We start from the raw sequence: 72,089 nt of genomic DNA on the forward strand, positions 1-72,089 counted from the left end.
CTCTGCTGTAGCTGAAACGAGACACAACCCAGACTACAATCATAATGACAACTGTAAACCACAAGAGCCAAGTAAAGTATATAATTTTTATACATTTCAATGAAACAATGTCTTTTTCTTTCAACGTGTTGTTTTAATGTAAGTGTTCAACGGATATAGATACAGTTCAGGAACATCTCAATCAAATACCAAGGTTCTAGGCTCTAAAATATTAAACATGTCACTCCTACTTACGTAAGATATTATGTAAAAAAGAAAATTTATAATTTACTAGCTGACCTGGCGAACTTCGTATCACCGTATTTTTTTCTGAAATATAATAATAACATAATATATCAAAATAAAATATAGCCTATCTTTTAAGTTGGATCGAACTGCACATGGTGTGCGAATTTTATTATAATCGGTTAAGTGGTTTAGGAGTCCATTGAGGACAAACATGTGACACGAGATTTATATATATTAAGATTTAACAGCCTTAACCGACATATAACTTGAAAAATTAAAAGAAATTAATTAAAATTTAAAGATAAAGTATTTATTTTAAATATAATGAAATTAAACTAAATTCTGGCATTGCCAAATATGCTAATATCTAAATCGATATTAAAAATAATCGTATAATAGTATACGCGACCACACAGAGGAGCAACGTAGTGGATTAGGCTCTAACCCTTCCGACATGGAGAAAAAGCAGAAAAAGCAGTGGGTTGTTACATGCTGAACCGTCCTATCATATTCAGATTTAATAATAGTAAACTACGAGTAAGTGTGTTAGAAACAGATCCAAAAATATTATACATCGACAACCCAGCAGTACAGCAACACAGCGAATCAAAGGTCGTATACCCTCTTTAACACGATAAGCAGCTTTCCCAGTTATATCCCGTTTGAAAGATTTTTTTTTAATTTTGTCATTGTCTATAACAATATAACCAATAAGTTTTAAAATCTTAACTTTGTTTAGAATGCGCGGAGAATGAAATTGAGGTACCCTGCTATAATAGCGTGTGTGAGCACAGGAACTGTTCGGATATTGGAAAACCAGTACAATGTGTAAGATTGGATCCAAAAACGTGTTTTAAAGGTTGCATTTGTAAGGAAAGTTATCTAAGAGATGACAAAACTGGAAAATGTATTCCTGTAAATCAGTGTCCAAGTAAGTCATTTTATTTTATTTCACGATTATCATAGACTAAGTGTAAGTTTATAATTAACAACACATAAACAATCCGGAAGAAATAATTACAAATACGTTTACGAATAGAACATTAGTGTTGAATAAAAACATTATTTATCACAAACTGATATTTCAATGATCTTAAAAAACAAAAGCAAAGGTAAAAAAAGGTAAATTACATATTAAAAAAATTAGACGACCAAAATATTGCCTGCTTATTAATATAGAATTATCATACAAGCCTAACAACTTAAATATCACTTTTAAATATCAAATTGGAAGCATAAGTTATGTAGGAAAGATTAATTATTAAGATCGTTTTAAATAGTCAACATAATCAGAGTACCGTAATGGAAAATGCAATAATATAATTTAAAAAAAAATCTCTTCAGATACCGTCTGCTAAGTACCTCAAGGTAAAACCCCGCTAGTAAATTAGGAATCCACCGAAGTCGGAAATTTATGCTTTATAGATACTAGCGGATTCGGGGAATTACTATTACGTATTTCCAATCATTTTAAAGTAATTTATTCGCTAACAAAAAGTTATAGCTCTGTAAGAAACTATACTAAGAATTTTTATAAACAAAGACATTCATACGTATATCGGACTCAACAGACGTTGTCCTGGCCGGAAAAAAAATGCCATTTATTGGATCCAATAGTGAATCTCAACTGTTACTAAAATCGGCTTTAGAAGTAAAACCTAGGCTGCGTGCAGTATCATGATATAAAACGTTATATTTATCCTTATAAATGTGTGACGAATTCTACTGACAAGGTCGAAATAAAACTGCTAGTTTGTGGCGCTCATCATAAGTGACCAGTTCATAGTAAAATTGTACTCATATATAATGTTTAAAATATTAGTATTATTATTGTTAAGTGTAAACATAAGTGCAAATGAATTAGATTTTACCCCTGGTAAGCTATTTAAATGTTGTACTATATTCAAAGTTAATGTGTTGTTTACGAAAACTTAAAAAGTGTTTAAAATTTAAGTTGATAATTTTTTATCATCAAGTAAACAAAAATAGGTGTATTGTAAACTATTTTTCTTACTTAAATGTATGTTATGTTTTAGATATAAAATGCGGACCCAACGAAATTTTTGACGAATGCCAACCAACATGCCCTATACAGAGTTGTGATGTTGATGAAACAGTTATTAGGTGTGCGAAAAATCCCGAACCGGGAGACCCAGCTTGCAAGCCTGGTTGCCGATGTATTGATAACTATAAAAAGAATAAGTCCGGAATATGTATCCCGAAAGAAAAATGCCGTAAGTACTTCACTCATGCTATTGTAATAATAAGTTTCGTTATATTTAGCTACTGAACTGATTATTAGTTTTGGAGCATTTACATACATACCTATTAAAAATATTTTGATTATTTTATATATGATTTATATATTTTGAGATTCCAGTAATAGTGTATACAACTGTGTGGAATTCGTAACCTCTTGCTTTTAAAGTTGGTAAAAATATAGAAAAATCTTTCCTGTTTTTCTTCAATGTGGATATTATTTTACCCATAGCTGACAAAGTGAATTGTGGGCCAAATGAAATAATTTCAAACTGTGTTAATGGTGGATGCGGAAGATGGAACTGTTCTCAACCTGGTGAAATTTGCATCAATTTAAGAGAGGATGCTTGTAGAAAAGGATGTCATTGTAAAGACTCATACCTACGAGCTGACAACGGAACGTGTATACCTGCAAATAAATGCCCTTGTGGGTATTTCACTTTATTTATATTCGCTCTATTTTTCTTTTTCAATGAGTTTCTACATTTTTCGTCGGGGGTTCGGACAAATACTCCTAGATACCATGTACTGATACGAAGATTTGTCACGTGCGGGTATTCCGCTAGTGTATCAGCTACTTACTTTGCTACTACGCAAACTGGTATTTAATATCATAAATATTTTGCAGGAAAAGGATAGTAAAAAAATTTGTTTACACTAATCATTCTTACAATAACGATGCGACATTCGACAATTCTTGTTGCTTTAACAATCCTTTTTGTAAATAAATTTACTTCCTTTAAATAATATTCCTTCTTCCCCACCACTGTAAAAGAGCACTGATTGGTTGTCAACATTGCATTCTCCTCGGCCTGGCCATCTTACCTCTTGGAGAGCTGCTATTCCGATATTATATCGATACAGCTCTTTATTAACTTGGTAGATAGCCCCGAGTCTATACAAGGAACGCACAATGGTTTCGGTTTCGTAACTTGGTCTTTTTTGCGTGGGAGGGGCGTTAACCCGCCGCACAACCCCCATATTGCTGGAGGACCACACCCGTCAGAAGACAGCGAGTCCATCGGACTTAGCCGGAAGCGTAGCTAAGCTGTACTACCGACTTTTTCCTCCGTCCGTCACCCGGAGGACGCTTACGCTAGCGCATTACACCGTGAGGGCCGATGCGGCGCGTCACTGCGTTTAATGGGCAAGGAGATGATCATCGTGATGCAACTTCTTCATGCCGTGGTGTAGGGATTAGCCAGTCAACATGATGGATTTAAAGTTGACTGCCCAGGGTGCGCCGAACGATCAGTAATGTATCGGCTGAATAATATTCCTGATGTGTGTAAAGGTTGGCGGCGAGCTGAGCGACGAGTTTCCTGTTATTACCGGTCTAAAACAGGGCGACGCCCTGTCACCAGTGCTCTTCAATATTGTCTTAGAGCATGTAATTAGAGGATTGATGACACTCGATCTGGGGCTTGACCTGAATGGAAGGCATATGGTGATAGGCTACGCTGACGATTTGGCCCTGTTGGGGGAGCACATTAACGATGTTGCTTTAGCCGCTATGACACTCGAAGAGCAGGCAAAAAAGGTTGGTCTCTTGATCAACCATGACAAGACCGAGTACTTCCACATGAAGCGATATAGGAATATTCGCGAAGCAAGACAAGACCTCCATGTTGGAAGTACCATATACAAGGGAGTGTCGAAATTTAAGTATCTTGGCTGCACTGTAACCGATACGAATACACGTGACGAAGAAATACAGATCCGTATACAAAATACCTTGAGGTGCAGTGCAGCCCTGCACAAGGTCTTGGTGTCCAAGCTTCTTAGTAGGAAGACGAAGATCACAATTTACAAAACCATCACTCGCCCAATCCTAATGTACGGTTGTGAGGCTTGGACACTTACGCTCAGAGAGGAGAACAGGCTTCTGGTTACGGAAAGGAAAATTTACCGTAAGATCCTAGGAGCATCTAAAGGGCAAGATGGCAGCTGGCGAATAAAAACAAATGCTGAAATTGCAAACCTGGTGTCAGAGCCAAACATCATTGGAGTTACCAAATCCCATCGGTTGCGGTGGCTCGGTCATGTCGAACGCATGGGGGAGGATCGAGCAGTTAAGAGAGCGTATCTGGGTCGACCAACTGGACGTAGACCGGTGGGTCGCCCCAGGTACCGCTGGAGGGACATGGTTGAAGCAGACTTGAGTGAGATCCAAGGCAATAATTGGCGGGAAATCGCGCAAGATCGTGCAAAGTGGAGAAATCTTGTTTCGGAGGCCAAGACTCACTTCGGGTCACTGAGCCAGTTGAGTTAGTTAGTTAAATAATATTCCTGATCAAAATTTATGATATAACACCACAAATCCCTTTTAATACCGAATAAAATTTCAAAGCTTAAGTTCAATTAATTTATAATCATCTATTTCTCAATTAATCCGATATTAAAATTCCCTGTTGTGTATAAGCTCTGTCTATATGATGAAAAAAATTATCAATTAGAAATTTATTCCCTGAAAAAACAGAATTACTGAAGATAGCTTGATTTTTAATAAAACGAGATTTGGCTAGTATATGATACAGTTTCATAAAATTTAACATTTAAATGCTATCGCTATTAAATCCTTAAATATTTTAAGAAAACTTTTAATTCCAAAAAAATATATATTACAATATTAAAGTTTATATCAGATTCATTATTATTTATCAAATTATTAATCCCAATGTCTCTTATCATATAATAAACTAGCGGTGCTCCCGACTTCGTCCGCGTGGAATAGTGATTTTACATGTTCAACGCTAGTCTTTAAATTGGCATAACTGCTTTATTTATGAACCGATTGACATTCAATAATAAAATCAATATATAAGTAAAAACCAGAGCTAAGCCTTTTCTCACTAGTATTATTGATTATTTTTGGTTCTTCGAATTGCAGGAAACGTTCAGGAATATTATCAAAATCAGTGTTATTTGTCATGGTTGCTGTAGCCGTAGATTCTCGATTTCTGAAACGATTTTGTCTTTACTATTTTCTTCTAATATTTATTCCTTAGGAAAACTATGATAGTACCGTTCAAGTTTCAAATGCTTATTCTGTAAAAAAATCAGGTAAATTTAATATTATTTATAAATATATATTTAAAAAATTCTCACTTAAAATAATTAATCAAAGTAATAACGTTAAAATAATTTCCTGATAGGTTACAAAATCTTCATAAAAAATAAATACATAAATACCTTAATTATATAAATTTAAAAATTACATAAATATTGATACTTATTTAGGTTTCGTCTGGCTGTAACTCGTTAAACATTTGTAGATCTATTTATTATTGTTTCGTTGCTTATCGTTTTGTTCCTTTATTCTGCATAGTGACTGGTCTTACTATCAATATAATACTTTCTACCCTCACTTTTTTGCTTTTTGTGACGATATCATGTAATGTGTTGAAGTTGAACTATTGTGTATTACCAACACGCTTGGCTAGAAATAATGTAATACTTATACCTATTTAAAAAGGTATTCTTTCTTATGTGTTTCTCATATAAGTGAATTGAGTGAATTCTTGTGAGAATAATTGTGTTTGCAGGCAAACGAAGAAAAACCGACTTCAATTATATCGACAAGTAATACAACGTAGGTAGACGAAAAAATAGTCAAGTAAATACGCATTATCAAAGATTACTTCCAAAGTTCTAATCAGATCTCGATGAAATTTAAATGTGACTACATGATAAACATCGGCTTTCGATTAAATTCATTCATGTATGTTCGGGATAACTCCGTCGGTTATGAACCGATTTTGATAATTCTTTTTTGTTGGAAAGGAGATATTCCTAGTTTGGTACCATGATAAGGAAACCAGGATCTGATGATGGAATCCCAGAGAAATCGACGGAAACTCTCAAAAATCCGCATAACTTTTTACTGGGTTTACCGATTTTAATTATTTTTAATTTAATCGAAAGCCGATGTTTATCATGTGGTCACATTTAAATTTCATCGAGATCTGGTTACAACTTTTGGAGTAATCTTTGATAATGCGTATTCACTTGACTATTTTTTCGTCTACCTACGTTGTATTACTTGTCAATAAAATTGAAGTCGGTTTTTCTTCGTTTGCCTGCAAATACTATTATAGCTAATCAGCTCTAGTTTATAAAATTATATATTTAATAATCGTACTCATATAATTTTAATGTATACGATATTATACGTAAAATACCTTCTCATTGTTTTAAAAATAATTTACTACATGTATGGTTTATTTTTTTCATATGATCAGCACCAATATCACCTATTAGCTGCGGACCTAATGAGGTGTTCAACGCGTGCGCTAATGGCGGTTGTGGTAGATGGGAGTGCTCGCAGGGAGGCCCGCTCTGCGTCGACTTAGTGGAAGGCGGGTGTATCCCAGGATGTCGCTGTGTCGAACCATTACTGCGAGCTCACGACGGCACTTGTGTACCTGCCGATCAGTGTCCTCGTAAGACACAACATCAATACATTTTGTTGTTTCAGTTCAATTATAGATTTAATTAATTACCCTTAAAAACGTCTGTCCACAGTCACTTGCTACGGTCAGAATGAAGTAATTGGGTGTCGTACTCTTTGTCCAGAAACATGTGACAGTATTGGTAAAAACTGTACAATTGTCGAACCAGCAGTGTGCGTTCCTGCGTGTCGCTGTGAGCCTGGCTTCTATAGAAATGAAAATGGAGATTGTGTTTCCAAAGAACAATGCTGTAAGTATTTTAAGTGAATACTAAGATTGTATGTCGTAAGTTTTACCTACACACAAGTCGCATATAAGCTTTAACAGCAAAAGATAGAATAGGCCATTACGAACTGTTTCTGCTCAGTTAAATAAGTTACAAAGGTAATTAATTACAATCCCGGAAACTAATTTATGGGGTTGGGGGGAAAGAGGGGGGTTGGGGGGGAGGAGGAGGGTGGGTTTTTACCCCCCCCGGAATACTATTTTCGTGTAAACCCCGTTGTTACAGAGATATCGTGGTTAATGTTTTAAGGTTAAATTATGCGGTTAAGGGAGAAAAGGGGGGTCGGGAGGGGTAGGAAGGGTGGGTTTCTATCCCCCCTGACAACTATTATCGTGTAAACCCCATGGTTATGGAGATATCCATGGTTAAAGTTTTGAGGTTAGAAGAAGAATTTCGAAAGTTAGAGGAACGCTTGGCTCCGGCGCTGCGGGAAGTGCGGCGGGCGAGGGCTGCCCTCCCTCCGCGCCTCCGCGGCACAAAAAAAACACTCTAGGGGTAGGACAGACCAAGACCACGTGGACAGTGGGGTGCTCCGATTCGGTTTTGGGTATTTTTCGAATTTCTAAACCTATATTCTAGCACGCAATGTTAAACTATCTCAAAGTATTTTTAATCTATTTCTATCTCTGACTTATTTATGGATATAAATTTAAAAGTACTTTAAGAAAAGAAAATTACAATTATTTGAGATATTAATAATAAATAAAAATTGCTTAGATTATTAAATCTTAAAAATGATTTTTATATAATTTATAGTACCCGGTTGACCGAGCTAAGCTCGGTATTTTTAGTAAATCGTGTTTTTTGGAAATCATAAAGTATAAATACGAATTACATATTGATAAAATATGAATAATATTTTTCGATTTTACCGACATAATAATAAAAAATAAGAACAGTCTATTTAAATAAAAAATAGCGAGTGCAATTAGAAAAAGAAAAAGAAAAAATAATTGATCAGGGACATGTGGATTTGAACCATGATCTTCTCGGTTGATCCCGAGCGGCCGATTTCCCACCGAGCTATTTCAACTACATTGACTTATGCGAAATTTACCTTCGTATTCTAACGATATTTTTTTCAATTCCTAAAAACAGGGATAAAACGACATTTCCTGAAAATGAATCCTAGCTAGATAGATTTATCTCCCCCGAAACCCCCTAAATACTAAATTTTATGAAAATCGTTGGAGCCGTTTCCGAGATTCAGATTCTATATATATATATATACAAGAATTGCTCGTTTAATAGTATAAGATTATGCATTTAATAATCTGTCTCAGAACTCAGTTTATGTTGTCTATGTCGTTAAACGTCAGTTCGTATCGTATTTTTAATAATTGTTATTGTGTTTTAAATTATCATTTTATTTCATCATTAGTTCGAAAAATAACGTGTGAAAGTCCCAAAACGGAGCATGAGTGCACGTCCCGCAGCACAACTACGCGTTATTTTGTTTAAAAGTGGCGTTATTTTGTTTAAAAGTGTCTATTCGTCAGTCGTTAAAGGTCAGTTCGTATCGTATTTTCATCTTACAGTAAAAATCGTTTTTACGTAAATTTCTTGGAAAATAACGCGTGATAGTCGCAGAACGGAGCATGAGTAAACTTACCGCAGCACCAGAATTAAGGTGGATTCAAAAATAACAAAAATTTAACCTTAACCTTATCTCTGTAACAACGGGGTTTACACGAAAATAGTATGCCGGAGGGGTGAAAATCCACCCTCCTCCCCTCCTCCCCAACCCCCTCTTTCCCCCCAACCCCATAAATTAGTTTCCGGGATTGTACATCATAGTCGAAACGGGCCCTAAATATAACTATAGGTATAGTAGTCAACACTGACGACGCGTTGGCGTAACGGTCACAGCACTGGCTTGTGACCGTTGCAGTGGCGGTTTCGGGTTCGATTCCCGCACATGATAAACATTTGTATTGGTCATACAGATGTTTGCCGTGGTGCAAGTGCTTGTGCAGTCCTTGTGGGTCACCCACCTTGCCTCGAAGAGCACGTTAAGCCGTCGGTCCCGGTTGTTATTACGTACACCTGACAGCGATCGTTACTCATAGTAGGAATATATCTGCCAACCTGCATTAAAGCAGCGTGGTGAATTAAGCTCTGATCCTTCTCCTACATGAGGAAAGAGGCCTATGCCCAGAAGTGGGATATTTCAGGCTGAAGCGTTATATCGTTAGTACTATACATTTTTTTAAAATAAAAATAAAATAATTCGGGTATAAAATAACTAACTAATCCGTAAATAAGTAATGTAATAATAGAACATTCTGTGTCACTTTGACACCTCAAACAGATCTAACAAAACTCTTCACTAATCTTTCAGTTTGTTGTAGTTATAGAGTATGCTAAAAAAATGTACGCAATGTACCTTTTTTTCTAGGACATGAAAGGCACTTTTTTATGTTATTCCTTGAATATTTTAAAGATTTGTTTATTATTTAAGCTTATAAGTGTGGACCTAATGAAATATACGATAGTTGTCTTCCAACTTGTCCTACGCAAAGATGTGACTTCGACGAAACGGTAGCTCTGTGTCAACCGAACCCACAACCAGGAGACGTATCTTGCGAACCCGGATGTCGTTGCATCGACAATTATAAAAGAAATGCGTCTAATATTTGCATTCCAAAGGAAGAATGTCGTATGTATCCTACCATTTTTGTACATCTGAAATTATTATAAATGTTATTAAAAAGTTTATAAGCAGAACACAAAATGTTGCCTGAAATTGACGATCCAAATTATTTTCCATGTGACCAGCGCCAATATCACCATATAATTGTAGACCTGATGAAATTTACAATGAGTGCGCTAATGGAGGTTGTGGCAGATGGGAGTGTTGGCAGCAAGGTGAGATTTGTATTGACCTGCTCAAAGGCGAGTGTGTCCCAGGATGTCGCTGTGCCGCACCATTAGTGCGAGCTGAAGATGGATCATGTGTACCTGCTGATCAATGCCCTCGTAAGTTTATCAACATTATCCTCATGAGTATACCTTTTTACATACCCTTAATTACATATGTATGTTTATACATAATAAGTACATATCAGTTATATTAGACAATATAATTACTGTCCTATAAGTTTTTTACTCTCCAGAATTTTTGTGTCGCTGGTAACATAATTTCTCACCACCGTGCGTTAACTGATACTTTCTTAGAGATAAGTTCGCCGTTACCAACTTTTTTTAGTTACAAACTGTAACTAGATTTTAAAATAGAATAAAGAATATAATAAAATATTTTCTTACAGCTGTGTGCAATGGTCAAAACGAAGTAGTCGGATGTCACACTCTCTGCCCTGAAACATGTGAAAGCATTGGCAAAAACTGTACTATTATTGAACATGAAATGTGTAAAAGCGTATGTCGTTGTAAGCCTGGATTCTATAGAAACAAAATTGGAGATTGTATAAGTAAAGAACAATGTTGTGAGTATATTTTTTTCATATTTTTAGCTTCATGAAAGTTGTAAGTATTAAGGGTTTGTTAAAAAAAATTTCAGTGATGTGCACTGGTCCACATGAATACTTTAGTTGCGGGTCTGCCTGTGATAACGTTTGTGAAGACTTGACTCAAAATCAAACGCATTGTCTTATTCAAAACATAGTTTGCAACTCCAAGTGCTACTGCGAAAACAATTACGCTCGAAACAATGATAACATCTGCATACCTATTGAAGACTGTCCCGGTAAGTTAAATGCTTGCAATTATTTCACTACCTTATTTTTAAATGTCCTTGATGGGTCTGCTTCTTATAACGTTTTCCAAAAGAACGTGAAGAATAAAAATGTAAACAAATTATTACAAAATAAATTATTTTTTACGACTGCAAAACAATGGAAAAGAGTTTCTCAGTTTTCTCAGTTAATTTTACTGTTTGATCAAAAATAATACAAATTGAATAATTTGTTACTATTTTTAAAGTTTTTTGTTACTATTTTAATAGGTGTGTGTGTGTCTTTACTTTTCTTTTTCTTTAACACTGCCGATATATTTAAAAGACGTTGCCGACCGATAGGGTCGAAACAACCTCCCAGGAGCTCTGGTCACCTTAACCACCACAGGAACAGAACGCTTGAAAGCTATATTATTTTGCTGTGATCTTCTGTAAGGTCGAGATACTTCCTGTGTCGGGCTGCTCCAGATTTTGAGCAAGGTATTTTCTACTGTGCCCTACCTCAGTTGATCTATAATAAACAAAGCTAGTCATTGGTTTTATGAAAGTTGTCTTCAATAAATGTAAAAACGTCAATACAATCGCATCAGACAGTACTTTAATTTAATTGCTTTGTGTATATTATCTTTAAATGTGTACGTATATTAAAATTCGTTACAAAAAAAATTATATTAAGAAATTCTAAACATTTTTTTAAATATCATTAACACAATAATAAAATCGTACAAATTAAAAAATTATATGTTTAACTAGCTGACTCGGCAAACGTTGTCTTGCCGCGAAACGCTATTTAAAAATAGGGGGTGGTGGTAGAAGGGTGAAAATTTAGGGTTGTATGTATTTTTCAACGCCATATCATATCATAATAAAATAAAAAATAAATAATTTATCTAAAATTAAAAAAAAATTAGGAGTGGACTTATCTTAACATTTAGGGGGATGAAAAATAGACGTTGTTCGATTCTCAGACCTACCCAATATGCACACAAAATTTCATGAGAATCGGTCAAGCCGTTTCGGAGGAGTTTAACTACAAACACCGCGACACTAGAATTTTATATATTAGATAATCACGTACCTACACTGTATAGTTTGTAAAACGAGTAGTGTTTACTGTTTGTACATTATTTTACAGTACATATTATAGTTTTTTATTTTATCAAAAGTAGGTGCTATAAAGTTCAACAAAAGTATTTCATTAAAAGCCTTCTATTAAACGCCTTCCTATTTAAAAGAGCGCTTTGAGCTACTATCAAACTGTCACGACCGGTCTCTCCGAACGGATAATAATCTTATTCTTAAAATTTCTTCTCATGCTTCTTCTTTTTATACCAACTCTTTTTTGGTACAAGCTGTTCGGTTGTGGAATGCTTTACCCGTAAATATAAGGCGGGCACAATCACTAGACACTTTTAAAAGTTACTTAAAGAAACACTATTTAAACTTATGAGTCACATTATAAGTTTATAAATTAATTTACTACAAATATATGTAAACAAAGTGCGTGACACTTCATTTAAGTTATTAGTTTATTTTGTAATTGTTCTTTGATGGATATTTGATCTGCGAATTGGTTGCTATGGAGCTGTTTTTTCATATTAAAACGATTGTGAGAATTATATTGTAACTGTAAATATTTAAATAATAGTTATTATAAAGAACTGGTAAAGCAATAGCTTTAAATGTTGTTTCTCTTTTCAGGTTAGTTTGTAAATAATTTAATAATAAATAATATTTTGTAAATTAGTTTATATGGTAAAATAAAAAACTTCTCTTTTCAGAGCAACACAATTATTTGTTTTACTGTTCATAATATACAAAAATAAAATAAAATAAAACATTATAAAACAACATTTCTACAGCTTGTTACCAGAAAAGATGGAAAAATTAAAATTCGAATTCATAGTCAAAGCCAGTGAAGATACGAAAACAAATATTATTTGTGTAACTAGAATCACGGATTTAGATGGCCGGAATTTTGTGATCCCAGATAAGTTACAACCTGTAAAATTACATGATGGAATAGTACATACTCAAATATTTCAGAAAGTAAAGTCCACATTACAAAAACGGCATGAGAAACGACAGGTATGGATATCCATGAATCCGGAGATGAAAGCGGCTTATTGTGATGAAGATGGAAATAAACAATTTATGGGATACATACTGGAGGAACAAACAATACCACAAACTACAACAGGGTTTTCAGAAGAATCTCTAGCAAAAATCATAGAAAACTTCGCTGAAATGAAGAAAGATTTAGTAAAACCCTTTAATATGGGGAAAGTGGTAGAAAAATTTGTAATAGAAAAATTTAATAGCAAGATTACCAATGTGTCGCAGTGGATGACTACCTTTGAATCGGAATGTACCCGTATAGGAATAGAAGAAGATATCAAAAAAATTGAAATTTTTAGGTTATTTTTAGAAGATTCTTGTTTAGACTGGTATAGTTCCATGCTTATAAAGCATACAATAAATTCAGAATGGGCAATGTGGAAAAAGAAATTTTGTGAAACATATGCGGATAAAGGTTGGTCGCCGATCAGGTATGCAATGCTATTTAAATACAGAGAAGGCTCATTACTGGAGTATGCATTAAAGAAAGAGAGACTACTATTAGAAATAAATAAGTCCATAAATAAACTCACTATAATTGATCTGATTGCCACCGGATTACCGAACTTTATTGCAGATATGATTGATAGGAATAGTTTAAAGGAAACTGAAGACTTATTTAATAACTTAAGAAGCTTAGAGCATATGGTACAAAAAAAAGTATTTCATAAAAAAATAGAAACTTCGAAAAATAAAACTATAGAGAAAAATGTGAAGCCCTTGGTTAGCCCATGTAAAATTTGTGAAAAAGAGAATAAAGGTATACGTTACCATCCTGAATCCCTATGTTGGTTCAAAAATAAAAATAACGATAATCCAAAACAAGCTCAAATAAGGAGTGTTAACAATTCTGAATTAGAGGTAGAATTAAATGAAATCGATCAAAAAAACTAATAGTGCCGCCATTAATAAAAATTAAATTACTAATTAATGACACTGTAGAAACATTAGGAATATATGATTCAGGATCTAATGTGTCTTTAATTAATTCAAGGTTATTATCTTTGAAAAAAATAAATACTTATGATAAAAATGCAGGTTTAAAAACTATTAATGGCGTAAAAAAATCAATAGGAATGGTAAATCTAAAAATTAAAATTTTTGAAATAGAAAAACATGTTAATGTTTTTGTTATAGATGAAAACAACTTCGACTATGATTTTCTTGTTGGGTTAGACTGTATACAACAATATCATTTAACTCAAAATGAGAATTTATGTATAACTCAAAATGCTATCAGCAATAATAATAAAGACTACATAAAAGATAAAGAAAAGCAACCTAATAGCACTAAAGAAATTCCTGGCAGTTCAGGTAGTGCTATAGAGAATAAAGAAGGTAAATCTTATGAAAAAAAAGGTGTAAATATTACAAAAAAATATGAAAAAGAAACTATAAATAATGAGTATAAAATAAACTTTAATGAAAATATAATAGTCGATAATTTTGATATTTCATTAAATAATTTAGACAATAAAAAAAAATATGAAATTGATAAATTGATACGCAAATATAATTCAGTATTTGCTAAAGACAAATATGATATAGGTACTGTAAAAGGCTATGAAGCCCATATTGATTTGTTAATAGATAAATACTGTAGTAAAAGACCGTATAGATGTTCTGTTGAGGATATGAAAGAAATTGAACATCAAATATCAAAACTGCTAAAACATAATTTAATTGAGGAGTCATATAGCCCTTTTGCCGCTCCGGTAACACTAGCATTTAAAAAAGAAGAAGGAAGGAGATCGAGGCTTTGTATAGATTTTCGCGAATTAAATAAAATTATAGTTCCCCAATCGCAACCATTTCCGCTAATCGAGGATCTAATGGTTAAAACAAGGAAATGTAAATTTTTTTCAACATTCGATATAAACTCAGCGTTCTGGTCAATACCTCTTAAAATTGAAGATAGACATAAAACTGCATTTGTTACTCAAGAGGCACACTTCCAATGGACTTGCTTACCTTTTGGTTTAAAAACTGCTCCCGCTATTTTTCAAAGAATATTAAGTAGCATTATAAGAAAATATAATCTGTCAAATTTTACTGTTAATTACATTGATGATATTTTAGTATTTTCTGAAACATTCGAAAAACACATTGAGCACATATCTTTGTTATTGGAAGCAATTTTAAAAGAAGGTTTTAAATTAAAATTCACGAAATGTAATTTTGCACAGGACTCTGTAAAATATCTAGGACACATAATAAAAAACAATACTGTCACTCCATTAAAAGATAATTTGATTGCTATAAAAGAATTTCCAACTCCAAAAACACAAAAAAACGTACGACAATTTTTAGGAAAAATTAATTTCTATGGAAAATATGTGCCAAATGTTTCAATTATACTGGACCCTTTACATAATTTATTAAGAAAAGGAGAAAAATTTGTTTGGTCAGATAAATGCCAAGAATCTTTTGATACTATAAAAAGATTACTTTGCTCAAAACCTATTCTAGCCATCTTTGATCCAGATTTGCCAATACATATATATACAGATGCTAGCATACAAGGTGTAGGTGCGATTTTAAAACAAATTCAACCCAATGGTGATGAAAAACCTTGTGCATTCTTTTCAAAAAAATTAAATGACTCCCAAAAAAAGAAAAAAGCAATATATCTTGAGTGCTTAGCAATAAAAGAGGCAGTAAAATACTGGCAGCACTGGCTAATGGGAAAAACATTCACGGTTTATTCAGATCACAAACCTTTAGAAAAAATGAATATTAAAGCCAGAACGGACGAAGAACTAGGAGATTTAACATATTATTTGTCGCAGTTCGATTTTAAAATAATATATTCTCCAGGCAAATATAATATAGAGGCAGATACTCTAAGCAGAAACCCAGTGTTAGAATCGTATGAAAATAAAGATAGTAGTTTAAAAATAGTAAATTTTGTAAAATTAGAAGACATACGAAATGATCAAGATGAAAATGAAAAAATAAAACAAAATATAAATAAACTTATTTTAAAAAATAATATATATTATAAAAAGATAGGAAAAAATGAAAAGATTGTATTAACTGAGGAATTTAGTAAAAATATTATAAAACATGTACATCACTACTACTGTCACATAGGCAGACAACAAATGGAAAACAAGATTAAACCATTTTATCACGCCAAAAATTTATTGGACAATATAAAAAAAGTTTGCGAAAATTGTGATGTCTGTATAAAAAATAAATCTAGAGGAAAATACAAGTTTGGATTAATGTCTCACTTAGGTCCCGCTACTTATCCGTTTGAAATAGTGTCTATAGATACCATAGGGGGATTTGGTGGTACTCGTTCAACCAAAAAATATTTACATCTTCTAGTAGATCACTTCACTCGTTACGCCTATATTTTGACATCCAAAACCCAAAGTGCGAATGATTTTATAAAACTGGTCCAAAAAGTAACAAAAGATTATAAAATTGACATGATTTTATCAGATCAATATCCAGGCATAAATTCAAAAGATTTTAAAAAGTTTTTAGAAAAAGAAAATATACCTATAGTTTTCACTGCAGTAAATGCACCATTTTCAAACGGATTAAATGAAAGGTTAAACCAAACGTTGGTTAATAAAATTCGTTGCAAGATTAATGAAAGGAAGGGCAAAATTGCTTGGACAACTATTGCTCACGAATGCACAGAAAAATATAACGAAACTGAACATGGTGTAACAAGGTTCTCTCCAAAATATTTATTGGAGGGAAAAAAATTTGACGTTCTACCAGATGAACTGAAGAAAAATACAACACATAATTGTCTTTTGCAAGACCGAAAAATTGCCTTAGAAAATAGTATAAAATCACACAATTATAATAAAAAAAGATTTGATAAAAACAGAAAACATCATGAACTAAAAGTAGGAGATTATGTATACGTTGAAAACGGAAACCAATTAAACCGAAAAAAACTTGATGAATTGAGAATAGGACCTTATGAAATTGTAGACAAAATATCCAATTCAATTTATAAAGTAGACACGGGTCACAAAAAGGCAGAATCAAACCTCTTCCATATTACAAAACTTATTCCAGTAGTAAAGTATGACACTAAAACTTTGTAATTTAGAAAAAAAAAAGGGGGGGGGAGATGTAAACAAAGTGCGTGACACTTCATTTAAGTTATTAGTTTATTTTGTAATTGTTCTTTGATGGATATTTGATCTGCGAATTGGTTGCTATGGAGCTGTTTTTTCATATTAAAACGATTGTGAGAATTATATTGTAACTGTAAATATTTAAATAATAGTTATTATAAAGAACTGGTAAAGCAATAGCTTTAAATGTTGTTTCTCTTTTCAGGTTAGTTTGTAAATAATTTAATAATAAATAATATTTTGTAAATTAGTTTATATGGTAAAATAAAAAACTTCTCTTTTCAGAGCAACACAATTATTTGTTTTACTGTTCATAATATACAAAAATAAAATAAAATAAAACATTATATATATATTACTGACAATGACTTTAGCCGGTCCTTCCTCTCTTCTGTCATATGTATATTCGTATTTTTATATTTTTTATATATTATGTTTATACATATTTGATATATATGTGTGTATGTATGTATATATATACTAGCTGACCCCGCAAACGTTGTTTTGCCATATATGTTATTAACACCTTTAATTCCCCCCCCCCCCCCTTATAACTTAGGGGTACGAAAAAAGATGTTGGCCGATTCTCAGACCTATCCGATATGCCCACAAAATTTTATTAAAATCGGTCGAGCCGCTTCGGAGGAGTTCAATGTTTAACACCATGACACGAGAATTTTATATATTCGAAATATATGTGTGTGTAATGTGTATATGTATGTTTATTTACGTATTATATGTATATATTATGTATGTACACCTCCATGCTGTCTAATTCTTTTAACATGTCCGTTTCATGCTAGAGGTTGTCTGGAAGAGATCGCTCTTTTAGCGATAAGACCGCCTTTTGTACATGTCTATATTTTCTTTTCGGTGTAAAAAATTTTTCTCTGATAGTGTTCAATAAAGAGTATTTGTATTGTATTGTATTGTAAAAGAATTTTTATAATACATCATAATGTAAAACTTGAATATTACAGTAGCTTAAATTTTATTAAATCTCAACACCGTTAAAGTTTTTGCCAAATTAAGTAAATATACAATCAATGATATAAGTTTTGTTAGTATATTTTTATTACCTAAATAATATACAACGACAAGAAGAAGATATTTGAAAATCTTTCGCTTTAAAAGAAGCTTATAAATGCCTGTTAAATAAAATTAAAATTGATAATTTTCAATGTGCTATGATGTAATACTAGAATATGGGTCAAGGACAAGGTATATAAAAATAATAACGATGCGTGAATTGTGAAACCCAATTTAAATAATGTAATGATGTACATATACGTAGGTTGGTGAAAACCTACGCATCATATACATAACACATAATTACACCTAAATTAATTCATAATTCCGAAAATGACACGTTAAGCAATATGACAAGAGCAAATGGAATATAATCTTGCTTTTTTAAAACTACAAGGGTGACTAACAAGCATACGGCCAACATAATGGCAGATAGATTGACCATAAATAAATAACATAAAAAAGCATGGAGAAAATTTTAAAAAATTATACGTTAGTAATAAATGTTAATTTATTTTGAAAACATTTTATTAAAAATTATACATATTTACAATCCACAACTTAAGAACTAAATATTTACAGATAGTTTTGGTACAAATCATGTCCGCGTGGAATTGTGCTAAGAATGCTGGCAGCATTTCCGCGTTGTTAATAGGTTTCGTATATTATTTACGTATATATACACAAAACTGACTCATTTGTCATCTATCTATCCACCAGATAATGAAAATGGAATCAAAAAGTTTACGGAGGGTAATGATGTTTTCAATGGAAAATTCCTTAAAGTAAGTGACATTCCTTTATAATATAAATCTTTTTTATATATATATATTTTACTGAAAAAAAAATGTAAATAGCGGTTTCAAAATGTATATTTTGAATTTAAATCACTTTTCGAAATTATTCAAACTCAAATTTTCTTTCAGCTTTTGTTCTGAGTAATATTATAACGGTAATTACTTGTTGAGAAATGGTTGAAGATCCGAGCTTTTGAATGTCGTTACTTCTTAATTATTAGTATATAATAAATTATTAAAATGGTACTCCTAATTTTAGGTTGCGAGTGAAATGCATGCTGGATCTAGCGCAATATATTCACCATTCAGCTTATTATTTTTACTGGCACAATTAGCATTGTATGCCACAGGTACATCGAAACAACAACTTTTAAATGTATTAAATTTACAAAGTGATAAGTTGGTACGTAATAAGGCTTAAAATTACAACAATAAATAATAAAAGAAACATTTAAATTGATTTATACATGTACTTTTTATATATTTTCAGATTCGTTCCACAATACCATTTTATTTAGATGAGTTTAACTCTCAAAGAAATGTAGCGCTCAATTTAGCTGAAAGAGTTTACGCTAACATTCAGTACAACCTTAGCAAGAAATTTTTAAAAGATACTAATAATATTTTTAAGGCCGAGGCACAAAATTTGAATTTTAGTAAATCAACACAAGCAGCAAAAATCATAAACGACTGGGTATGTAAAGAAAAAGAGAATAATGGAAAAAATAGACAAACATTTATTAACAACGATTATTGTCTATAAGTACTTACGTAAATTCTAAAACTAAAATTAAAGCTCTTTGAGTCTTCTACTTTCTTAACCGATTTCCAAAAAAGGAGGAAGTTCTCAATTCGGCTGTATTTTTTTTTATATATGTTACATCAGAACTTTTGACCGTGTGGACCGATTTCGACAAATTTTCTTTTAATCGAAAGGTGGTGTGTGCCAATTGGTCCCATTTAAATTTATTTGAGATCTAACAACTACTTTTCGAGTTATATCTAATAATGCGTTTTTACTTGACGCTTTTTTCGTCGACCTACGTTGTATTATACCGCATAACTTTCTACTGGATGTACCGATTTTAATAATTCTTTTTTTGTCGGAAAGGAGATATCCCAAGTTTAGTACTATGATAAGGAAACTAGGATCTGATGATGGGATTTCAAAGAAATCGAGGGAAACTGTTGAAAATCCGCAATAACTTTTTACTGGGTGTATCGATTTTAATAATTTTTAATTTTATTGAGATCTGATAACTACTTTTTGAGTAATCTTTGATAACGCGTAGTTACTTGACTATTTTTTCGTCGATCCACGTTGTTATTACTCGTCGATGTAATTGAAGTCGGTTTTTTTTCGTTTGCGAGCAAACACAATTATTTTTATACAAAAATTAAAACGTGTTTTCATTTACAGGTAGCATTGAAAACTCACGACTTGATTCAAGATCTGGTATCATCTGATACGCTCAGTAATAATACGCGCTTAGTTCTAGTGAATGCTATTTATTTTAAGGTAAGATAAATATAAAAACAAAAAATACACTACAATTAAATGTAAACTAGCCATGATGAACATAACATTGATGAAAATGTGAATACATAATTTCAAAAGATATTTTATTATTCTTTCTATAGGGTAATTGGATATATCCCTTTAAAGAGGAAAACACAAAACAACGAGATTTCTTTGTAAATAAAGACAAAACAGTAAAAGTAAACATGATGAATCAAATCGGATCATTTTACTACGCTGAAATAAACAAACCCAACATTCAGGTAATGTAAGTTTGTTTACGCAGTTTAACTTCGTTACGTTTCCACTTGTCATAATTAATTATTGCAGGTTTTACAATTGCCGTACGAAAACAGAAACTTGACGTATTTAGTATGTTTACCAAAATCTAAAGACGGTATCAACGAATTAATAAACGCAGTACGAGACTCATCGTTATCCACTTTAAAAACTGCTATTGGTAGTTTAAAGTCTAGAAGTGTGAATGTTTCTATACCAAGCATGGAAATTACTACCATAACAAATTTAGGAGATGTTCTACCCAAGGTGAAAGTTATTTTAATTTTATAATTAATTAAAAAATTGGAATCATAATATCTTAACATATTTAAGTATGCTTTAAGCTCGGACAAACCGACTCATTATAATTATCAATAAAAATATTTTTATATTTTATAGTTATTTTATTATTTTATAGTTAAACGTGACAGAAATATTTAATCCACGAACTGCTAACTTAGGTGCAATATTAGAAAAACCAGAACAGCTTTTTGTGTCGTCAGCTATTCAGAAAGCTACAATAACTGTGAATGAAAGAGGAACAAAAGCAGCTGCAGCTAATGGTATTCCTTTTTGGTTTAAACTTTAATTTATTTTAGTCAAATCAATTCTTTTAACCTCGATGTACTACTAAATTTTATTAAAATTAATGATTATATATTTTGTCTGAAGTTAATTTTGTGAAAAAATATGATTTTGCTTTATTAATAAATAAACTTCCTAATCCTCATCATCATTACAGCCTATTGCAGTCCACTGCTGGACATAGGCCTCCACAAGTTCGCGCCAAAAATGCGCGAACTTATGTGTTTTGCCCATAGTCACCACGCTGGGCAGTCGGGTTGGTGACCGCAGGGCTGGCTTTCTCGCACCGAAGACGCTGCTGCCCGTCTTCGGCCTGTGTGTTTGAAAGTCAGCAGTTGGATGGTTATCCCGGCATCGGTCGGCTTCTTAAGTTCCAAGGTGGTAGTGGAACCTTGTTATCTCTTAGTCGCCTCTTACGACACCCCCGAAGAGAGGGGGTGGCTTTATTCTTTGGTGCCGTAGCCACACAGCACACTTCCTAATATTCTCACTAAAAGGACTCACGTAAGCAATATTTTAATTTCAGCTGTTATAGTTGGTGTAACTTCGGCTCAACAGCCAGTAGAAATAACGAAATTTGTAGCGGATCATACATTTGTGTACTTTATTCTATACAAAGAAACACCAATTTTCTGTGGAATATACAGAGGCCCGCAATAAATTCCAATTTTTTTTCTATTATATTTTATATATATATATTGTTTAAGTTTATTATATATATATATATATATATATATATATATATATATATATATATATATATATATATATATATATATATATATTATTTTATTTTTATTTCAGTTATAAACATCCGTGCCCTAACAGCTCCATTGCCAACGGAAGTAATTAAGTTCAATGCAAACCACCCGTTTGGTTATTTCATATTGTATCATGATACTCCTATCTTTTGTGGAATATATAGAGGATAATTTTATTACGATTTGGGGTCGTATAATAGGAACAACAAAATTGTAACAAAATAAATATAAATATTATTTAGGAAACCAAGATTATTTTTATTTAGTATAGTTCGTTAAGTCATGTTTGTAAAAACTTAGATTTTGTATTCAAACTAATTGTACAGAGTATATACATACATACTCTGTCCATTCAATTTATTTCAATATATATATATTTTTATGTTCTTTGTCTACTAAGCGTTTCATATACATTGTGTATTAACGTGTATTAATATGAATAAACCAGTGTAAAAACAGCACTCGTGGAGTAAAGTTATTTCGCACCTTAACTCCTCCTATATTATTGTATGTGTACAAACAGTTCCGTACAATAATTTTTTGGTCCTTCGAGAAATTGATAATTTCAGTAAAGTTTAATTTTGTGTGATAACAGTCACATCTGTGCAAACAGCACATTTTTATTGAACTTTAAACACATCACGTGGTAAACAGTCACTCCCTTGCGACACGTGGCTCGGTGTTCAGTGAACAGAATATTAACCTGGACCTTTTTTAGTGCTAGTAAAGTGAGACATTTAAACTGTGATCAAGAGTACTTTTGGTGTGACCCCTTCGCACGCCCAGAGGACATCAGGGACGTGACCGTAAGGCGCTACCTAACAACAACTCAAGTAAGATCTTTCCTTTTTTTTCTGATAACATGGATACGCTACTCCAGCGTCAGGCTGAAATTCTCGACGCCGTTAAGCAAATAGAGCGTAATTTCAAGAAAGATCCTAGTAGCCGCAAAACGCGTCAATATTTAGACGCCAAGCTCGATTCCATCGACAAACTGTGTTCGGAATTTAATTCCAATGACAACAAGCTAGAGGCTTTTAGGGACGACTCGCCATACTTCGCGGAGGAACAGTACGACCGAGCGAAAGAATATTACGCCAAGGTTCGCTTTATGATAGCGTCACATCAGGCCGTTCCATCTCTGCAGCACAAGCCGGTCATATGTAGCCAGGACGCCGAACTGAAGGCCATACCATCAGTCAGCACTGGGGGCGACGCAACCGGTCGCGCCGGGACGCCCAGCCCGCTGCGCGCGCCGGCGCCGCGCGACGCTCACCAACAGTTCGCTCCCGCACCCGTGTTGCAGTCAGAACTTGAAGAATTATTGTCACAACAACGAACAAATTTTAGAGCCTTGTCGAGACAAATACAAGCTGTAAATTTAAATACTATTATAGATAAGTGGGAGCTGGAAGAGGAGCTTCGTAATCTGCAGACGCGTTGGGATACCGTCGATAAATTGCACCTTAAAATCGATCATATAAGTCAGGGTTCCAACACGCAATATGAAAATGAATTTAGTTATAATGAAACAATATACAAAAATATGAGAAGGTCAATTTATCAAAAATTGTCAGCCACTTCCCATCTTCAACAATCCACCCCTAAAATAGATATTCCGGTTTTTACAGGCAAATATATTCAGTGGCCTACTTTCTTTGATTTATTTAACGAAACAATTCACAACAATAACTTTTTAACTAAGTGTCAAAAAATGCAACATTTAAAGGGCAAGTTGAAGGGGGAAGCGGAGAGGCTAATACAGCATCTTAATATTTCTGCTGATAATTATGATACTGCGTGGGATCTGTTAACCCGTAGGTACAATAACACCCAACTGTTATTTACAAAAAATTTAGAGACCTTTTTGAATCAACCTACAGTTCAAAAGCAAACAGCTTACGAAATTAAGCGTCTCTATGACACTAGCATGGAATGCATTCATGCTATACAAAATTTAGGGGTCAACATTTCTTCATGGGATCCGATATTAGTTCATTTAATATGTAAAAAATTAGATCCTGTTTCCTATAATGATTATAAAGAAGCCCGTAAGTCACCACGTGACTTGCCTTTGCTTAGCGAGCTTATGAACTTTTTAGAGGGAAAATTTACAGCCCTCGAAGAGATTAGCAAAAAAGATTTAACTTATGTTTATAAATCTAATTTGAATAAAAATCAATCATCTGCAAATGAATCGAGTAATATTAATCAATTTCGTTCATCAAATCGCAATGGAAAATTCCAGACCAATACAACACGTATTTGGAATTGTCCATTTTGTAAGCAAAAACATAATTTGTTTAAATGTAATAAATTTGCGCAATTAGGACCGGATGCGAAACTGAAAACGGTAAAGAAATTGGATATCTGCGCAAATTGTTTGTTCAGTCATGATGGCAACGCATGCAATTCTAATAAATTGTGTAAAATATGTTACGGTAAACATAATTCCATTTTACACGATTCATTTGCGTCATATTCCGCGCCCCTCTCTCTTACCGCTGCCGCTAGTAACTTGATGCATGCGTCCCCGAGTGCCCCCGCGCCGAACAAATTGCTGACACCCGTTGCAGACGGACATCATAACGTTAACTATGTTTCCAAGGACGACGAAGAAATTCTTCTTACGACATTATTAGTAAAAGTTAAGGCAGCGGATGGTTCATACATTACCCTGAGGGCTCTACTCGACCAGGGCTCTCAAATCTCGCTTATCTCTGAAAATGCTGCGCAGTGGCTAGGCCTACCGAGATCTCGTTACAATGCATCTATTTCTGGTATAGGTTATGGTTCAAAACAAAGTAAAGGAGTACTTAATCTCTCTTGTCAGTCTATATACGACGATTATGTTTTTGAAACACAAGCCTTAGTCATAAATCATGTCATAAATAACTTACCCAACGTCTCCTTTGCTAAGCAAACCTGGGAACATCTCCAGCATATACAGTTGGCTGACCCGCATTACAACATATCAAAACCCATAGATTTATTATTAGATGCTAGTGTTTATTCCGATATAATAATGAGTGGGTTAGTTAAGGGCCCCGGCAAAGCACCCATTGCCCAACAAACAAGATTGGGTTGGATATTATCAGGAAATGTGAAAACATTCAATTGTAGTGTAGTTATTAATAATTTATCAGAGATATCGAATTATTGGGAATTTGAGGAAATAAACGAGTGTGTCGCTGACATGAAGGAAAGTGAAAAATATTGCGAACAGCTTTATAAAAATACCACTAAACGCTTAGAGAGCGGTAGGTACGAAGTAGCGCTTCCTATGAAGCCAAATTTTGAACAAAACTTAGGTAAATCAAAAAACAAGGCCATCGCACAATTCATTAATTTAGAAAAGAAATTAGCTAGTAATGAGCAATTTTCTCAAAGTTATAAACAATTTATGAATGAGTATTTGAGCCTCGGTCATATGAAACCTGTCGATAACAGTCAACAAGGACTGTCATGTTACCTTCCCCACCACGGAGTTATAAAAGCTGACTCAACTACCACTAAATTACGAACAGTTTTTAACGCTTCATCAAAAACGTCATCAGGTAACAGCCTAAACGACTTAATGGAGCGGGGACCAAATTTACAAAAGGATCTGCATAGCCTTATTTTAATTTGGCGTCAACATAAATACGTAATTACTGCGGATATCGAAAAGATGTTTCGTCAGATTCTTGTAAATGAGTCAGCTCAGCATCTACAGCGTGTTGTGTGGAGGGAATCCCGAGGAGACCCATTGAGAGAGTATCAGCTTACTACTATCACGTACGGTACAAAGGCCGCCCCATACCTCGCTATGCGCACATTAAGGCAGCTCGCAGACGATGATGCGCAAATATATCCCATAGCCGCTGCCGCCTTAAAGAATTCGTTTTATATGGACGATCTTCTAGAAGGGTGTAGCAGTCTCGAAAAGGCTAAGGAACTTCAACAACAGCTGATCAATATATTGATGAGAGCCGGCATGAAAATACGTAAGTGGAGTAGTAACGACCCTGCTCTTATTCAAAATTTATCACCGGAGGACGTAGACTCCTCCTTAGACTTCCGATGTGCGGAGTCCAGAAAAACACTGGGGTTACGATGGAATCCAAAATATGATACATTCTCATTTAAAAATATATTTTACGACATTAATGATGATACACATATTACGAAGCGACAGTTACTATCACATATTTCAAAAGTTTTTGACCCCGTAGGGTGGCTCGCTCCACTGACCATCAGGGCTAAACTTTTATTTCAGAAGACCTGGTCCGATGATTGCATGACCTGGGATCAAAGGTTACCGCATCACTTAGTAGAGGAGTGGCAACAACTAAAGCAAGATCTCCAAAATATTGAAATTTTTGAAATACCGAGATATTTTGGAGAAAGTGATAAAATTAACCTATATGCTTTCTGTGACAGCTCAGAAAAAGCGTATGCTTGTGCAATTTTTGTAAGCACTAGAAATGCTAAGGATGAGTACACAACAATGTTACTCACCGCAAAAACAAAGTTAGCACCGATAAAAAATAAATTAACACTACCGAAACTCGAACTTTGTAGCGCTTTATTACTATCACGCCTTATAACAAAGGTTAGGCAAGCGCTAAATAATAAGATAAATAAACTACATGCTTTTACAGACAGTATGATTGTTCTTGGCTGGATCTACGGAGATACCAACCGGTGGAAGCAATTCGTAGCTACAAGGATCAAACGGATCACTGACGTTATTCCATCCGCATGTTGGCATCATGTAGAATCCAAACAAAATTCAGCAGATTGTGCGACGAGAGGGATGACCGCAGCACAACTAAAAGGTCATTCCCTGTGGTGGGAGGGCCCAGAATGGCTTCGAGAGTACGATTCTAAAAAAATAAAAAGCGAATACTACTCTTCCCCCGATATTGAAGTTAAAGAAAATCTAACCAAATTCAGTGTGTACGCAGCCTTAAACGAGAACAATGCATTTATATTTCAATTAATAAACGAATGCAGTTCGCTGAGGCGCGCGGTTGTTAACCTGGGATGGCTATCACGTTACATAGTGTCATTAAGAAATAAACAAAGCGTACCGCGACTTAGCTATCTAACTTCCTCAGAAATGCAACGTTCGTATGACGTAATTATAAGGACGATACAAAAATATGAATTTGAAGAGGATTATCAACGTTTAATTAATAATAAAAACATTAGCCGAAACAGTAAATTATCAAGCCTATGTCCCTATATAGACAAAAACGATAAACTTATGCGAGTTCGAGGAAGGCTAAATAACTCACTTTTAAGTTCATCAGCAAAACATCCAATCATACTTCCGAGTCACAGTCGTCTAACAAATCTGATTATATCTGAAGCACACACATTGACGCTTCACGGTGGTCCTCGACTAACACTTTCTTTTATCAGGGAGAAATATTGGATCATAAGTGGACTACGCACCGTTAAAAGGGAGTTGCGAAAATGCGTCAAATGCAGGCGCTTTAGTGAACAGAAGTCACAACAATTGATGGCTGATCTTCCACAACCCAGGGTTACCCCATCACGTCCCTTCACACATACAGGTGTAGACTTTACGGGTCATTTTGACATAAAAATAAACAAAGGACGCGGGGTTAAAACCTCAAAGGGCTACGTAGCAGTTTTCGTATGTTTCTCTACCAAGGCAGTTCATTTAGAACTGGTATCAGATCTCAGTACTCCGGGATTTTTAGCTGCGTTTAGAAGGTTCTGTGCTCGACGCGGGTGCCCTCGCCGAGTTTACAGCGATAACGGAACTAACTTTGTGGGCGCTAACAGGCTGCTCAAAAGAGAGTACGAGCAGATTATAAAAACTATAAACCAGGATTTCTTTCGTAACATATATAATTACAACATTGAGTGGGTATTTAACGCACCAGGTAATCCAGAAGCCGGAGGTTTGTGGGAAGGAGCCGTTAAACGCATGAAGTATCACCTGAAAAGAGTGGTTGGGGAACAAAAACTCACCTACGAGGAGTTCATCACCGTCCTACATCAGATAGAAGCTTGTCTTAACTCTCGGCCGCTGGTTGGTTTAACAGAAAACCCAGAAGATGTATATCTGACCCCTGGGCATTTCTTGGTCGGAGGCTCTTTACTCTCTCGACCACAGACAGACCCTGAACATATTAGTTTAACTACCAGATGGAAGATGATACAATCCATGAATAAGCAGTTCTGGAGAAGGTGGTCTGCCGAATACTTACAGGAGTTGCAGTCTCGTTCGAAGTGGCGTAAAACTACCAAAAATCTAGAACTAGATGACATTGTCGTTATTAAAGAAGAAAACTTGCCTCCTGGTAAGTGGGCTCTGGGGAGAATTGTAGAAACTCATCCCGGCAAAGACGGGTACGTTCGGGTGGTATCGGTAAAAACTAAGAACGGCGTCATAAAAAGGCCAATTATTAAGCTTGTCCCTCTACCGGTAAAAGAGGAAACAAAAGCGATGACGTTATCCCCTGACGACTAAACTACAGCTCGTGACGTCACCGCCGTATTAATGAAAACGCAACGTAGTGTGCACTGCCTCACGGAATCGTTTTTGTAATTTTATAGTAACATTTTTAATGCAATTTCTTTTTACTTTATCTTCTATACACGCATCTTACATTTTTTCTTGTTTATTATATTAATAGGTATATATTAGCGTTTATTATTACTTATTGTAGTTAGCGTTATAAAATAGAGCCTCATTCGCGAACGGAAACTAGTTGTATTTTACAATATGTCCTCCTTATTGGCCAGGCCTAGAGTGCGTTAATAAGTATGTCAGTCATATACGATACGATATATAAATCACTACAACGATATTCTTATGATTCATAATAAAAATTGTAGGCTGAAAAAAGGTTTGGTTAACGGAATTGGTTATTTAGCAAACAGCTTATTTGGCGTTCTCGATGACAGGTTCTTTGAACAATACGAGAAAGACATTTAGAAAAAATAAAATCAACGAAAGTCATTTACAAATACTGTTAAAAAAACCAGACTAGTGTCATAGAGGCACAGTATTGTATTTTACGTAGAAATGAATACATAATGAACAAACACTTTGGTGTTATTCAGGATTATATTAGAAATAGCAACATTTTACCTGTAAAATAAAATGTATATTAAACATACTTACCTTATTCAAAACCTAATTAAACATGAGAGTAGCAGTCTTGACTTCCTACTAGTTTTAGCCGTGCGGAAGCGGGACAACCACTGTTTCTGTTGCACTCACTCCCCCCGACGACCACCACCAAAGGCAGTTTTGAGTTTCAGGAACGATTTAGAATCATTGGGCTGCTCATGTTTTGCCACCAGGCAGGGTTTAAGTAATTAGGTTTTGAATAAGGTAAGTATGTTTAATATACATTTTATTTTACAGGTAAAATGTTGCTATTAAACAAACTTGACCGTTATTCAAAACCTAATTAAACATGAGAGACGTGTTTGTTATCGCCTGGTGGTGGTGACGCCAATGTGATGATATAAAGTAAGTATCTACTGAAATAATTGTATATTTAATTTAAAGTGAGAATATTTCATAAAACGTGAATAAAAGATATATGACAACAGATTTATTTATTTATGTAATCAATTTTAATCTAAAGAATATCAACTTTAGTAGAAAGACAATCAACAATAATTAAGAAATTCTTGATTAATTTATGGGCTCAAAACTTGTCATAATCAAATTAGATCTCTGAGATTCTGGTACTCTGGTAGTGTGAGAGCTTATTATTTCACGACAGTAAAATTTTTTGAAAGTATTTGCAGACTTCCAATTTGCTCTTGCAAGAATTTCATCGAGATTAGAGTGTTCAATCCAATTTTTTGATGCGACTGCTGATCTAAAGCTACCGGGTGTTGCTTGTATGCCAGCTTCATGTAGTAGCTTTTTGAGCCAACCAGCTATTATAGAGCGAGTAGCCGGTTTTGGTGTTCCAAACGTATTGATAAATAAGTCTGTTGACGCTATCAGATTCCTTCTTGGTTGCGACAATAGGACTAAGTGATTTATCCAGTAGACGGGGTCTAGTGCCTTACATTCCTTATTAGAAATTAGCTTCCAGCCGGACTGACGGTAATTAGCAGTATCAGTTTTGGAACCAAAGACGGGCCACAGGATTATGCATTCATTGGATTGCATGAAGTGCTCTGGTGAAATTCGAAGCAGCGTCAGGTCGTGAACACGTCTTCCGGAGCATAAGAGCAAAATAGCCGCAGTGTGCCGAGAGACTTCGTAAAAATTAGATGTGTTAGGATCTTGTTTGTTTAAATATGATATCAATATATCTATATCCCAAACTGGAAGTTTTGTAGGTATAGGATTGTCTATACGAATAGACTTCAAAACTTGTCTCACGAGTGTATGAGAGCTTATCTTAGTTTCACTATTCGGGTCGCAAAAGGTTGAGACAGCAGACTTGTGAACTAGAATCGTGTTATAAGAGAGTCCTTCTTTTTGATATAAATCTGCCAAGAATCTTGCGAATTGTGAGCCAGTCGGATTGAGTAAATCGATTTTATTGATAGTTGTCCACTTTATCCATCTGTTCCAGGCAGGTTTGTACGTATTGAGCGTTGATTTACGCCAACTCGCTAAAAGGAGTGATTTTTGTTCATCAGACCAGTCCTTCAAGCTTGATTCCCACCCCCACATCTCCAAACCTCCATCACCATGTCCGAGGCTTTTGTTGGAGGGAGTCCTGTCGAGGTGTCGATCAGTACATTGGATAGACGTCTGATCGTGAAGGGCGGTCCTATTGCTCGGTTCTTCAGGTCTGGTCGCCAGTATACTTTCTCCCATCTCGGGGCTACTATCATGTAAATTCCCTTTGCTTTGTTTAAGTGAGCAAGCACTTTCGGCATCAGGTAAGGTGGCGGAAACACCCAAGCAAGGCTGAAATCCCATTCCATCCCTAGAGCGTCGTGAAATTTGGCTCGTGGGTCTGTTCTGTCGAGAGAGCAATAAATCGGCACCACATGCGCTCGATGAGAGGCAAACAGATCGATTTCGGGCGTGCCCCATTTCATGAAGATGGTTTTTGTTACTGTGGGTAGAAGGTGCCACTCTGGAGGAGCTTTGTATCGTGATAAGTGATCTGCATCCGAGTTGTAGTTGCCTGGAAGGTGGTATATCGTCATGTGTATCCTGTAGCGATCCAGGAGAGCTAACGCTTCTCTCGTAAGATCCCCTAGGGCTCGAGATTTGGTTCCTCCCTCGTTGCGTAGATATGAGACAGTCGTCTTGTTGTCGCATTGAATAAGGAGAGCTTTTGATTTCAGGTAATGACCGTGTTCGCGTAAAACCTTTATTATAGCAATAAGTTCTTTTTGATTGCAGTGTAGAGTTTGCTCTGAAGCTGTCCAGGTCCCTTGTAGGCTTTTGTTGTCTAACTTCGCTCCCCATCCGATATCGCTTGCATCTGTGGTTAGATAATGCGAAGGGAGAGGGTTGTGGATTACAGACGGAGTCTCGAGATTTGTTTGCCACCATAGCAATTCGCTTATCGCTTGTGGGCCCAATTGAGTTTTGGTACGATGTGGAGCTTTTAATAGGGCATTTGCATGTACTTGAAGGGCTCGATAATTTAATCTTCCTCTTAGCACGACAAAACTTGCAAAATTTAGCGTACCTATTATTTTCTGTAATTGTTCTAGACTTAGACTTTGACTTCGTAATGCATCTAATATTAGATTGTTCAGTTTGAGTTTTAGTCTTTGCGGAAGATATTTGACATTTTCCCATGTGTCCCATACAACACCTAAAAACTCTATGGACTTCTGTGGTGCTAAAACGGATTTTTGTCTGTTTATCTTCCAGCCTAGATTTACCAGCAAGTCCACTGCATTCGCAACATGTGCTTGCAGGGTATACCGATTCTGGTGAGCTAGGATGAAGTCGTCCAGATATACTAGTACGCGAATACCTCGCTCTCGCATGAGTTGAGCTATCCAGTTTGTTAGCGTTGCAAATGCTTTGGGTGCAGAGTTCAGTCCGAACGGCAGACAAGTCATTTGATAAAGTTTTCCGTCGAACAATAGGCGTAAGTACCTTTGATGGCTGCGTGCAATGGGAAGGTGAAAATATGCCTGATGAAGGTCGATTTTTGCCATCCAGTCTTGTGCCTGAAGAAAATCTGGAACTCTGTGTGTATTTATTAGGCGAAATTTGTCTGCGTGAACATACACATTTAATTTTTTCAAATTGAATATCGGTCTCATCGTGCCGTCGCTTTTTGGCCGGAGGAATATTGATGAAATGAAGCTTGCAGTGCGTCTGGCTTCTATAATCACCCCTTTGGATAACATTTCCGTAATAATTGTAGACATCTCTGGCGAGAAAATTGTTTGGTTTTGCTGATGCGGCTGACACAGTGGGGGTTTCATTTTGAACGGAATACGATAACCGCTTATGATTTTGAGAATGTAGGGCGGTGCCCCGAGCATCCTCCAGTGGCTGTGATAGTTTTGTAGCTGACCAGCACGAAAAGTTGTTCGAGAGTCACAATTTCCGATTGTTATGTCCTCTCCTATCCTGGTGGGATGAGGGAGAGCCTGCTTTTCGTCCTCGATTATCATCGTACCGTTTTCCTCCTCGTCCGCCCCTGTTGCCTCGAAAGGGCTGATGGCCCTGGCCATGGTATTGGCTATGATACTTCCTTTGGCAAGGTTTTCCATCACGTCTAGATGTGTATGATGATTTAGGGGTAGGCCCGTAGGCATTTGATAGCTGAGATGGGCCAGGATCATTCTGCAGGGCAGAATGTACACGATCTTTTGTTTTGGGCCAAAAGACTCCTTTTACACCGCCAGTCTTCTCCAGCAGAGAGGAAAATTTGTCTGTATCAAATAGGTGTGAGCATGATGGCGGAATTTTCCGTAATAATTGTTTGTGATAAGGGTCTTTCACTGAGTTTATAACAGATTCTCTTCTGTACTGAATTAGTTCCGCTCTGTGACCACAAACTAGCTGAAAGATATCACTAGTGACCTTCTGATACTCACCTTTCGTGAAGATTTCATTTAATTTTTCCGCAACATTAACATCATTGAGTTGTTCGGGTTGTTGCATTGATGTTAATAATCCTCGTATTTCATGTTCCAACACATTCTTTTGTTTCAACAATGCGTAAGTAACACCTGCAAATGCTTTTTCCATATGCGCTGTGAATTTAGTAGTGTCATAACGTTTTATTTCATCATTAGGCTCAAGATTTGTGAATCCTGGATTATGTAAGTACTGTTTTTGAACTTCTGCATAACGAACACAGTTCCAATCTGAATTTCCTAGTCGTTGTAACTCTTTTAATTGTTCTAAAAATGTACTAGACGTATGTGGTACAGAGGGTTCTTTTAGTTTAGTTCCAACATTAAAATAAAACATTGGTTCTTTAGGTAAGTCAGGTATGGGATCGGAGCCTGAAGCATGGGCTTCCGGTTCTCTTTCATATAAAATGCCACTAATGTTTGGGTCTACGCAACAACTACAATTATCATTATGTGATTTAATTGGAGTACTAGTTTGCTTACGAAATAACTCATTCTTGAGGGTAGAAATATCATCGATTAATTTGTTCAACTTACTGTCGCGTTTTTTCCTGCGCTTATTTTTCTTCCGTCGTCCCATACAACGCTCGTCATTTGAAGATGTGTTCGAACTTGAGTTAGATGAGGTACTAGAACTCGAGTCAGAGCTTGATGATCTTTTTGTCTTACGTTTTCGAGGTTTCCGCTTGTCCCCATCGGTAATCCTTTGTTCATTATCGTTGTACTCCCACGTTGCAGTGGATGGACCCGCTTCATCCATTTTCAAAATCTAGAATAACAATTTTACTAATACTTAAGATCACATACACTAGACGGTAGCACTAAAATTTAATGTAGGTACTTGAAAAAAAGAATAACAAAGATTTCGAATATGGTTAGAAAATTTTAAATTTAATAATTTCGAACGGTAGCACCGTTAATTCAAAATAATATGAAATTTTACCTGGTAAATCGCAATCGGTAACTTAATTACCTTAATAATGGGATGTAACACTAGTATCGCACGACTTTGAAGTGATTGCGTTTCGCACAAGCACTTCTTACTAGTGACCAGCTCGGTCAAAAATCAAAACGCCAATGATTCTAAATCGTTCCTGAAACTCAAAACTGCCTTTGGTGGTGGTCGTCGGGGGGAGTGAGTGCAACAGAAACAGTGGTTGTCCCGCTTCCGCACGGCTAAAACTAGTAGGAAGTCAAGACTGCTACTCTCATGTTTAATTAGGTTTTGAATAACGGTCAAGTTTGTTTAATATGTTATTAACTTTGAATGGTGTTCAGTTACATGATAGAAATGAATTGTATATTTTATCTTCTTTTAGCTGTTCAAATAATTATATCAAATATTAAGTGTTCAACAAAATTTGATTAATGCTGTAACCGATATTTGACATTTAATATGTATCTATTTTATTTTAATCCGTGTCTTCTCTTATTTCCTTTTTGGAGTGGGCAGTATGTACAGAGTATATACATACATACTCTGTCCATTCAATTTATTTCAATATATATATATTTTTATGTTCTTTGTCTACTAAGCGTTTCATATACATTGTGTATTAACGTGTATTAATATGAATAAACCAGTGTAAAAACAGCACTCGTGGAGTAAAGTTATTTCGCACCTTAACTCCTCCTATATTATTGTATGTGTACAAACAGTTCCGTACACTAATAATAAGTCTCAATAATAATTATAATGGGTTCAATAAGCTATCATATATATATGTTCATAGCTATATAAGCTAGCATAAATTTTCTAAGACAAATACAAGTACTAAAGCCCGTTTTTCGTTCCCTTTGTAAGATACATTATTCTCAAGACAAACGATACATCACGTTGGCAGACCTCGACTCACAAGAGACCCGTATTGATGATTTAATTAAACACTTACCCGTAACTTGTGTATTGGAATGCTTATGGTTTCGTGACCCCGAATCTTGTCCATTACTGAGAAATGTTTAATAAGAAAACAACGTCTTATTGGTAAAAGAAAATTGAATGAAAGTTAAGTTTGTTTTAATTTAATGTTTTTAGTCACGAGTAAATGTTATTAATTGACTTCTATTCTTCGTTTTATTTGTTTCTTAAAAATGTTTTCATTTATGTGTTTCACAGTCATGTATTTTATTTGCCAAACTTGCTAAGACTAAATAAATTGAGAGCACTTTGAGTTGTAACCCAAATAATATACCTCAATTAATATACCTCCATATTTATGCACGTGGCTGTTATTACATATATCTACTGCAAATACGACATTAATACTACAAAATTTAAATAAAGAACGCAACAAAAGGTAATATAAATTATGTATATAAATTAGCTAACACAAAATAATTCACGATAGCAAGACCGCTAAATTAGCTTTAAATGCTCAAGTTTAGCGAAGTTGATCAATTGTACGACGGACTCCGGCTCCCGACAAACTGATCTTATCGGCCCGATGTTCATAGTTAGTGGCCCACTCCTAACTTTGAATGAAACTAGACGATCGAGTAATTTACCACGCGACCAATCTTTACCTAACCATTGCATAGATTTCAACTCCTTAATCAGTAAACTTTGAACGTTGGTATTTTGTAGACAGTTTTTCTTGCTCAAGAAATAAATAATAATTCGTATTTATTTACTTTTATGCTAAGCCTTACTTTATGATATGAATGCTATGACTAGTTTATTAAATACTTGAAAATCACTATAGTTATGTACGTTCCTATCACAAGGGACTTTTCTTGTTTTGCAATAAATGAAGAGCTGAATTCACATGGTTACACCTCTGGGTAGATAAAGATTCTCAAAATTTTGAAACAAGCAAATTTTGTGATGACATTTCCTCTTATCATAAAATTGTGGAATATATTTCAATCACAAAATTACATAATTTTGGAAACCAAATGAATTTAATTACTCTATTTAATTAAATTAAATGGATGTTTTGAGATCGTCGGTAACTTTTGAGCGATTGTGCAAATAACGTTTTGATAACTTTATTTCTCAAACATTACAAGAAATCCCTTACATATACAAATTAATATAGATGAAATTACAGGAATTAATAAATTAAGTATAACTCTAGTAAAAAATCTTAGTCATCTAGAAAATACATGTGTAAACTTACAACCTTACAACCTTACGCCAGCAAAGCCTAATCGCCAAAATCGCCGTGCCGTATATGCCATTACCGCTCCCGTTCTCAAACAAAAAACCAAATCACGCTACGAATATTTAGTTACAATCTTTATTAAGTGCACGTCACTGTCTATTATTAGTAAATTGTATTTTTATACGGCAAATGATAGTTATAAAGGTATCCTTTTACGATAAAGAATATTATGATATGAGTCTGCACGTCGTGCTATTGTCTTCGTCCTCGTATTATTATAACTGAGGTAGGGCACAGCAGGAATTTCCTGCTCAAAATATGGAGCAGCCCGACTGGGGTAGTACCTCGACCTTACAGAAGATCACAGCAGAATAATACTGTTTTCAAGCAGTATTGTGTTCCTGTTGGTGAGTAAGGTGACTAGAGCTCCTGGGGGGATTGGGGATTGGGTCGGCAACGCGCTTGCGATGCTTCTGGTGTTGCAGGTGTCTATAAGCTACGGTAATCGCTTACCATCAGGTGAGCCGTACGCTTGTTTGCCGAGCTAGTGATATTAAAAATAAAAATAAAAAGTTATTAGTTACATACGTCTGCGTTTGTTTCGCTTTTATATAAAACAAACGCTGTACGAGGTTTACTTATTACCGTGAGACTTTCTTGACTATTTTCATGAACTTAATTTATATTAATTGATGTTTTGAACATACTACGTAACTAAAAAATATTATATCCTTGGTTTTCTCTAGTTTTTATAAATATTCAGTATACTCTAAAATACGTATCCTTTTGCTTTTTGATCGCCAATTTCCATTTTGAGTTTCTTTATACGATATATTAGACTTTATTCCGGATCTTATCTCCAGCAATTAGCTCGAATAAGACTTTTCGTTCCGTATCAAGTAATACCAGAGTCTCGAATTGAAACCGTCTACTTCGAAACTAGACTAAAGTAAATTGGATTAAGTTCCTATTGAAACAATCGTGGTATGTAGTAAGTGTCTTTGATAACTTATTTTTGCATTACATAGATTAATTACATAAATATAAATAACATTAAGGAAAATTATTAAATGGTTGTTATTATAAGTTAAAATCTAATATATCAAATAATCTAGTATTGGTGCAACAGTCTCCATTTTTTGTCATTTTTTTCAAAAGTATTAAGTTTTTTCAACAATTTTATGTCGTTTCTTGGCACTGACGCTACGATTGAGTTGCTAGACTACTTAATTAAAACCATATATATATATCCAGAGCCTTTTCATTTTTCTTTATTAGCTTTAATATTTGTTTAAGCAGGCAAACTTTTGCAGTAAGAGGCCCATGCTACCTATCTCGATGTAGACTAGCAAATGTCCTAAAAAATTAAAAGGTTCATAGACCCCTCCAAAGAAAATTTTCATGATATCTAGCAGTTGCTAGATTGCCTCTAAAGAGCAATAGTAATTTAGACGCTTAGGCGCAGCAAGGCTTAGCAATTTCATGGAAATCTAGGGGAGAGGAGGCAGAAGCGCGGATGCTTGTACCAGTTTCTGCTTGTTCATTTACAGTAAAAATGCTAATAAGTAGTGAATAATATTAACAATTAGTGATACTTTTATTTAAACACACAATTCATTTAATAAAATTTGGCAACTAGTAGCAACTATTTAGTAGTACCTAAAAATAAAAAATAAATTGCTTAATACCAGACTAGCCACATTTTAATTGCATCTTACATATTGTCTTGTTTAGGACACTTAATAGTAACCAACTCTTGCTGTAATTATCTGTCTACTATCGCTTTCGTGTTAGTACAAGAATTATTGGACTATTAAATTATAATATCTACTGTATAACTATTTTATAGTTTGAAGCTTTTAACCTACCTTAAATAACAACAATGTAATGAGTATAAGGTATAAACAATGACCCAAACAGTATTTATTCTTTGACCTTACATAGTAATGTATACTAGTATCTCATGCGAGCTGTCCTGCTCGCATCGAAAACCAAAAGATGTTGCTTTCGCCATCAGTGAGGTGTACGACAGGATCTACAGCTCGAGCTCGATCATCCACTCGTTGCGCATGGAAGGATTGAATGGATGGAAGGACCGAATCACGAATACCAGCAGAACAGGACCGGACCCTGTACCTGACTTTCACGCAAGAGGAGAAGAAGGCGTTGATAGGTCGGGGATACGGAGCCAGGGAAGAGTCGAGAATCTTGACCATTCATGAGGTGCAGGGACAGACGAGTGAAAACGTCATTGTTATCCAGACGAGGGCGGAGAGGCTCCGAATCTATGATAGTGTCTCGCATGCGTGGTCGCGGTGACTAGACACACCTGTGTCTATCACACCGACGACAAGGATGACGCAATCGGCCACTTCGTCAGAAGTGGCAGAGTTCAGAGGGTGGTGGAGGCAAACCGTAGACAAATCCTCGATCACAGCCTCAAAATGGCAATCCATAATAGGAATGCGAACGTTAATGAGGATGTGCTCGCGAAGCTGGCGGCGGGCACTGTTTTAGAAAAATGAGAGTGGCCGTCGACAATGCGGTAAATTAACATTGTAGAGTTACACATGTAATGTATAAATCATGTAGTGTGTTACAAAATAGTAATGCATAGAGCATGTAGCATTAAAAAAACCATAGTCGTAAATAATTATCTTAATTATTAACCTACATAAATATCTCTCACGGTCATCATATATATATATATATATATATATATATATATATATATATATATCACGGTCAGTTTTGGACTCACCATCGAATTAGAGAAAATTAGTAGTTCTTTAGAAAATTACTACTTTAGTTCGCAATTTGAAGCATGCTATGTTGAAAATCATACGCCTCAACGCTTTGAAAATTAAAATGTAAATAAAAAAAGGCATGGGCACTTAAGAGCCCATGGATGTTAAAACTTATATAAAAAAATGTTTACTAGTAAACTACTGAACCCGGAACAAATCTATCGTAACAAACCATAATTTTAAAAGTATTTAAGCCTCTTAAAAGCACTTAAATCAATATAAATCCTTCAAGTATCCGTCTTTTTTTGTAATACACATGATTAAATATGAAAATATTCACTAAATATCTCTACATATTAAAAAAAATGTTCTCTTAAGTTTTTCTCAGAAATGAAGCTTAACAACAGTTTAAACGACATAAAAATTTTGATGAAATTTCCGCATAAACATATCTAAATTTAGTTGTATGGGAAACGTGGTAGCTCTATTGAATATACATAGAATTTCTGAATACCTCTTCTAACTGTAACACTTTAGCCGCATACTGCCGGAACAGTGCAAATGTTTACGAAGGATCATGTATATACTTGTATCGCATAGTGTACTTACTCATACTTGATCATACTGAAGTCTGCGTGATCAAATAACTTCTAGTTAGTTCATGGATAACCGTTATAACACATAACATTCCACATATTTGTTGGAATCGAAAAAACATGTTAGGACTTATTATTGTTTAAATGTAATTAATAAACACTTTCTTCATCACAATGTGTCCCTAACATGCGTAACAGAATATGTGACATTACTACTTTTTTTTCACGTTTACGTTTTTTTCATTCAAACAAATTTTTTCTACTCAATATTCAATAATTATTTCATTGGTTCCAAACGAAATACTTTTTATACATTTAAAAAGTATTTTTATCTTGAAAACATAATATAGGTACTTTATATAACGATTTAGAGGCGTATTTTATAGATTTGCTTACCGAATATATAATTCATCGTACCTAACTGGAAGTTAAACTGCCTTTATAGAAGTTTAAGCTCCTTTTAAGTCAATTTATGTAGGCAGCATAACATTTTTGTATTCTTTTGACTTCATACCTTAGATAGTCAAACAGTAATTTATAAAAAAGTGCGTGCATGCAATCCACACAGAGCAGAAGTGAAACTTCTGGAAACTAGCCAATGAGAGATTTGTAATGTATTCTATGGCATTCTATTCTATTCGTTTATGTGATTTTTTTTTTCTTTATCTTGACGCATTTTGATTCATATTTGGTTTCGAGTTTCAAATCACTACGATTTTAAAGAAGTTACACTAAAAAAAATAATGTATGTAATAATTAGTTTCGTCGCTTCAGCCTTTAATATCCCACTACTGGGCATTAGGCCTCTTTTCCCATGTAGGAGAAGGATCAGAGCTTAATCCACAACGCTGCTCCAATGCGGGTTGACCGATCTATTCCCTACTATGAGTAACGATCGCTATCAGCTGTACATGATAACAATCGGGACCAACGGCTTAACGTACTCTCCGAGGCACGGTGGGGTCCCACAAGGACTGCGCAAATACCCAGACCACGGCAAACATTTTTATTGGCCATAAAAATATTTGTCGTGACCGATGTGACAATGCGTTACATTATATTTACTTTTATAAATGATAATACGAAAGTAATTTGACGACACGAATTAATATGAAAACAAAAAGTAAAATAAATATTAAACTGGAATATTATCATAGCCATTTTTTTTTTATTCAAACAAACTCGAGTATAACCAGTGCGATCGATATATTACATTGCGTTTTAGTTATAAGTACCTCGATAAATACCGACATGTTATTCCATTCAGCACGTATCAAGTGTCGACCAACTTTAATTCAGAGCGTAGTTTCATAAATCCCCACTAGCTGTATCCGGTACGTTTATTATCTGACTTCAAGCAATTTAGATAGTCCCACTGAATTTCCAGATATTATACAAGAGCTACGTGACTTAGTGCTGAGAAGATTTCGTTCTTAGCAGCTGCGGTTTCACATGTCTGCAGCGTACTTTAAATGCGTTGGATATACTCGCCGAGTATAATGTATTGTGACTGTGTATTCATTTTTTTGGCTTCTTTATGCACCATAAGTTGCATAGTAGAATTTGTCTTGAGAATCAATCAAATTCTTTTTTTCTGGCGAATCATTTATGTTGTTAAATTTTTAGTGGAACTATGAATTAAGTAATCTCGATAGTTCGTTTGAAAAATGTTTTAAAATGATTGATTATTGTACAACTTCTTTAAACTTATTTTAAGTTTGTTACTTAAACTTAACTTGTCGTAAGGTTATCGGTTTGACTATATTTTTTTTATGTAACCTCATAACTTTTTAACGATGAATTTTTGTAATCGAACGCTGGTGTTTGTCATGTAGACCCTTTAAGTACTTTTTAAGTTAATAATTCGTAATATATATTTACTTGACTATTGTTTCGTCTGCCTACTTTATATTACTTGTCGATATAAACTAATGTTGACATTATTTTCAATTGCAAAATACACAATTATAGGAACAATGAACCTACTTCATTGTAACATAAATATTTCTCAGTATAACAACTATAAAGAAATATGGTTTGATGATAACGCCCTCCTATCAGAGTATTTTTGTTTTTGAGTACACAATAATCAACTGACCTACCCGGACAACAATAATACTGCTTTCAAGCAGTGTTGTGTTCCTGTGGTGAGTGAGGTGACCAGAACTCCAGGGGGGATTGGAGGTAGGGTCAGCAACGTGCTTGCGATGCTTCCGATCTTGCAAGCTTCTGTAGGCTACGGTAATTGCTTACCATCAGATGATCCGTACGCTTGTTTGCAGACCTAGTTGTATATTTTTAAAAAAAGATAACTTTTAGATAGTTACAGAATGGGCAGTAATGCAATGTCCAGTACAATGGGCGGACTTATGACTATTTAGCCCTTTTTTTAGACAATCTATACATCGTAATGAAATAATGATTAAAACTATACGCTATCTACTTTATTTTAAACATAAATAGTGTTTTATTGACAAAAGTTTTGAAGCCGATTAATTAACCTATTAGATAAAGAGCTCGTGAGGGCCAGACTCGTCATTTCAGAAAATCTGAAAATTTCTCAATCAATTTAGTAGAATTCAAGTTAGTTGGCTTTTTGTACACCTTTGCTCCCTGGTATCTGCCAAAGCAACTATGAGCTTAACTTCATATTTGGTCATTGGTTCTACCTATATTGGATGCATATGCTGAGAAACTTTCAGTATTTACAAAATGATGATGATGATGAGGTTTAACCCTCGCAGGCTCTGGGTTATATATAAAAGAGGTTAACAGATTATTTATTATGACATAAAATAATCTCTAATACATTTATTTCTGAACAGAGAAAGCTCACCAAACTGTATCTCCGGATTTTTTTATCATTCGTTTCCTTAAATTGCCTTATTTATTTATTACTTATGGAAGTTATTTTAAAAACATATTCACGTCAAACAATTGAATGAATATTGTTCTTAAAAGCCAAGATTATTCCTACTTGGTAAACAAACAATTCAGAAACGCAAATATTCTTATGCCAAACTAAAGCCCTCGAGGAAGTTTCTGAAGTATAAACCATGAATTTTACGAATTGTCAGCGAAAATTTCTGCCAATTAAACACTGCAAGTACTATACTGAATCTCGTTCTCGTAGCTCAGTATACAGCTTGAACTCGAGAAATTACTCATGAAGTACTGAATATCTACACTGATGTCGCTCCAACTCTTGGTATGTGACTATCGTACTTACCATGCAGACAATGTGGACACTCATATTCAGTAACTAATTATTTGGTAAAGTCGGGTCGTATATTACTGCAGCAAAATGAGAGCATATATATATATATATATATATATATATATATATATATATATGCTCTCATCCTCATATATATATATATATATATATATATATATATATATATTCTCTCATTATATATATATATAGTACCCGGGTGACCGAGCTAAGCTCGGTATTTTTACGAATTACATATTGATAAAATATGAATAATATTTTTCGATTTTACCGACATAATAATAAAAAATAAGAACAGTCTATTTAAATAAAAAATAACGAGTGCAATTAGAAAAAGAAAAAGAAAAAATAATTGATCAGGGACATGAGGATTTGAACCATGATCTTCTCGGTTGATCCCGAGCGGCCGATTTCCCACCGAGCTATTGCAACTACATTGACTTATGCGAAATTTACCTTCTTATTCTAACGATATTTTTTTCAATTCCTAAAAACAGGGATAAAACGACATTTCCTGAAAATGAATCCTAGCTAGATAGATCTATCTCCCCCGAAACCCCCTAAATACTAAATTTTATGAAAATAGTTGGAGCCGTTTTCGAGATTCAGATTCTATATATATATATATACAAGAATTGCTCGTTTAATAGTATAAGATATATATATATATATATATATATATATATATATATATATATATATATGCTCTATCTATATATAGTGAAGAATGTCCTTAAGTACTCTCAAATGAATACAAATTTGGTAAATTTTTATAAAAATACAAATCACTGTTACCTATATGAACTTCGAATACACTTTCCGTAACTTAAATACAAATCTAACAAAACAATTTAGAAACTTTACTCCTTATATAAAAATTTAATCTAATCTAGCTAGAATAATTGCTTGTCTTCGTAAATAATTAAAGTTACTTAGAAAAATCAATAAATCCGTAGGTGCCAAAGAAATAATTTACTTGCTTTATTGCTTAGACGTCTATTTTCTACTAACAAGTGTACAAACCAATTTACGCCGCAGGGCAACAAAGATACGCTGCGCTATTATGATTCGTGTTTCCTGACTGTTATAATTAAATCATTACAGTACATATTTACGCTACGTTGTACTTCGATAACTAATTGGCAATAATAAATATTGTACATTGTAAACAATTGTCGTGTATTTTACTATTTTATAATACTTTAGCGGTTAAAGTAGACAATTAATTTAATTTTATATACACACGAAAATTTAGTCACAAAGGTTATTTCCATTTCGGCCAGATCCATTTTTTTCTGATAAAAAAATATTTTTTTATGAAAATCCATTTTGTTTTTATAAACAACAAAGACATATTAAGTTTGTGTTTAAAAAAAGAAAGTCTTAGAAATATCGACCGATATGTTGTTAAGTGTAACCGAAACTTTTTGTACGCTCGTCGAAACGACGAACCAATTAATCTCAATTTAGCCAAAAGACTATCTCTGTTAGAAATAATATTTAAATCTTAAGTTACTTAGACTACGTTATTTACATTATTGCTATCCATGAAGAGTAAAGGTATTTGCAATTGATATCATAGTACTCTGTGGGTATTTGCAAACAAGCAGAAAGTAAGCAAGTCATTACTTAAAATTATAACAACAATGATTCAAGATGACTTCAATTAATAAAAGATATATTACATAACTATTAAAATAAATTATTCTTTTTTGTAAACATCTTGTAAATTTATAATTCGTGAGTCAATCAAGTAAAAATAAATGACACAATTTTCTCTAAAATATTTTATCTTACTAACTTGAACAAAAGTTACATATTTACCTAAACGTGAACGAAGACCTTGCCTTAGGCCTTAATACATTATTCTTTATCTAAAGTACCAAATTCTAAATCCAAGAATTCGTGACGAATTTACTTAACTATACCTATGTCTTTGCTTGTTTTTTTTTCTTAATTTATATTTTTGTGTACAATTTTTATACTTCATCCTTTGTTTTTTAACAAGCTTTTTAGAATTTAACAAAAAAGTTATTGTTCAGTTCGCAGAGCTATAAAATAAATAAATTTCTAAAATGAAAGTAGCCTAAGTTACTCCTAATTACATCAGCTATCTGCCAGTGAAAATCCCGTCAAAATCGATTCAGCCGTTTCAGAGATTAGCCAGCACAATCAGAGAGGCAGACAGACAGGCAGACCGAAAAAAATAGTAAAAAAAAGTTATTTTGGTATAAGTATCGTGTATACATCCATACGTATTTAGTAAAAAGCGGTTATTTTAATATTACAAACATACACTCCATTTTATTTAATAAATGATCGCTTTAATTATATCATTAAATGAAATTAACTCGTTATAATGGACTTACACTGTGAAGGCGTGGAGTAAAAGGTACTCATAAACAGATTTTATAAATTTAGGCTTGTCGATAAGTATAATGAAACTTTATTGACCATAATTACTTTTATCATAACTAAAAGTATAATTATAAAATTAGAATAATTTTAATTCACTTTGGCATAAGAATATTTTTTTAAACAATTTGGTCGGCAAACAAGAGTACGTAAGCTTACCTCATCGTAAGTGATTACCGTAGTTTATATAGGTACATGATTGCAAGACCAGGAACATTGCAAGCGCGTTGCTTACTTTACTGCCAATCCCCCTGGAGCTCTGGTCACCTTACTCACCACAAGAACAGAACACTGCTTGTAAGCAATATTATTTAGCTATAATCTTCTGTAAGGTCGAGTTACTTCCCCAGTCTGACTGCTCCAGATTTTGAGCAGAATACTGCTGTGCCCTACCTACTATTATTTTTATATAATTACTAACTAACCCAGCGGTCTCAACGGCATTAATTTAAAGAAAAAATATACTAAATACAATGTAGCCATTCTCGGTAAATGGGCTATCTAACACAAAAATAATTTTTCAATTCGAACCATTAGTTCCTGAGATTAGCGCGTTCAAACAAACTCTTCAACTTTATAATGTTATCATTACAGCCTATACTGTCCACTGCTGGACATAGGCCTCCACAAGTTTACGCCAAAAATAACGTGAACTCATGTGTTTTGCCCATAGTCACCACGCTGGGCAGGCGGGTTGGTGACCGCAGTACTGGCTTTGTCGCACCGAAGACGCTGCTGCCCGTCTTCGGTGTATTTATAATGTTAGTATAGATATAATTTTGTTATCATCATATTGTTGGTAGATATACCAACAATCTAAATAAACTTCTTATTTGTGTTAAGGAAGTCAATAATTATTAAAAAGGTGATAAGATCGCTTGTCACTGAGTTTCAAAAGAAAATTATAACACATATTCTAGAATTATTATATTTAAATATTTTTTTAAAGAAATTACTCTGTAAAGACTTTTTAATATAATTCGTAAACTTGTGTAATGTTAGAGTCGATAGATTATACCCATATATTTTTAGTCGTATAGTTGTTTTAATTTCTAAAATTCATTTATACCTACAGATAAGTAGTTCTCTTGTATTGACCGCCTTGGGTACTACTATTCTTTACATCTTTTAAAGAAAAAACTGTATATTGACAAGTGTATATATATATATATATATATATATATATATATATATATATATACCTAGATATATCTAGCGAAAATAGTTTTTAAGGGAAAAATTAAACGTCTAATTAACCATAATCTAATTTCGTACTCTTACGCGAAAATTCTTCGGATTTATACCATTGTCAAACTTCTTCAGTGTAAAGATGTCGCGCATAATAAACTGGTATAATCGGTCACTTGCATTCGCGTGTCGCGTGGATCGCAACCACCAACACTTATGCAAATAACTTACACCGCTGTTGACAGTTGTGTAACACAATCACAAGAACCAGTTCATGAATTTGTGTTTCCAAAAATAACATATGTACATTTTTTTGGAAATAAATTTTGAGAACACAACTTACAGTATAATTTAATTCAGATTTACAGATTAATCTTAGTTTTACATATAGTCATCCGATTTTGATTTTTACCCTTTTAACACGAATGAAGAAACTTTGAAATTTGTTATTTCAGACTTTTTTCTTACACATATTCAATTATGGGAGTAAAACAACGTAAAACTTAATTTTCTAATAAATTGTACTTATACTGCGTACATATAAATAAATAAATAAATAAATAAACGATTCACACTCAACGTCCCCCAGTAGAATTTGCTCCTGTGTTGGGTGTCCGGAAGCACACACAATACAGACCACTACAAACATCTATTTGGCCAATACAAATATCTGTCGTGAGCGGGATCGAACCTGCGACCGCCAGCACAACAGTCAGTACTGTATATATACATACTATAAATAAATTTGTCTTTATGTGAGTAAAATTACAATAATCTAGATTTTTTTATTTTTAGAAAATATTCCTAAATCCGGAGGATAACATATAGAGACCGGAGGATAACTTAATATTTTACGTTAATATATCTACAAAAGATAGACTCAAATTCATTAATTATAATCTATTTGACACGGTTACGCGTCGATAATTTACAAATCTAGATATATTTCGTAGCTCATATACAATAAAAGTACATATATTCCTCACAGATGATTGAATTAATCATCATTCCTCTAAATTATCAATAAATTTGTCTGTGGCACTAGTAAATCACCAATTAAATAAGCTATCGTCTTTTATTATCTAAATGCCGTGTTAATTAGCTAAGTATTTCAAGAGTATGATGAAGCTTGGGGAAAGGTCGTTGCCATAATGAAGTTAGTCAAACAATTTCTAACGTCGTACAAACTTAACCAATTTTGCCTCATCCACTGTAGGATCATAAGATTTATTGGGTGGTAACTTCTTGACGCGTTTAGTGTTCACGGCCATCTGGTTAGATTATTTATAGATTTTATATCGCCTATAGGCGTATATCGTATAGTAAAAGCATTGTAATTACTGATCAAATATCATTTGCAACGTCAGGTCATACTGATTATTTAGACTCATCAAACCCATTTCGCCTCGCACCAGCCATACTAAACTGTAAAAAACATACTAATTTGTAAAACTGTCTATAATTAATTGTGTACAAGTAATAGTTTATACAAAAATACATCTACGTAGATGAAATGTATAGTCAACAAGGGAATACAATACCCTAATTAAGTAGATTCAGAAATGTTCAAAATTTATGACCAAAAATTCCACAATTTCTTAAAAGTTTATTTTTATCGATTTTTAGGAATCATTCAATAATTTGTCCTCAGTATCCTGTAATGTAAACCTGTGATCTTCTCTATTTTAAAATTTAACAATTGTAAATATTTTTGACAAAACATCCTTATAAGCTGTACCATTTTTCTCTATAATAAATAGCACCTTGAGGAGAAACAGCAACATTTAAGATGTTAAATGCCTAAGTTACGCTATACATTAGCCGGTGGCTCGCAGCCAACTTCGTCCGCAGGTGCTCGACAACGTACATTCGAGAATGTCCCGAACTGTTGGCACCAGCTTTTAATAAAAGCTTGTTTAACTAAACTTAAACACATAAGGTTCCATACAATTGCTAAGATTAAGCCCCTATGATAAGTAATATGACTTTCAGTAAGTAAAGGACTACGAGTAAGTTCGCAAATTTTTGCGGGATTTCATTGTTAACAAAGATCCCTTATAATTTCGCCAGAGTCACTGCCATTTGTGTGCTTTATATTTTATTAGTGAAAGAAAAAGCATAAATTCTATTACAGCAAATTAAAATGTATTCAATATTTTCATTCGTTAATATGTAAAAACGTATCATAGAAACAATATTTCGAGCGCTGGTGTTAAAAATTTAAAGCATCTTAGTATAAATTTATTTTATATCAACGGGCAGTTTATTAGAAAATGCACGTTATACCTTCGGACACCTGAATCCGTATAATCATAACTTCTGGAAGGTTTCTTGTACATTTGTTTTGTAAACGAAGAACATAAAATCTTTAGATATTGTTTGAAATGAAGAAATAAATTTTCACTAACATTAATTCGTAGAAAATAATGTATAAAATATATGATAAATGCACCGGATTGTTTGACTTCAATAAAGATTATTAAAATTTTGTAAATTATTAAATTGCTTTTACTTTAATATTAAAATATTAAGATATTCGATCATATACACAGTTATAGATACAATAAATAAATTGGACTCCGCGACAGTAATTAAGTAGGAAACACTGTAATTCGTTTTCGTAGCTTTCTAATATTAATATTAGATTTTATGTAAATTTTTGACATAATGCGCTTTTATTATATAAATGACAAGATACGTCATCTTCTACTGTTTGTCGTTGAACACAATTAGTACATGTCACGTGCACGTAGATACACGTTGCAAAAATGCGTAGATTAATTAAGGGATCCCTAATTTTATGGAACCAATATTCATTAGTAGGTATATAAAAGCGATTTGACGTAATTTATTCAGCACCAAGTAAATTGTGTCGTGTACAGTCAAGATTTATGATGAAGTCATTACGTTTTATGGGCCATAATTGATAGAGATAGCATCTTGGAGGCAGTGAAATTGCAAAGTGGGGTTTCGAGCACATTGAACTCAAAGCACATTAGTGTAAAAGAAAAATTACTTAGATTACCATAAACGACTGGTGTTGTAGTTATTAATTACAAATTTTTGATAGGAAAGCAACACGCAAACATTGTGCCATTATTTTAACATTATTTTGACACCGAAATAAGTTAATTGGATGATAAACGTACGCACCGTAGAGATTTTGTGGCCTTAATTCTTCGTAAATATACCCCTATATTGAGGCTGCTATTGTTTATTATCATTAAAAAGTTCTTTAAAACACCTAAAACACTTTTATGCTATGTAGATAGTTTTTTGAAGTAAAACCAATATAATTGTTGTTTAAACTAAATAGCTTTAATTCAAAAATACAGTTTAAATTAAAATACTAAAAAACACTTAAAATAAATACATAATGTCTATCGTTATATCAATACAACATTCTTATATATCTCGCTATATTTAAAAGTATTAACAAATACACTTATCAACATAATTACAATATTCAGAGAAACAAAACTTAAAAAATATCTTATTATTCTTTGAGTGTCAAACATGCTATGTTATTATTTGGAAACTCCGTCAAAAACGTACTGTATAGTTGACGTACTGTATAGTTCATACACAATTGATGCGTGAACCTGAAGATACAAAATAGACATCCCCAATAGATTGATAGATCCTGTTATTACAATGACAAGATTTATTTTTGAGTATGGGTGACAATTTGTTTATTTCATTTCTCATGCTTGATTTTATGTATTAAAAAATAATAATAATACATAACCAAATATTTCGAATAAAGTTAAACACTGTACTTGACTCTTGTAAGACTGTAATAAGATATGTACGTATGTGATATGTCTATTCAATAATATGTCCAATAATTTAGTAAAACATTTTTTCATCAATATTTAAAAGTGTCTAATTTCATTTTCATTTAAAAGATTCGATTATAAAACTGACTTGTGACTACAACTAAACCAACTAATTGAGTAATTATCTGTTTAATATGAAAAACAAATTTAGAAATTTCGTTTAAAATTCTCTGGTTTTTTAAAAACAGTAACACGAATAACACTTCGCCAAAATTTTGTTGCTTTGAGAAACGACGTATAAACAAATTGATAACTACACGTAGCTTCCCACATAAATATGATATTAACAATAAACTTGGTTTCGTGACAAAAATGTATTTTCAAAATGAAAAATATACGTTATTAAAAACAGTGTAGAAAATTTCTTTAGACTCGATCGTTATAACGACATACCATTTTTAATTTGAGTTCAAAAGGTAAATGCAGAAGTGTATTTTTGGCCTCTCACAGTTAAAAGCCTCTTAAGAATCTGAAAAAAAGAGAAAATCAACAAAGATAGGAATTTAGATGTCGAGACTATAAGAGAAACCTTTTGAATTATAAGTTTCGTGCTTCTGATGATTAATGTTATAAGAAAAGGTTACCTCGTGATTCCTTAGCCAAAAAGTGAATTTTCGGAGTGATTATACGATTATTTCAGATTATCCATTCATTATTTCAAATATTTTATTCCATTAAAAATAGTAAATACTTCTTCCAAGTCCAAGTCCCGTGAATCGTAGATTCGTAACCCACAAAGATATAAATGATGTTTCTAGAAGCAATCAAGAAAATTACTTATTTGTGTATAGTTTTATTTGTTAATCTAATATATAAAATTCTCGTGTCGCGGTGTTTGTAGTTAAACTCCTCCGAAACGGCTTGACGGATTCTCATGAAATTTTGTGTGCATATTGAGTAGGTCTGAGAATAGAACAACATCTATTTTTCATCCGTCTAAATTTTAAGGGTAGTCCACCCCTAATTTTTTTTTTAATTTTTAGATAAATTATTTATTTTTTATTTTGTTATGACTTGGGGTTAAAAAATACATACAACCCTTAATTTTCAACCTTCTACCACCAATCCCTATGTTTAATTAGCGTTTAGCGGAAAGACAACGTTTGCCGAGTCAGCTAGTCTAATATATAAATTTCTCGTGTCACGGTGTTTGTAGTTAAACTCCTCCGAAACAGCTTGACCGATTCTCATGAAATTTTGTGTGCATATCGGGTAGGTCTGAGAATCGAACAACATCTATTTTTCATACCCGTAAGTTGTAAGGGTTAAGAGGGTTAATAGAGAATCGACCAATATCTATTTTTAATTTCCGTAATGTTTCATTTCATGTTTTTTGTATTTCAATCAAAAATAATGTTTGGCGTAGAATATTTACATATACTAGTCGTCGAAATTCGACTATAATTAATTTAAATTATAAGTTTGAAAAGTGTTAAGGATCTGTTGTCAAAGACTATACTTTTACAATAATCAACAAATGTATAATGGATATATGCGCGTGTGTGTGTGTTAAATACATGATAGTGTGTGAATGTTTTTTTTTAATTGATTTAATGTATTTTTATGTCACTCACTTCAGCCTATAGCAGTCCACCGCTGGACACAGGCCGCCACAAGCTCCCACCAAAAATGGCGTGAACTCATGTTGCACTACAGACGCTGCTGCCCGTCTTCGGCATGTGTATTTCAAAGCCAGCACTTGGATAGTATCCCGCCATCTGTCGGCTTTTTAAGTTCCAAGGTGTTAGTGGAACTGTGTTTATCCCTTAGTCGCCTCTTACGACACTCACGGGAAGAGAGGGACTAGCTATATTCTTTACTGCTATAGCCACACAACCTTTGTGTATAGTTAAAAAAAAGTAGCATCCTGTACTTCTCTATATAAACTTTAATTGTGCGAAATTTCATAGTTCTCCGTCCGCGCAATTTTCATAAAAAGGGTACAAAGTTTTTGCTTCACGTATAAATTAAATTTATTCGCATATTTTCTAAAACTACCCTTCATCCATGTAACTATTTCTGCACTTGTTCCTGAGTACGTGGCGTCGCGTTCAACAAACGCAAAACAACATAACAAATAGCAATCACACTCAATGAGAGCGCACAAAACGCTGCGATGGCCCATTCATACACTTTCCAATGCCAGCGCAAAACAATTGAAATAGAAGCATAGAATTTTCCTTTGTTATGTCCGTATACCTCACTTAAAAAAGTAAAAAGCTTATTCAGAATTATGCATTAAATATTTTTGAATGCCTCTATTTTATTAAAAATTACAGAAATAAAAAGATAGAATCAATATTCAGAAATTTCTATTAAAATTAATAAAAAAGTAAAATTCTAATGTTTCATAAAACTTTGGCGTGAGGTTACGAACGTAACTTTCTTTTTATGTAATGTAGTTACTCTCACCTAGCCGTTGCAATTATTTATTAGAGAATTAGTAGACGCTCGGTACATTAAAATTTTATTGGTCATTTTTGGAGAAAGTTTCTGAGTCTATACCATGTTTACAAAATAAAAACCAATAAGTTTTGTATCTTAAACAATAACGTGATTTGTTTTCTGTAATGTCTACAATAGAATCATAAAAAAGTCAGACTTGAAGGACCAACGACTTCTTCGATTTAATTGAACATTGTGCATTTGTCCGTTTTTTTTTTTTACAAATGAATAATAATATTTTGTCTTTTATAAATTCAACTGTATTTGATCGAAATTCAAAGCAGATATTTACTGAGCGAAAATAGTTGAGCAAAAAAAGTTGGTCTCAATTATTTAAATATTCATCGGTTTCCCTATTTAATTACAAAAGTGCGTGGGCTAGTAAATAAATAATAAATTGAAATTGACTTTATTTAAGCACAGTACGCAATCCCTAATCCCTAATAATATTATAAATGTGAATGTAACTTTGTTTGTCACGCTTTCAAGCGAAAACTACTTAACCGATCATCATGAATCTTTGTACACCTATTATTGGAGGTATTAGGAGTAACAAGCATACTTTTTATAATAAAAAAAAACCAATGTGAGCGAAACCACGGGTAAAAGTTAGTAGCTATATTATTTACTCTTCTACGTATATTGAAATAAGTAATGGTATTATTAATTTCACTTATAACGCAACACTTTGTGACCGTTAAAATGATTCCGTGTATTAAAAATTAACGACAAAAAAACTTGTATTTTGATGTTTATGGTTTCGAAGCTATGAGAAAAACAATAAAAGAAAACGAATTGTAATTAATATTTATTAATGGAGCCAATGCGTACATAGGACACTCCTAAGCTCGAAGGATTTTATTTTTCCGTCTATTTTTGTATTTGTTTTACAAGAAAAATATTATTATAATTACAACGTAATGAAAGAATACCATAATTTCAAGATAAATAATATGTCTCTTCTTAATAATATATTAGGTAACTCTCATTTTTGCTTTAATACGAAATATAATTTTCATAAATATTATAATTCCGTCGTTTACAATAATTTCATTAAGAATAATTATGTCATTAACAATAATTAGTATTTAGAAAATTAATACGATTCCAGCCTTCGATAACGGTCGGAATGGTTGATACTTTAGGTGATTTTATAAGTTCCAAAAAATCATTTGATAGACGTGCGAACTTAAAGTACGCGGTTTTTAATATCGCGAACTTACTCAACTCGACGTCGGTGACACACGTGAAGCTTACTCATTCTCTATTGCGATGTCCTCGACAGAAGACGCTTTGTATTACTTAGGAATTGTATCGTATTACATTTTAAAAACCAAAAAAGACGAAGTTCTGAAATAATTCTTTTTGAGTAATTTCTCAATCGCAAGTAACAAAAATTACAAATACCTACACTACAAGCGTTGCGCGTCCACGAACTAGCGAAACATAATATCTCATTTAAATTTGATATCGATCTAATAAGTAGTTTTTGGGTTATATCTTATAACGCGTATTTACTTGACTGTTTTTTCGTCTACCTACGATGTTTTACTTGTCGATGTACTTGAAGTCGGGTTTTTTAATCACAATTATGTATCGCCACAAAGCTTCTTCTGTCTGTCTGACGACATCGCAATACAGAATGAGTAAGCTTCACCTGTGTCACCGACGTCGAGCCGAGTAAGTTCGCGATCTTAAAAACCGCGTTCTTTAAGTTCGTACCTCTATCACCCCCTTCGAGTCAAGTACACCGTAAACAAAATTATATTTAAGACATTACTTGCAATGGAAACTACAAGAGAACAATATTCTGAAATACGATTAATTTTGTGTGTGAATTTGGTGCAACAATACTACTTTAATTAGTTTGACTCCTTGCTGTAATTATAAAAACATATTCCACTTTTTTAAAATATCGAAATAAAATAATTTGACATTATATTAAAATCATTTTTTTTTATATTGTTATCAATTTTCTATTAGTATATGGCTTTAATTTACAATACACACTACAACGGGGTACGTAATATGAAATAACCTACCCAGATACGCCAGATACTGCAAGCGTTTAAGTGTTTTAGATAGATGTTTTATTTTATAATATGTAAATAATAAAATATAAATATGAGTACAATATTTTCTATTCGTATCATAAGTGCAAGCTGATGCATTTTACAGACAGGTGCTGAAACGATATTAAAGTCAGGCAAATCTATAACAGTTATTCTGATATTTCGTGAGAAGTAAACGTAGAACGTGAGAACGATAAATCAGTACTTTCTTTAAATATAAGGTTCCTTCATATATTTCGTAATATGAAATGTGGGTTGTATATCTATAAAAATCTAGTATAATACATTTAAACTAAATATGGTATAATGATAATTGTTTATGGTTGTTATATATTTAAAAACCCTTGCCAGTATTTGGAGGATTGGTGTTCAAATTGACGAATTGAAGTAAGGCATTCAGAACGGCGTCTTAATTTACTACGATTTAATTGGTCAAGGGACGCGACTCATCAAATTTTTTTGTACGCGAATAAGCAACTATATAATTAAACATAAAAGCTCATTTATTTATTTGAAAGCACTATTATAATTATTTTCTATAGAAACGGTGAAGGTAAACAAAGCACAATAATTGTGTTTGCTGGCAAACGAAAAAAAAACCAATTCCAATTTACATCGACAAGTAATACAACGTACGTAGATGACAAAATAATGAAGTATTTTTTTTTTAAATATACGTACATCGTCATACAAGCGCAAGCGTTTTTTGAAGTCGGTAAAAAATATAATAAAGCTTATTTGATGAGAAATACTTTATATCTAAACTTATACGTATTGTCTAAATGTTGTTTGATTACCTTTACTGGATATTTGCCACAAACTATTCATATTATATCTTTTTCGTCCCTTGTTGAACGATAATTTCCAATTTTCCGATTAGTGGTTATTCTCATCTATAATATTTTCAGTAAATTATTTTAATTAATTTCTAGCTATTCTCATCTATAATATTTTCAGTAAATTATTTTAGTTAATCCCTAGCTATTAGTAAAAACATCCTTATTTTTCCTGAACATACCGTTTTTGTTGTTACTGATATGACAGGTGATACGATTGGTGAAGTAGATACTGAAATCGATAGCTGGCTTGGATCTGGTAATTATAGAAACATAAAATGAAAAAAAAAACCTCACCCACACCAAAATATGTCATTATTTGCATTATTAATTAAGATATGTAGCTTCGTAATCTAAGTAACGTAATTATAATACTAAGAGGTATATATTAGATAAGACTATGATATTATGTATTATATATTTATGTCAAGTTAATTCATACTCACTTTGTTTATGAACATTTTTATTTGATTTACACTTATTTTTGCTCGCAACTTGATTAAGTTTCACCATGTCCGTATTAAATGATTTACCGCCAGCTGTGATCTTAAATAACAACAATAAAAAAAACTCAAGATTATTCTAAAAAGTAAATTTAAATACTTACGATAAAAACAATATGATCTTACATAATATTTAAGAATAGTTTTAGAAAGTTAAATTATTATTTTTTTTGTTTATATGTATGTTATTGTTATTGTACGTATGTTTATTTTTTTGTTTATATAGTATGACGGCGCATAGACATTTTTAGAGTGACGTTTTGGCACTCTGACACAACCCCGGGCGCTAGTGAGCTTGAGCGAGTGAGTCGGGACGGACATTGGACATTAGTTTGTCAACGGTCTCTCGATTCACATCGTATCGATACATTACGCGTTCGGTGGAGTGTCTCTGTGTGATTATTAATGGTTATTGAAGAACTAGTAAGAACTTTGTAGTGCTAATGAACAATTGTAAATCGAATTATAATTAGTGATTATATTGTGTATGATTTGCGAAGCGTCGTTTTATTCTCTTCGTCCGTCAACTCACGTCTACCCACATTATAATAGTTATTGTTGAATATGGATGCAATTAATAATGATGATATAGGCCAACTGCCTTCATCAGAAGTGGGATGCGCAGGACAAAGAACTGAAGAGAATATGCAAGGTAACACAGCGTCGGCCTCGTCGCAGGCACCCAATCTTCTACAAAATATGGAAATGTTACTAACTAGATTATTAGCGGCTACTCAAACGCAACCCACGAGTAATCCTCCCACGCAATTGATTCAGTTTGACCCTGACTGTGTGGATGCAGACATAGAAGGCTGGTGCAAAGTGACAGAAATTATTATTGATAGCAAGAAGTTAGAAGGTGCAGAGTTACTATTATTGCTTACACATGCCCTTAAGGGGAGGGCCGCCTCTTGCCTAACTAAACTACAATCATCTCAACTAACATGGTCGCAAATAAAAGAAATTTTGTTGGCAAAGTTCGCTAAGCCTATGTTACCACAGGATTATTTCGATGACGTGCTTCGATTTCAAATAGGTCTAAAAGAAACAGCATGCGAGGCGGCGGTACGACTATGGAGTATTATAGAACGCATTCCACGTAAAGAAATGGCTGAAGACATAATAACAGGATTTGTAGCATCAGTATTAAGTCAAAAGGATGTCATGATTCGTAGGGAGCTTCATTCTCATAATGTTGCCACTAGATCTCAACTCTTTCGCATCCTTAATGGAATATCGTTAAAGCGGAGGCATGATGGTAATGACAACCAAGAAATTGAATTAAAAAGAACTCGTTTTAATGAAGGTCGCTTTACGGGAGCATGTCACCGTTGTGGTGTGCCAGGACATAGAGCTGTTGACTGCCGCAAGAAACGTGAAGAAACTAGTTCCGCAGAGAAGAAACTGATCCAATCTTTTCGAATACCTGATAAAACGCGAGCGATTACGTGCTTCGTGTGTGGACAGTCGGGGCACCTCGCGCCGACATGCCCAGAAAGAAAAGAAAGGAGCGGTGCGCCGATAACCAAAGAGGTCAACGTCTGCGAGCGTAAATCATCGATGGGCACGTTAACTACATCATCTGGTGAGCCCGTTTCATTTCTTTTTGACAGTGGATCTGCTTGTTCGTTAGTCACATGTAGTTTTTCTAAAAAGTTTTCGGGTACGATTGAAAATAATTTGGTATATTTGACAGGAATAGGTAGTGAAAATGTAAAATGTAACTCACAAGTTCTTAGTTCCATCAATGTACAAGGTATTTCACTACAAGTATTATTTCATGTAGTACCGGACGGCACCATTGCGGAACCCGTAATTTTAGGTCGAGATTTATTAGGAAATAACATTCATGTCGAAATAGATAAGGATCAAATTATATTTTCTTTGCGTAAAGATATTAGTGTAACTGACAAAACGGATTATTTTAATTCTCTAAATACAGACTTAGACGGTGATAATAAAATTGCTCTAATTAAAATATTACAAAAATACAGCGACTGTTTTATCGATGGCATTCCGACACGACGTGTTTCTACAGGTGTATTACGCATAGATCTGATTGATCCTACTAAAACCGTGCAACGACGCCCCTACAGATTAGCCCCCGCGGAAAAAGAAATTGTGAGGCAGAAAGTCGAAGCGCTTTTAAACGCAGGTGTCATTAGAGAAAGTCACTCTCCTTTCGCTAGTCCGATCCTTTTAGTCAAGAAAAAGGATAATACGGATAGAATGTGCGTAGATTATCGGGAGCTCAATTCTAATACACGGCCCGAGCACTACCCGTTGCCAAGAATTGACGAACAAATAGATCGTCTTCATGGTGCCCATTACTTTTCTTCATTAGACATGGCATCTGGCTATCACCAAATTTTGGTAGATCCCGATAGCATAGCACGAACGGCATTTGTGACCCCTGAGGGCCAATATGAGTACCTGGCAATGCCGTTCGGGCTTCGGAATGCAGCATCTGTCTACCAGCGGTGCATTAATAAAGCATTAGGTCCCTTAAAAGATAAAGTAGCATTAGCCTACATGGACGATGTCTTATGCTATTCTGATGACGTTATAAAGGGTTTGGAGCGCCTAGATGCCACGCTGAAAGCACTTTCAGACGCGGGCTTCTCTTTTAATATTAAGAAATGTGCATTCTTGAAAAAGGAAATTGACTATCTAGGATATGTGATAAAGGCGGGAAAGGTAACTCCCAATCCATCAAAAGTGCAAGCTTTAGCAAACGCTCCCACACCTAAGACAGCTACACATGTTAGACAATTTCTAGGGCTTGCGTCCTACTTTAGACGCTTTATTCCTAATTTTACCCGTATCGTAGGACCCCTATACCCACTAACAAAATTAAAAGGCCCAATTAAATGGTCAGAAGCACACAGTGAGATTCACAAAAAGATTGTGAATATACTTACGACAGAACCTGTACTAACAATTTTTGATCGGGATTCGCCAATAGAACTACACACTGACGCGAGTTCAGAAGGATATGGGGCGATACTAATCCAAAGAAAGAATGGTGCACCTCATGTAGTTTCCTATTTTAGCCGTAGAACATCAGATACAGAATCGCGATATCACTCTTATGAGTTGGAAACGTTGGCTGTTGTTCGAGCTGTAGAAAATTTCCGCCATTATTTGTATGGTCAACATTTTACAGTCTTTACAGACTGCAACTCTCTGAAAGCATCTAAATCAAAAACCGATTTAACCCCTCGTGTTCATCGGTGGTGGGCTTTCTTACAAGCGTATGATTTTGATATTGTGCATAAACACGGAAAAAGCATGGAACACGCTGACTTCTTATCAAGAAATCCACTTTCAGTTTCAGCATCTGGACCCTCTCATACGAATGACGGCTCGGGCGTATCCAAGAAAAACAAAGAAGTTCATTTTGTAGAGTTGCATAAAGGCTGGCTTTCTGTAGAACAGAAACGCGACAAAGAGATTCAAGATCTTATCAGTAAGTACCATAACAAAGATTTACCAGAATTGGTTGCGCATACTTACGATGTCCGAAAGGGCATTCTTTATCGAAAAATAGAACGTAAAAAGACTACCTTTTGGTTGCCAATCGTACCTAGATCTCTTACATGGACTTTGATTAATCATGTGCATACAGAAATCAAGCATCTTGGCGCTGAAAAGACGCTAGACAAAATATATGAACAATATTGGTTTCCACAGATGGCTAAACAAGTTCATAAGTTTATTGAATCCTGCATAGTTTGCAAAGCCTCGAAGGGTTGTTCCGGGGCTCAACAAGTACAACTCCATCCAATACCAAAAGTAGCGACACCGTGGCATACTTTACATATCGACATGACAGGAAAACTCAGTGGAAAGAGTGACAGGAAGGAATACGCTTCAGTCATAATCGATTCCTTCACAAAATATATCCTACTTCAGTATACACCCTCACTTGATGCGACAAGTGCCATTAAGGCTCTTAGAAAAGCTGTCTGTCTATTCGGCGCCCCAAGGCGGATTATTGCTGATCAAGGACGGTGTTATATAAGTGCAGACTTTAAACAATTTTGCAGCGATCATAACATGGAGCTTCATCTCATCGCTACTGGCTCTAGCAGGGCTAATGGTCAAGTCGAGCGGGTGATGAGAACTTTAAAATGCTTACTTACCATAATAGAAAACGAAACCAATAAAACATGGAGAGACGAGCTCCCAGAGGTGCAGTTAGCTCTTAACTCCACACGTTCCAGAGTAACCGGATATACGCCAACAGAATTGATGTTTGGCATACGAGCACAATCCTTAGGAATGTCTAGTATATTACCTCACTCGGAGCCCGAATCTCGCCTAGACTTAAGCGCAATTCGTCAGGATGCATCTTTAAACATTGATAAGGCTGCCACAGCTGATACTATACGTTTTAACCGCGGTAGAGCGACAGTAAAACCTTTTGCACAAGGGGATTTCGTCTTTACAAAATGTAGTGAACGTAATCAAACGAAATTACAACGGAAGTTTAAAGGACCTTTTGTTATTTCGCGAGTTTTAGACAACGATAGGTATGAACTCAAGGACATTGATGGATCTAACAGAACTTACAAATATGCTCACGAAAATTTACGTTCGGTACCCAAAGGCTATAGTGGATTAGTTGAAGCAGCTACTATCTTAACTAATAACGCGGAGGAGGCCGAGACGGCGATCCACGATCAAGAGAATGAGGGGGTACCATCTGACGATGATAGTGATACAATTTCTATAGCTAGTTCACAAACTCTTACCGCTAGTTCGGAGACCCTCTCAGCCTCTGAGCGTGATGAAAACTAAATCGTAAGTTTACCTAATATCAGAACCTGTCTTAATGTTGCTTTAATTGTAGTTAATTTTTGATATATGACCTCATGCGTGACAAATTGGAAAATTTCGAGAAGTGTCTGGGCGTTAGAACTGGCTCATGTGGGTCGATGTTCTAAGGCAGATTGTAGTGGCGTGTTTGTGTATACTGGACACAGTGATCGGTCAAGGAAACTGGCCTATACAGGTCGATGTTTCCGACCAGATCTCTGGTCGTGTGTGTAATGTTCGATTGTGTTAAATGGTCGAAGGGACGCTGAGGGGTTGTCCGGTCTATGTCAGCATTGCTAATGTTGGCTAGTCGAAGGGACGCCTGTGCTCAGTTGTCCGGTCCATTGTATGGTGAAACGGAAATGTTAAAAATTACATATTACATGAGACATGGCACTAATTATATTGAGTCAGGGATGAGCGAGCGTACTGAAAACAATAAATCGTGTTCTATCTTTTTAGATCAACTGGAACAGCGAGGCAGGATAAGAAGCACGAGGGCGTGCTATTGTCAGTCCGGCCGTGACGGCGCATAGACATTTTTAGAGTGACGTTTTGGCACTCTGACACAACCCCGGGCGCTAGTGAGCTTGAGCGAGTGAGTCGGGACGGACATTGGACATTAGTTTGTCAACGGTCTCTCGATTCACATCGTATCGATACATTACGCGTTCGGTGGAGTGTCTCTGTGTGATTATTAATGGTTATTGAAGAACTAGTAAGAACTTTGTAGTGCTAATGAACAATTGTAAATCGAATTATAATTAGTGATTATATTGTGTATGATTTGCGAAGCGTCGTTTTATTCTCTTCGTCCGTCAACTCACGTCTACCCACATTATAATAGTTATTGTTGAATATGGATGCAATTAATAATGATGATATAGGCCAACTGCCTTCAAGTACATTTAGGAAAACTTACAAAATATTTACTACTGAGTTTACATACAGTTGTGTTGTAGTGTTATTAACAATTTGCATGGTAGTATTTTACTTTACAATATGCTATTACCTAAAGAAACATACTTACTGTATTTTCTTTTTTATTCGGCACGAATTTGATTGCGAATTTATCAGCTATCCTGTGTACTAATCCCTTTGCTGTCCATAAATCACTTGACGATGTAGCGTTTAGTTTGCAATTAATACAATCTGTAGTTCTAAAAGTAAGTAATAAATTTTAAGTTTCGAAAATGATGCAATATTACTGAAATATATTTAAAATATTAAATTCAAATTATATTTACTAACATTTGACCATTAGTTTGATACATAAATCTATATAAATCAACGTCATTTACTATAGAACTGGTCAATGATTGATCTGATTGTTTAATATTTAACGATGTATCTTCATCACGTTTGATTACCTCGTAACTATTGGTTGAGTACATATTAGAATCATTTAAAGCAATGTCTTCGAATATAATTATTGTAGGGTTTGTTGATGTAGTAAAATTTGAAAAGCATTCTTTTCTAACTTTGCTGTCTTTTTTATCTTGTAAAGAATTTGTGGTTTTATATTTAGTTAGTTTACCATTCTGAGAATTGCTATTTAAACGACTTCCTGTGGTTTTTAAATTAATGTAACTCTCTTTGTTTTTCGATTTCATATATTTAAAATTTATATTCTTTAATTTATTTAAGATATTGAATTTACTTGAAACTTTTATGTTTGGATTGTTGTTCTTGATTAGATTCTTAGTTCGTAGAGTGATCGTCTTCTGTAGCAATTTTTTTGCCGCTGTAGAGGTAGATTTTGTTGTATCATCATTAAATTTGTTTAACTCATGTTTAACTTCATTCATTAAACATTTTTTATTATTTTTAATTTGTTTTGGTAGAATCGAATTTGAAATATTATATGAAGTCGTAGTCTTTACAAATTTATTTCGCTTTCCTTTGTTGTTAAAAGAAAGTGAATTTAAAAGTTTGTTTATATTTTGAAGAGTATTGCTTAAATCGCTTTTATTATATATTTTTTTATCATTGTCCACATCTGAAAAACGTTTTTTCATTGTTGTTGTACTTGTTTTGTTCGAGCGATATTTTTTTTCATTACTATCCCCTTCGCTAGTTAGTTGTTGAGTTATAGATAGAATATTGCCTTTCTTTGAACTCATAATATTTCTTTTTGCATAATTTGTTTTTATTGAGTATTCGTGTTCACTATTTAAATTGCCTTCGTGTTTATTATTGTTGCTATCATGAACACAATTTAAAGAAGAATATAAATTAATTTTGTTTTCAGTTGCCAATCGTTTTTTGTTATTAAATTTCAATGTTTTGCTGTTTTTACTTTTATACATATCGTAGTAAAACGACGTCGTCTTGCCTTTTTTTCGCTTAGACCACATTTTTAAAAAATTTATGAAACCCTTTTTATTCTTGTCTTTAACGTCATTAATGTCACACAATGTAGGAAAAGTATTCGTTTCATTCACATTATTTTTCAAAGAATAAGGTGTGATTTTTGATGTATCTGTATCGCATATTAGGTTTATTTTTATATTGTTAAGCGAATATATACTTTTCATTGGTACCTTGTCATCGTTTAAATAAGATCTTTTGTAAATTTCTTTTGTTAAATAGTTATTTAATGTATTTAAATATTTTCTAACGGGTAGTGAATTATTTTTTTTATGGGTATGTTTAGATATATTCTGCAAACTGTCCAATAGAACAGATTTTTCTTTTGCTAGCAGACTGTCAGTTTCATCGACATTAAAACTCCGTTTATCAATATTTGATGATATCATTTGACAAGTTCGGCCTTGACATTTCCCTTTAACTCTTTTATAATAATCATTTAAAACTTTATCAATTCGATGAATTACATTTCTTAGTTTTTTCCCATCAGTTGGATTCATCCAGAAGAATGTTTGTATTTCTGTACAATGATCAATCACGTATTTTTCTAAATTATCAAACTCAAACATCAGTTCAGATATAACTTTATCGCTTTCAGCACAAGTCCTACACATAGTTCTGTTAGCTTTACAATGACAATGACAAACCCTTTCATGTCCAAAAAATCTCTTAACTCCATCAAAATTAACATTTCTTTTTTTATTGCGTACAATATTTGTCGTCCTATCACGTTCTTTTGTTTTATGTACGTTACGCTTGCATATTATTTCATTATTAGAGGTTAAATTCTGTACTACTTTATTACTTGAGGAAATTATTTTAGTGTCACTCGCTGGTTCTGATTTTTTTGAAACAGTTGATACTGTTACATGTCTTATTTTTAAATTTGATGTTTCCAGCATATTCATAGGTTTTAACGCAAAATTGCTTTTAGGATAAGTAATGTTCGTATTTTCAACCAGTAAATATAAGCCTGGAGACAGAATACTTTGCTGGACTGTAGTCGGTGTGTTGGTAGTTTCATCGAATGAATGTATTTGATATTCTAAATCTACCGGAGTTGACATTATAGCCGTAAAGACTTTACGAACGTTAACAGACTCTAAAGATCTTCTCTTATCATGTATTGCTGATGGAATAGCAATGTGAACTTGAATTGAATTTAACTGATTATTTTTTTCAAGTAAAGGCGTAAATGTCATATTCTTATTGCGATTCGATTCTAGTATAGTCGTTTCTTTATCTTCCATTCCTTGAGTACTTTTTAATAAATCAACTACGACTTCTAGGGCAGCAACATCTTTAGCCGTAAAAGTTGGAGAGTCTTGAAGAGCTCGCTTGTCATACTTTTTCCTCTATAAATTCGACCAATTAGCATTTTCTACCTAAGATGGCAATAAGATAACAAATATGGATTGTATACGTTCATATTTTTTTTAATGCAAATAAATATTTGGAAAGACTAAACATTTCATGTAACAATATATAAGTATGAACTTCAGTTAAGAAAATATCTGTCAATATGTCTGTCAATTTGAACTATATATTATATAATTATGTAAGTAATATGAAGAAAAATATTTACCCTTTTTTCATCAAACTTATTCATCAGCTTAAAGTTAAACACCTTAGATTTAGCTGGACAAAAAAATATATTTTTTTTAATTTAGTATAATAAAAAACTAACATTTTTGAAAGTTAATACGATATTAGTTATTTTCAAACAAATAAATAAACTAAATGACGCAAAAGAAAACTAAAAAGGTATTATGTGTTCAGAAACTTCAAGAAATATGGTGAATATTATTTTTTTATATTCTATAAAGTAGCCAAACAAACAATCTGCCTTTTTTATACAACTAGGTTGTGAAACAAACGGCTCACCTGATGGTAAGCGATTGCTGTAGCTTGTTTTGCTGCCTGCAACACCAGAAGCATCGCAAGTGCATTGACGCCCCTACTTCCAATCCCCCTGGAGCTCTGGTACCTTACTTACCACAGCAACACAACTATGTTTGAAAGCAGTAATATTTAATTGTGATCTTCTGTAATATCGCGGCACTTCTTCGGTCGGGCTTCTCCAGGTTTTGATAAGGATATTTCGAGCTGTGCCCTACCCCATTATTATTTTTTTTTTTCGTTTATTATAAGTATTAAGAAGACAAGTTCATGAATAACGACTTGTGCCGCTTATTATAAACAATGTTTGAACTAAATATTTGTATTATATACGAGAATATAAAATTGAATATAATAAATGCTAATATTTTGTTTAGTTCTAAATTCGAGAAGTACTTATTATTATCTCAAAAGATTATGTTCTTATAACGCTAAAAGTATAGTCAATTATTATACCTTTTTGATCGTGTTGGCTATCTTCAAGTGTTTCACCAATTATCAGATGGCTATCAATAAAACAAAAGTTTTTCTTTTAATACTGACATACGAAGCTATGTATAATAAATAAGTATTAACAACATTTTATTAAACGGAAAGTTTCCGGATTAAAAGGTATAGTAAAAATAACTTACTTATCATTTATATTTTTGTATTCCGACAAAGCCATACCTGAATCTGTAAACACATACTTATATAAATTTTATCTTAGAATATAAAAATTAACAGAGTAAACTTAGACTCTTACTAGTGTCAGTATCAGAGTTCCAATTACAGTATGGTTTATGAAAAATAATATCATATTTAAAACTATGTCCTTTCATTTGCACACGATTCGGGATGCCTTGTCCAAAAAACATATTCGATTCAACTTTACCGTGAATATTATTTCTTAGAGGTGCGTTCGTTGAAGTTAATGAATCCTCTTTATTTAACATATGAGTAAACCTGAGCGGATCTCGACTCGCATTTATTTTATATAAGTAATTAGTGATGCAGGTCGACTTCTTTTTTACGAATCTGTCTGGATGATTATCTTGCTGTCGTTTTAATGCTGTTATGTGTTAAATTAAATCATTACTAACTTTCAATGCATTTCATTACGTATAAATTGTGAAAAAGCTTACCATAACACTTTTTCAAATCATTAACATTTCGATTGCTTGCCTTTGAAATGACTTTATTTTTTGATTTCCAGGATTTTACGCTTTGAGGAACTGGGATACTCAAAGGAGCCATAACGGATGCCACATCAATATCATGTTTCTTTAAAAATTTATCGAATTCGTCTACTTGCATAGGAATTGGAGTATTAAAATACTGTTCAGGAGGACTATATGTGTGTTCTGGTTTATTCTGAAAAGCATTAACGCCAATAGAAACAAACAGGATATAAAGAATACAAACACGATCAAGATAGTATATACTTACATGTGACTTAAGGATTTTTATTTTAAACAAATTTATTTCTGGAAAAAAAGCATTATGTATTATTTAACGACCTATAATTTAATTTCAAAATTGCTCTAAAACATTGTTTAGAAGAAAAAAATAGCTAAAGTAAGGGTAGAAGAAAAAAAAAAACAAAACATATGAGTAATTCATTTGTATATACCATTATTAAAATTGTTTTGATCGATAGAACCGTTGAAAACTTCGTCAGGTATATTTTTTTCTATATCTGAGTACATTGAATTTTTCGATGAATAGTTTTTGCGAGAATTAACTCCATTTTTTGCATACATATTGATGTCTGGTGTTTCATTAATTAGAGAATCAAGGAAAGAATTCGATGTTACGTAATTTGCTGTGGTAGGCCTGATTGTTACCATTTCATTAAGTTTTTTGATTTCATGGTTCAAAATACTTTTCTTGTGCGGAATTGTAATTGCATCGATTGAAGTTTTCACTTGACATTTATTGAATTTAGCTGGTTTTATTTTAACATGCGGCCTGAAGCTATACAAATATTTGTTTGTTTGTTCATCTTTATATGGAACATATACATTATTTCTATTAGATATATCCAAATTTGCTTTACTAGAACTAGCTTTATGTTTTAAAGTATTTATTTTAGTAACTTGTGAATTAAATTTCAGAAAGCTATAAGCGCTTGGTGATTTAGTTCGTTGTATATTTTTTCTATTCTTTTCTTTCAATTGTAACGGAACTTCACTTGCATACTCTCTTTCTTCCTTTTTTTTGTTACCAGCACTAAATCTTGTTCTTAAATTTTCAATGTCATCACTAATGCTGTCTTTTGTCATTGTAGTAAAGGTTGGAAAAGTATAAGCTTTTGTTAAAACATTTTTGTTGTTAGATGTTTTATAATTTACATTAATTATATCGTCGCTTGTATGTTCCACGGAATATTGATCTAAATGTTTCAGTATCCAATGTTAGTCAAAAAAGTCGTTATAAAATAATTAATATATTTAAAATAGTATAAGTATTTATTTATAGTTTAATATCGTTAGGTAAAAAAATTGTAATGTATAACCAAAGTGTTTTTAGAATGTGGAAAAATAAAACAAACTAATATCAAAATTAAGAATAACAATAAAATTACCTCGGGTATGATAATCATCTTTATCAAGTCTGGGATTATTATTAAAATACAATTGTTTACGGCTGTCTCCAAATTTGAGTAAATTATTATCCATACTAGTACTTTGTAAATCAAGAGAAGGATATAACACATTGAAATCGGCTGAAATGTTTGGAACTTGTTTTAACATATCCTCAATTTTAAAATAGTCTTTAAACTTGATATTGTTTGGTTCCGCAATGTACGTATCTGATACAACTTCGTAATCAAAATTTTTTTGTCTTCGAGTACTATATTTAGGCCTGGTAGCTTTTACTACTTTGAAAAATTTAAAACGTGGAATTCGTATATTATTTTCTCGCTTCTCTATTCTATCTTTTTTATTTTTCGTTATCAATTTTTTTGGCGCTGAATCGATACCTTCCGCTACATCCACTTTCATCGTATTCGAATTTAGTTTACAATTTTTTAACCTTTTCCCTTTTTTAAAATATCTTCTTTGTTTATTTTGTCTTTCAATTTTGAAATTGTAATCAGCTAAAATTTTATTGTTACATAAAAATTTGAATATTGAGTGCCTAGTATAATTTAGTAGTTTAACATTTTACAAACCTTGCAACAATTTGTCGCTCGTTATGTGTTTAGAATCCAAATCAAAATCATTTAACAAAATATCTTTTGGAATACGTTGTTGTGAAAAAGAGTTTATTTTAGACGTTGTAAAATTTTCTTGTTTACAGTGGTCAATACCAGCAGCACTTACCAGCAGTTTTGATTCTTTGAATGCTACTGTTTGTGATGTATGAAATTTTCGTGGAGGATCTTTATCCAAAAATATAAAAAAATGCTTTTTAAACCAAGAATCTTCACTTTTAGTTGAAATTTCTTGATCATCTAAAGTTTCTGACTCAACGAATTTTCTTTTTAGTCTTGCTGTGGGTAAATGCGGAATTTTATTAAGAATAAATTTTCCTATGTCATCTACTTTATGATGTTTATGAGCTTGATATCGAACAAGATTAGAATACTTTTTATCATCATAATTCTTTTGATAATTTAAGTAGTATTTATAACCATTTACATAATCATTATATGCTATTTTGTCACTTATAGCTTTATAACTTGAATTGTCAGTAACATTATACCGATTATTTAGATCATCAAATATAGTATCTGTATTATTATTATTATCAAAAAGCCTATATCTTATATTTTTCCTTTTATTTCTATGAATAAGACTTTCTTCTGGGTTTATTTTTCGTTTCGCTGGAAGGCTCTTTGTATATAACATATTCATCACATTGTTTTCGTGACTTTTGGTTAGGAGTAGTTCAAATACTGAAAGCATTGAGTAATCATCACCAATTATAGGTATTGAATGTGATGATAAAGTAGTAGAGATGCTATTTTTCTGCGTTCTATTTCTCTTACTATGATGCTTTTCTCTTAAAGAAGATTTTAATATTGAATTTGTTTCAGGTAAATTTGACGTTGCATTAATTTGCGTTGAATTAGTAACTCCAGGTGTTTTATCACGTAGCTTATCAAGCTCGTTTTCAACGGTAACTTTTGTCTTGTTTATTTCTTCTTTATAATCGTTCGATAATTTGTTTTTTATTTTATTAAAAATATGTTTGCACTTTTTTTGTAACACATTTTCAATATTGTTTGCTAAGGTAAATGAATCTTCTTTTATGGATCTCACATTAATATTATGCTGTATTTTGTCATTATCCGCAGTATTAGCTTCAAAAATATATTCACTAATGTTATTATTATTTTCAAATGGTAAAAAGGTACTGAATGAGAAATCTGTAAACAATTTTGGTTTTCTTAAAAAGACGTTTGAACTAAATGTTGTTTCTGTAACGGTACTGCTAATTAAATCTGATACTGATGGTTCATTTAGTGTCATCATTTGTATTTCTCTGTGTTTCACTTCATTAAGAACGGCTTCAATCTCAGCTGTCCCTAAAAATTCTATGTCATCATTACTAGATTCAGTAATATTATTTCTAGCCAAGTTATTGTTTCTCTCTAACAATTTGTCATTAGTAAGAAACGTGCTACGATCATAACCATATACTTTTTTTAACTTTTTATTTTCAGTTGATGGAATATTGCTTAATTTTGTATTATAATATTTCATATCTGAAGTTGAATATTTCTGATGATCTTGAACATTTTTAAATATCTCAAATTCTTTTACATTCATCTCTTTACTTGCCAATTTTCTTTTAGATCTTCCTTTATTTCGATAATATAAAGTTCTAGGATAAAGAAAATCTAAATCTAGTATTGGTTTTTTATCGTATTCATGAAGTAATTGTACTTCACTTTCTATTGATCTTTCCTTACTAATATACTTTGTATTTAAACTGCCAATACTTCCAGCATTTTTTTTATTTGTCATACTTTTAAACACAGGTCGAGCGTTAAGAATCACTATACAAAAATACAATCTGCAAAATATATAATTATAAAAATAATTTAGCTTATTTATTAATTTTAAAGTTAAACTAAAAAAAAGTAATATTTCGATTAGAAGTAGACAAGACAACATGTATATATTATGATTGAAAAAAAAAGTGCAAGAGTTAATAGCTAATGTTAATTATAAGTTAATAAATACTTTTATATTATTAATTATATCTACTAAGTAATACCCTAAGAAATCCAAAAATATCATTTCATATATTATAATGACACTTATTAAAATATACAACTATATAGCTTTTAAAAATAGCCATTTTTATTGAATGACATTGTCACACCAAACCATAGAACTTTATAAACGTCCAATTAAACAAAGATTATATTATGTGTAATCATATAAGATCTCATAACAAATACTGTAAACGAATAATTTATTAAACTGGGTGGACCGATTCGATGATCCTTTTTTTAATCGAAAGGTGGTACGTTTTATGTGGTCCAATTAAACTTAATTAAGATCTAACAAGTAGTTTTCAAGTTATATCTAATAATGGTATTTTCTTGACTATTTTTTTGTCAATCTACGTTTATATTATACCGCGTAACTTTTCACTGGATATATCAATATCGATGATTCCAATTTTAATCGAAAGCTGAGGTTTGTTTTGCAGTTTTTTTTTTTTCATTTTGATCGAGATATAATGAATAATTTTTGATGGAGCGTATTTATGTAACGGTGCGTACACGTCGTTGTCGTAACGCCATTTAATAGAACCCAACAGGGTAACGCCTTCTATTGGAACCCTATTAGGTTCCGATAGATGGTGTTATATGTTACTCACTTTGCGGCGCGCTAGAGGTCGTAATTTTTCTCGAAAACGAAAAATTAAAAAACGAATTTGTAGGTCTGAACAGGCTCTACAAGTTTTATTTCAAACATTTTTCGATCTTTTTCACGAGAGAAAAGAAAATAGGGAAAAACAATTTTTTCTCCCAAAATTTGTGGCTTTTTTTAACGATATCTCAATAACGATGATCGATACGTGAAAAATGTATATGACCTTAATTGTAGATCGTAAAAAGAGCAACAAAAAGTATTCTATAAAAATTTTCGTATCTCAACGGGGAACCGAGTTATGATAAAAAAACTGAGTTTAACCCTTTTTTCAAGATGGCGGAAAACCCACAAGGTTAATTTGGTCGACAATTTGAACTTAAGCTTTTCTAGCCATCCCCCACGTAATATCTAAAATTTGGCTTTCTCGGTTCATTTGCATTTCTAACCCGATTTTTCCGACGTAATGACTGGACTATTAGAAACTACTTCGTTTCGAAATATAGTACAATGTAGTGAGATATTGTCAAATAGAGAGCAGTGGCAGTTTATTGTTTATAAATAATTTTGATGATTCTTGTTTTAATCAAAAGCTGATATGCTTGTCTTGATAATGCTGATTTTGTGATGCCCTTTAAATTTGATCGAGATCTGATAGTTATCAGATCTCGATCAAGTTATCAGATCTCGATCACTTTTGTTATTGAAATCGGTTTTTTTCGTTTGCAAGCAAACACAATTATGACACTGACATATTTAAAATTATAAACGTTGTCATAATAAACTCTTAAAAAATAACGACTGTGTAGCAAATGGTTATACAATTCATTTTTTTTTTTTCATTGTAAATAAAAAATAATTCGTCACAATAATATAAAAATTATTTCGTTTTTAGGGGAAATTAAACACAATTTCACCAGCTCAGTCACTTAAGCACTTAAAACGTCGCAGAGATGAATGGTTCAACTTTAGCGCTTAAAAGTTACCGGGCAAAGAATAAGTCTACATTTTTATCTAGAAAACTGCGGAA

At 33.3% G+C, this 72,089-nt stretch overlaps 3 protein-coding genes and 1 long non-coding RNA gene across 4 annotated transcripts; 1 reads left to right on the forward strand and 3 right to left on the reverse strand.

Moving 5' to 3' along the window:
• Nucleotides 1-22,974: 22,974 nt before the first annotated feature.
• LOC123654739 lies at nucleotides 22,975-28,602 on the forward strand. The gene has a single exon (XM_045590623.1). It carries the CDS (start codon nucleotides 22,975-22,977, stop codon nucleotides 28,600-28,602), a length of 5,628 nt encoding a protein of 1,875 aa, XP_045446579.1.
• Nucleotides 28,603-29,781: 1,179 nt separating this feature from the next.
• Nucleotides 29,782-33,933, reverse strand: LOC123654740. The gene is made up of 3 exons (XM_045590624.1): nucleotides 33,132-33,933; nucleotides 31,104-32,809; nucleotides 29,782-31,023 (listed from the first exon to the last, which is right to left on the reverse strand). Exons 1-3 carry the CDS (start codon nucleotides 33,931-33,933, stop codon nucleotides 29,782-29,784), a joined length of 3,750 nt encoding a protein of 1,249 aa, XP_045446580.1.
• A 746-nt stretch (nucleotides 33,934-34,679) lies between these two features.
• LOC123654374 lies at nucleotides 34,680-54,075 on the reverse strand. Its single transcript, XR_006743231.1, has 3 exons — nucleotides 54,066-54,075; nucleotides 38,196-38,205; nucleotides 34,680-34,841 (listed from the first exon to the last, which is right to left on the reverse strand). It is a non-coding gene; the product is annotated as an uncharacterized LOC123654374 (long non-coding RNA).
• Nucleotides 54,076-62,340: 8,265 nt separating this feature from the next.
• On the reverse strand, nucleotides 62,341-70,201 carry LOC123654741. Its single transcript, XM_045590626.1, has 8 exons — nucleotides 69,418-70,201; nucleotides 69,028-69,375; nucleotides 68,401-68,961; nucleotides 68,321-68,325; nucleotides 66,447-66,596; nucleotides 65,913-65,918; nucleotides 62,635-64,699; nucleotides 62,341-62,351 (listed from the first exon to the last, which is right to left on the reverse strand). The coding sequence occupies exons 1-8, from the start codon at nucleotides 70,199-70,201 to the stop codon at nucleotides 62,341-62,343; spliced, it is 3,930 nt and encodes a 1,309-aa protein (XP_045446582.1).
• Nucleotides 70,202-72,089: the final 1,888 nt, after the last annotated feature.

This window comes from Melitaea cinxia, chromosome 6 (assembly GCF_905220565.1).
Source record: "Melitaea cinxia chromosome 6, ilMelCinx1.1, whole genome shotgun sequence".
In the NCBI taxonomy this organism is placed as follows: domain Eukaryota; kingdom Metazoa; phylum Arthropoda; class Insecta; order Lepidoptera; family Nymphalidae; genus Melitaea; species Melitaea cinxia.

Coding starts and splice junctions, on each gene's coding strand:
- LOC123654739 (XM_045590623.1), top strand. CDS start 22,975: ATGGATACGCTACTCCAGCGTCAGGCTGAAATTCTCGACGCCGTTAAG.
- LOC123654740 (XM_045590624.1), bottom strand. CDS start 33,933: ATGGATGAAGCGGGTCCATCCACTGCAACGTGGGAGTACAACGATAAT. Junction 32,810..33,131: donor AAATGAAATCTTCACGAAAG/GTGAGTATCAGA, acceptor ATACACATCTAG/ACGTGATGGAAAACCTTGCC. Junction 31,024..31,103: donor CCTCTCATCGAGCGCATGTG/GTGCCGATTTAT, acceptor ATGGGATTTCAG/CCTTGCTTGGGTGTTTCCGC.
- LOC123654741 (XM_045590626.1), bottom strand. CDS start 70,201: ATGACAAATAAAAAAAATGCTGGAAGTATTGGCAGTTTAAATACAAAG. Junction 69,376..69,417: donor ACAAAAAAAGTGCAAACATA/TTTTTAATAAAA, acceptor ACGATTATAAAG/AAGAAATAAACAAGACAAAA. Junction 68,962..69,027: donor AAAAATAAACCCAGAAGAAA/GTCTTATTCATA, acceptor ATAATAATACAG/ATACTATATTTGATGATCTA.